General features: G+C 39.3%; 3 protein-coding genes across 3 annotated transcripts; 2 read left to right on the top strand and 1 right to left on the bottom strand.

Moving 5' to 3' along the window:
- Positions 1 to 1,074: 1,074 nt before the first annotated feature.
- On the bottom strand, positions 1,075 to 23,380 carry armc9 (armadillo repeat containing 9; the record flags this gene model as incomplete). The annotated part of the gene is made up of 26 exons (XM_083887799.1): positions 23,273 to 23,380; positions 22,609 to 22,777; positions 22,287 to 22,412; positions 21,326 to 21,499; positions 20,774 to 20,929; positions 20,556 to 20,648; positions 19,449 to 19,473; positions 18,860 to 19,017; positions 18,443 to 18,541; positions 16,886 to 16,921; positions 14,568 to 14,602; positions 14,352 to 14,463; positions 13,768 to 13,860; positions 12,309 to 12,399; positions 11,713 to 11,836; positions 11,392 to 11,531; positions 10,869 to 10,945; positions 10,514 to 10,588; positions 9,969 to 10,059; positions 9,718 to 9,770; positions 8,773 to 8,871; positions 8,241 to 8,341; positions 7,816 to 7,970; positions 7,273 to 7,378; positions 4,491 to 4,678; positions 1,075 to 1,097 (listed from the first exon to the last, which is right to left on the bottom strand). The coding sequence occupies exons 2-26, from the start codon at positions 22,681 to 22,683 to the stop codon at positions 1,075 to 1,077; spliced, it is 2,505 nt and encodes an 834-aa protein (XP_083743925.1). The 5' UTR covers positions 22,684 to 22,777; positions 23,273 to 23,380.
- Positions 23,381 to 23,854: 474 nt separating this feature from the next.
- polr2h (RNA polymerase II, I and III subunit H) lies at positions 23,855 to 27,158 on the top strand. Its single transcript, XM_083888015.1, has 6 exons — positions 23,855 to 23,982; positions 24,911 to 25,003; positions 25,162 to 25,245; positions 25,620 to 25,713; positions 26,197 to 26,280; positions 26,840 to 27,158. Exons 2-6 carry the CDS (start codon positions 24,931 to 24,933, stop codon positions 26,955 to 26,957), a joined length of 453 nt encoding a protein of 150 aa, XP_083744141.1. The 5' UTR covers positions 23,855 to 23,982; positions 24,911 to 24,930; the 3' UTR covers positions 26,958 to 27,158.
- A 2,371-nt stretch (positions 27,159 to 29,529) lies between these two features.
- mfsd8l1 (major facilitator superfamily domain containing 8-like 1) lies at positions 29,530 to 38,786 on the top strand. The gene is made up of 12 exons (XM_083887536.1): positions 29,530 to 29,625; positions 31,957 to 32,142; positions 32,314 to 32,376; positions 33,347 to 33,466; positions 33,696 to 33,775; positions 33,870 to 34,224; positions 36,018 to 36,091; positions 36,205 to 36,418; positions 36,673 to 36,795; positions 36,962 to 37,092; positions 38,409 to 38,515; positions 38,707 to 38,786. The coding sequence occupies exons 1-11, from the start codon at positions 29,550 to 29,552 to the stop codon at positions 38,487 to 38,489; spliced, it is 1,503 nt and encodes a 500-aa protein (XP_083743662.1). The 5' UTR covers positions 29,530 to 29,549; the 3' UTR covers positions 38,490 to 38,515; positions 38,707 to 38,786.
- Positions 38,787 to 72,089: the final 33,303 nt, after the last annotated feature.

Here is a 72,089-nt window from a genome sequence, read left to right on the forward strand (position 1 = left end):
TGTGCCAGCTAGAGCCTTCAAATGATCACTTTTCCAAATGCTAACTGCTGTTAGCTCTCAGTAGCTTCTGTGGCTGATGTGATTTCCTGACCCTTATATTTCGTTTTACTTGAACTGCTGTGGTGCTTCATTCTTAAGGTATTTTGATCAAAGCATGTCACAAACATGTTCATTAGGGCACCAGGGAACGAGTTAAACCTGGAGAAATAGGGTATAATATGAGACCTTTAAGTCTATGTCTTAAAAATATGTTGACATTAGACATGAGTTTTCCTGACTGGTTAGCTGAAATTTGTAAGTCCTTTGTTTGGATTTACTTAAATAGCACAAACATATTACTACTACTAAATGAGACAGCTAGATTCCAGCAGCTCCCATGTCCAGGTGAGCTTAAAATGCTGAATTTCTCTATGGACTTTGGTGTGGGAGAGTGAGTTCGTCTGACATACTTACAGCTCCTGTTTCTGAGTAACTTTCTTGTGTGCCGTGCTGTTTGATTTGACTGACATCTCGACTCACCCAGAGGCAAGATCAAGAACCGCAAGAAAGAAGCGCCGACCAAAAGTTTCACAAGTGGACTCTGCTGTTCTAAACCCTCCAGACGTTCAGCAGCTTGACTGGATGAATGCTTGTTGCAACAGGATAGTGCAGCGTTGGGGTGGGGGGTGGTTCAAGCAGCAGTGTTTTGGTAATTACTCTAAATTCCTCAAGGGGGTGACAGAAGTTCCACAGTGGCGCTTTAAGAAGCAGCCTTGGTTTCTTAGAAACGTAGAGGTTAGCTCTAAGACTACAAGGTGTACAATGTTTCACGGCTGGGGGTTGTGATTATTACCAAACCTCATATTATGTTACGGGAGGAAGTCTGTGCGACAGCCAAAGGGGGAGGAAAATGCAGAGCCACAATCCTTCACATTGTTCCCACTCCTCCACCTCCCCCTCCTCCTCCTCTCACTACTGATTTTTCGACCATCTCTGTTGCCCTGACCCTGATCACAACCTGGGGGGGGGGATGATGTTACAGGAAGCCTGATGCTACTGGGGAGATAGCGCTGCTCCACGGTGACAGCTCCCTCTTCACCTCCTCTTCGACTGGCTGCCTGGAGGAGGAGACACAGGAGGAAAGTGGGATGAGTTGTTTGGGCAATTAAATTGGTTTCAAGGAAACTTCCTCCTGACATGTTTTAAGTGTACTAAAAATAAGACTTAGCTGCTGGACACTCCTCAATGTCTTCCCTACCTGATTTTCATTCTGAGTGAGTGGCTCATTCAGCTACACATACACACCTCTGTCAGTCACAGCAGATATTCTCGTTAAATAGGATGTAGTAGATCCGGGGTTACAATATTTTTTTCTCCCCCAAGTGTCAAATTATGTCAAGCACTCAAATCCAAGGGCCAACGTGTGTGAGGACAAATACTGACTCACATGATCCACAAATAGTGAACAATAAACAGTGACACACACACACACACACACCCCTTAATATAAATCTACAGTTTTTCTACAGCTTTTTATGATTCTGATAAGTCATAATTCACTTTCAAGATATCTGCAGTTCAACCTCGGTTCAAGATGGAACGACTTTAAAACTTTTGGTGATTTTTGTTATTGTCGATGCTGTTATTCTGTCTCCGTTTGGCCTTGGTGAACTGAAATAATGTAACATTGTTTGAACACCGTGTGTCCTTCCTCTGTAAATGGAATGTATCGATTGAAATGATCAGACCTGACCATGAGAGTGTTTGTGTTTATACAGTGCAAGTTCAGGGGCTGACTCTGTGCAGAGAGCTGTAAGCTGCACAGTAAATAAAAAAAATGATATCGAACCTTCCAAACTAATCTCAGCAGAGGGCTCTCTCTCTCTGTCTCTGTCTCTGTCTCCCTCCTTTTGTTTTTTTTACAAATAAAAATGTTTTCTACAAATGAAGAAACTTTACTTTCTCATGCAGACTCACTTTTTCAGGTTTCAAGTAAGTGCCTCAGGCAGAAAACATACAAACAAGAACTATTGTATCAGGAAGCTCGGCAATAAAAGCTGACAGTAAAACTGGCCTTGATTTTGTTTGCCAAGCCATGTGCGTCTGCTTATTGCCCTTAAAATGCAGCTACGATCAAGTGACTTCCTTAGGAATCGATAGATCCTTGACACTTGCCAGACCTCAAATGAGCAACATGCACACTGGACGAGGATGTGGTGGCTTTGAGTGACCATTAGGCACGATAACAGGCTTTCTGGTAAGAGCAGCCGGCGTAAGAGCCGGAGGTAATCGCTCATGAAAATGCAATTCAGAAGCATGAGAGCATTGGGAGATGTTATCACCCAACTGAGAGCAACCAGAGCAACTGATGGTTTCCCCTGCAACAGCTTAACTTCTTTGTTTAACATGTGAAGTTGACAGCAAATAAATATGGGCGTGTGGTCATGTTGGTCTGGACAGGTGCGTCTGTTTAAAGATTTGCTTTCAAACTTTGAAAACTGAGACTGTTGTAGTGGTCTTAGCATGCTCAGCAGAGACAAATTCAAACTTCAACTGTCGAGCTATTTGGGCTAATGAAAACTGTCGGACTAGGCTATGACACGCGTCTATACATGAACAAACGTTGTTTGTCACCAGTAGGCTATTGTCTACATTATCGCAGGGTATTTCACCAATATGAAGAGAGAAGTAGGCTATTCGCGACCTGTAGGACCGCGTCCATTGTGGTCACATCCATGAATTTTTAAAACACTCACTCATGGTAAAAACTATAATAAAACTACAACAAAATACTCATCAGTCCTTAAAGTTTTGAGCATGTAAATAATGTCTGTACAACAAATACATAAAAGTAGACGGGGGGGAGGGGGGTGGGGGACTGTGCTTACGAAATGTTGACTGTAAGTCTCTGGTAATATTTGCCGATTAATTTGCACATAATTGAAGTATTTTATATTGTAACCGAAATAAAACTATTCATTAATTCATTAATTCACGATGAAAGACAATCCTGACAGCACCCCTGCCTGGTGTAGTGTGATAAATCAGCAAAAAGTAAAATGAATCCAAAAAACGTGAAAATCTAGGATGCACACCATCGGGCCATGCTCAACCCATATCCAAAAAACGGTCTGCGAGATATGCCCCGTCACACACACACACACAGACACAACTTGCTTTATTGATAGACTGATATTGTGTGAGTCTCCATCGACTATTTATGTATGATGATGTTGTAATCTGTAGTAGAGAGAGTAGAGAGGACAAGTGGAAGAGAGCCTGAAAAGGTGGAGGTATGGACTGAAGAGAAGAAGAATAAAGGATAGAAAGAGCACAGACTAGAATATCTGTGTGTGAGTGACGATGCGGTGAAGACGCAAGGAGGAAAGGTAGAGTTTAAATACCTGGGGGTCGACCATCCGAAGCAATCGTCAGTGCACAAAAGAGGTGAAGAAGAGAGGGTGCGGGCAGAGTGGAGACAAGTGTCTGGGCTGATGTGTAGGAAGGTCTACAAGATGGTACTGCTATGATGTATGGCTTGGAGACAGTGAGACAGGAAGGAGGTGGAAGAGCTGAAGATGCGGAGATTTTGGTTGAGCGTGACCAGTATGGACAGGATTCGGTATGAGGATATTCGAGGGTTTGTAAATAATGTAAGAGGTTAAAAATGGTTTGGTCACATGCAGAGGAGGGATAATGATTATATTATATCGGACAAAGGATTTTGAGGAAAGGGGAAGACCACACCACAGGGAAGGTTCATGGATGTTGTGAAGGAGGACATGAGGACAGTAGGTGTAACAGAAGAGGACACAAGGGACAGGAGGCAGAAGATCCACTGTGTCTAGAAAATCAAAATAGAGATGGCAAAGAAATGCCCATTCTCCTGTCTGAAGAGCATCCGATACGCATTGTGCCGCACAGCAGTGTCTCAAATCCATGAACACTCCCTACATAGGTTGTCAAAAGGAAGGAGGGGTGGCTGAGGCAGCTGTGAGTAAATAAGTATATAGTGAACAAAGACCGACACAAGCGCTTTGAAACGACGGCAGATTTTGTTACAGACTTCCAGTTAAAATATGCGAGTAACTCAAGACACAAGATTTCAACTGCAAGGTCCACCTATAGATCCACTTTTGGATTGAAGACACAACAACAAGACCGTATACAGATCTCCAATAAGTAGCAGATGTACAAAAGGAGTCATATTTTATCCACTGCACCACCCACCACCTACTGAAGGTGGCCAGGTTCAATTCCCACGGTGGAAAATGAGACGGACACTAATAGGCAGTTGCAGAAATATTGCTCAAGTCTGGTCCGACTGGTTGTTTCATCTTGAATAACAACTGGCAGTCTCTCTTGTCAACTTGTCTTTCCAAACAAACAATGGACCCCCAACAATCCCAGCTGGATATCTTCCAATGTGAGCGGTGAATCAGACAATATGGAGCCAAACGTCACCAACAGTGCTCCAGTGATCATTCAGCAACCTTTAACATTATGCTTACTTCCACTTTGGCGTCCCACTCCTCCCGTGGAGCCGGCGGAGCCCTGTCGGCTTCTCTGCTGTGGTTCTGACTGGGAAAACTGAGGCGCCAAGTCTTGACTCTTGTGAGCGCTGCTCTGGCTGTCTGCTGTGTCAGGTGTACGTGGAATTTTAGGCCGGCATGAAAACGCAGAGACGGAGTGACCGCCGCTGTTGAGGAAGAGGAAAGACGGAAAGGAAGATGTAGGCTTTAACAAATATATTATTCATTGCAATTGAAGATGGATCCTTTAGATCGAGGCTGATCTTTTTACCTGATCAATAGCTACACAGACACTATAGACCATTATAAATCTCATTTTACAGAGTGTGTCAGATCTCTTGACCTGGATACATGAGAGCATCTGTTTTACTGGTTTCTGCGGAGACCACAAAGTCAGAGAAAGTGTTCTTTTTTCCTTTATTTTTAAATGTCGTGTGTACAAGATAAGTAAGATATTTTATGGAAACACTTTGAACACGTCTGCGTAATAATGGCATTGCATGCGTGTAGTATGTAGACCATGTGGAGAAATACAAATGAGTTGGAAACATGGCAGCATTCATTTCATTATTTCTTATATTACATTGCTACATTACTATAGCAAGTGTTCATTTGACTCACAAGGTGACATGCAGGGATTGATAAGGAGGATTGTAAGGGAAAATCAACCACAAATTGCAATACCATAATATTGTGATTATATATATTTTGTCTCTTAAGTTTTAAAGTTTTTTTGGAGCATTTCTCAGGAGATGTTTATTCCTCAGTATTTCTTTTGGGAAGGTTTGCATAAATACTGTTAAACTGTGTTTCCTTCCGTCAACCTTCAAACTTCAAAACTCAGATAAGGCCAGAGCTTAGGCTCGACTTGAGTCACTTTCCTCCTCTGTCTGTTTTTACTTTCTGGTCAACCTTTACAGCAGGGGTCAGCAAGTCAATTCGGGACCTTTTTTTTTTCTAAGCAATTGAATACCAAGCCAAAACATATTCTTCCTGTTTTTTTTCTCTCCTAATCTAAATCGATTCAATCTTGGGAAATGGCACATTTAAGTGTATGTGTTGGTTCAAAAAACAACAACACATACACTTTACTGTTGCTTGTGTCTTAGAACTGCTCTGACTCAGTTCATCTTTTTATAGAATAAAAGGCACTAAATTCTTAGATATTTTAATTTATCTACTGGGCCAGATATTAATGCTGGTGGACCAGTTTTGGCCCACGGGCCTCCAGTTGCCGACCACTGCTTTACAGGTTTAGCATGACTATAAAATAATGCACAAAGCTATTATGAAGCTACTACAATTTTAGACCTTGAGGTAAAAATGAAAAGTCTCAAATGGATTTTGTCACTTTTCTAACCCTTAGTCACATATATCAAATATCATCTATGAGGCTGTCCTAAATCCTCCACCAAAGAATAAAATGATGGCTATCAGCTGAGAGTAACTCTTAACACACTAATATAGGCTTAAAACAGGCTCTAAAAGTGAATGTAATAATGCAAAATTATCCGCAATAGAAAATGGCCTGGTCAATCCCCATGTGTTATTTGTTGCAAGTGAATAAGGCAAAAATAAACATTTGTCCATTTTATTTCTGCCCAATTGCAGTTAAAATATCAATGACCGGCTTGAAATCACTCGCTACACTTAAATCTCGTCTCCATACTGGAGTGAAATGAGGCCATTGAGGTCGGACTCAGCCAGGCTGTATCGTAGAGGTGTTTTACGTTCGTGGGGGAATTGGTGAAGCGGTTTCCTAGGACTCGGTACTGTTGGTATGATTCAAGTAGTCAAGTTGCTCTGGGATTTTAAAAAGGATACAAGAAGCAGGGGGAAGTTCCCTTGAAAGGGTATCTTTGTGGGGGCCCTGCTTGTCTGAGCTCATGTCAGTCTCACAGACCAATTTGGCAGCGCTGAGTCGCAGATCTATGTCAAATGACTCTTGCCAGGTCTCTCCACACACACAGACACACACAAATACGCTGGGAGCCTAGGCTGAGTTATGTTGTTGACTTTAATTTGCACCTTAAGTGCAAGTACACAGGTGTGGAATGGAAGGATTTAAGAGTTCATGCAAACTGTTGAGCTAACTCTGTTTGTGTTTGTCTCTGTTTAATTAGAACATAAATGGATGGACTACATCAAATTGCAAAAAAACACCATAGGTGTTTCGACGTGGGTCTCTACGCTCTCCGTGCAATACTGCACTGCAGGAAGTGATACTCTATATTGTCATTAGAAGTAACAAAGAAAAGTCATGGAGGTGCATTGAGATAAAGGTGAAAATAAATAAATACCTGTGACCAACAACAATATTCAGAACAATTTGTCAGTTCACATCAGCAAACAAAAGCTTTGAATGTGTCGGCTGCCAGAGCAGAAATGTTTCACTGCACTTTAACGGACTAGTTTTAATGTAAATGTGAGTAATTTGAGCAGCTATGACTCTATTTCTTGCTCTATTAATGTATAAGTTTTGAACGATGACTGAGCAGCAACACGAGGCCTCATTGTTCATAACCACCACTCCTGTGTGTTTCCACCGAGGTGATGGAAAATTAAATGTTGGTGTCGTCAAACTAATCTACAGTTTATCTTTATAATACAACATTGTTTCTTATGGTTTACAAGCACAGAGCCTCCTTATGTAATCAAAGTTCTACCATCAACATGAACAAAAATAACACATGGAGACTATGGTCCCATTGCTCCACTAAACAGAATTTAAAAAAAAGCTTGTCAAAGTTTGTGTGTTTACCTGGCAAAGTGTCCGTTGTGTTCCCCCCGGGAGCGCTCTTTTGTCGCTTGCCTCTCGTAGAGCCCGTCCAACTCCGACTCCTGGGACAACCGGCCACACTCTGAGTCTGAATGTTGGAGTTGTTGTGTGTAACAGAGAGAATGGGAACATTAGAGCTAGAGTTTTGGATTGGTAACAAACTGGCTGGCTCTCAAAAATCAAAACTTCATAATAACAGCAGGGCAGAACTGTTGTCGTCACTAACAGGCCCATCAGAAACAAAATTAGTTTTACAGAAAGCCAAAATAGCTCGTTGGTCTCTTAATTCCCTTGCCTGGAAGTGCATTCTGGTCCTTGGAGACACTGGGCATGTCATCAAATAAACTGAATAAAAGAGCAACAGGTGGAAGGGGAATTAAGTCCTGCTATAATTACTGTTGACAGCTGGTTTTCATTGTGTCGTCTATATAGTATGCGACTGCGACTCTGCGAATTCTACTTTTATCAAATGCTCAAAGACTAGTATGTACACTACAATGCACACATACTCACAAAGCTACTTACCGATGGTGTGACGTAGAGAGTCAGAAGTGCTGGGGCAGCTGCCGGAGCGCGTCGGTGGTCGGAAGTTGTATCGGGAAGAAGGCAGGCTTCCTTCTTCGCTCTTAGGTCGACTAAGAGGGTATTCTCTGGCCCCCTGACTGCCCACCTGATAATCCCTACACATGATGACACACAGCGAAATTCATCTAATTATCTCATTCAAGTTTTGCAAGCAATGGCATCAGCCCTACTTTTCAATGTCTGTCGAGCACTATCTTTATATTTGAATGTTCTAGCCTTGACAAAAGAGAGACTGGCCATCTTGTGCCTTCATCTAATGCTCCGTTCACTTTCTGTCACAACAGACAAATTCTGATATGCCACGTCATGCTTATCCAGGATAATTTTCATGTGGACATAAATAAATGGTTAAATGTTTTACTTACACTGCATTGACATTACGATGAGAACTCGGTGTGACCGGTCTTTGCAGGGGTTCATCAACACCCGGTTGTGTCCTCTTCACTTTTGCCATGTTAGTCATAATCTGTACAACACACAAAATCAAGCAACATAGTAACGACACAGGTATATCGGTCATGATGATTACTGACGTGAAACAAGCCCTGTGTCGTGGGAAGGATGTGTGAAACCAAGGAGATGTTTAGGATATGACAAGCAAGTCTTTGTGGATATGATGTGAATTCTTCCATCAATATGTTCATTGTTCATTAATTGTTCATATATGACCTATATGCTCAAGTAGAACATAAAACATTGCTGTTTTATATGTTAATGATATCCTCCATGCTAAAATTTTAGTACCACAATGACATAAAATCTAATGTACAGAGAACCAACCTCCTAACCCACACACATGCAAGCAACAGTAGCAGGTAATGTAATGCATCTTATTGTTGGACACATATATACATACTTTATGTATATACTGTATAGTATTATATTATGATCTCTTACGCCTAGGTACTCAGTGGTGAGCAGACTCTCCCCAGACAGTTCCCTGGGCTGCGGCTGCAGAACTTCTTCTTTGTCGAGATCCGTTTCCATTAAATCTTCCTGTTAAAAAGACATGGTACATCAGTTAAAAATATGTCATTTGCATTGAAACAAAACAGCCACAATGCTCTACTGCAGGTTGCGACCAGATTCTAATTAGATTGTCTTTTCTGATTTAATCACAGTGCGATTAAAATACAGAAAAATGACCTCAGCCTCGTTTCTGTCATTTCTATGACAGAGGCCTGCCACCATATAACACCTATACGTTAAAGGTCGTGAGATGTCAGAGGGTGAAATGAACTTGCTCACAACAACAATATGAGCCTACAGAAACAATGAGTCATCCAAAGAACAGTGTCGTCTACAGTATACCACAGGGACATCCTGAGAGGGTCAAGCCATTCCCACTTTAACGTACACACATATAGCTTATCTTCACAATCTACGTTCTCACCAACTCAATACCGGTGTCACGCAATGATTGCCCTCTGAGGACGTTCGAACACGGGGTGTTGTTTTCTTGTTATCTATTATATCAGTGATTCCTCTCACCCTAACTCTCATTCTCAATGTTATTGTTTTGACTTATTTATTATCATTAACCTGTTCCCGTGGCTCTGCTAAATTAATATGAGAAAAAACAACAACAACTAAATAAACAAAATTTAAAGGACTCATATTATACCCTATTTCTCCAAGTGAACCTAGTTCCCTGGTGTCCTAATGAACATGTCTGTGACATGCTTTGGTCAAAATACCATAAGGATGAAGCACCACAGCAGTTAGGACCTCCAGAGTCTCAAATATAAGGATTTAAATGGTTAAAAAGTTTATTTTTGCATCATATGTCCTCTTTAAAGCATGGAATTCATCAGTGTCTAACAGGTTAAGAGGAGGACTCACATCATTGTCATCCTCTTCCTCTTCATCGTCTGATTCTGGCGCCTCTTCCTCAGCTGAATGGAACAAAGCCACAACAAATCTCAATGTATACTGTAGTGGTAATTATAGGAATGAAAACAGATTGTATTTCCTGTATTGGCTGTTATATAAAGCCTTAAATTAGCAATTACGTAGAAAGTCAGTACACACACACATATATATTGACATTATATATTGATAATAAAAATGTATTTTGATGTGACTTAGCTCACCTGAGTTCAGCTGTTTAATGATGAACTCAATCTGTCTGTTAAGGTCTGGGTTTTCCTCTTTGCTGTAGCAGCGAAGAATTTCCTCTAAGCTCTGCTCACATGAGGGAAACACATGTCACACAAAGGCAAGCACGCACGTTTACAGCACAAAATAAAAAAGACATGAAAGAGAAAGAAAGAAAGAAAAGAATTCAAAGGTTATCAGCAACTAAAACCACTAAGCTGTGGTAATAATTTTAAGGCAACACAATATATTGAACCCATGATGTAGGCTCCTCAGTAACATTATATGTGCTACACAGGGTGATTCAGCCCTCTTCACACTCTGCTGCAGCTCCAAATGTCAGTGCATAAAAAAACATTATCTTTCATTTCTGAGTCACTGGTGACTGGTCTTTGAAGCACTCTTATGCCCGTGAAACACCTGCCGTTTCCTCTTCGGACACTGGCCGCGCGGTGACACAAAGGAAGGCGAGCGCAGAGCAAAACACACACAAACTGTGTCTGTTTCCTCAAAGCAGGTGAAGGCATTTCTCTTATCTCACCATCTCTCTGGCTTCCTGCCTGACAGAGGGAATACACAGGATGCTGTACAGGGCTCCGTTCACATACGGCCGAATCTGAGGGAAGCAAAGCGACACAGACGGTTTCACAGGCTTGTGTGAACACGCAGACACAAAGGAAACAGAATAACACATGTGAGCAAAAGTTGATACAAGTTTTTAGTGTCAATTTTAGTGCAGCCACATGTAGCAAACTTTCCTCAGCGGTGCAACGTTTTACTATATTATATTTGTGTGATCTTATCTGTGTTGTATTCCCCCTGCGTAGTGTTTCTGCTATGCACATCGTGAATGTAACATGGAAGTGTGAAAATAATGACAGCTGTGTGCGTTTCACCTCGTGGTTCTCGTGTCCAAGGAGGTCAGTTAGGACCTTTAGTATATGTTTGGCATTCTCTGCACACTTCCTTTTTCCTGTACAAAGACAGAACACACACACACAAGATAGGACACACCATGAATCCCTGGAGCTAAATATATTTTTGTGTAAAACTAGTAAAATGCAATATGAATCAAAGGCAAAGCACTATTTTCCTGTGACGTTTCCTAAAAGGCAACAGAGAAAACAAAAAGGACGGAATATAACTTTGTTGACGTTATGTGCTGTAAAGTGGTCAGATTTGAATGGAGATCCATTTTACAATGTAAAAGGATATCAGTAAAGAGCTGTACAAACCAAAGCTCAGTATTCCATTCAAACAGCACATTCATAAACTGTAAATAACCCAGAATAAAATAATCCAAAGTAGATTAGATAGTCTTTGTGGCAATAAAAACAAAGACAGCAATAGTTTATATATTATAATAAAAAACCTCAGGGGCGTTTTGAAGTCTGCCGATATTCAATCTTTTGCTTGTACCTTTTGTGCGCAGACACAGGTTCATTAGAAGTGCTGCAAAATATTCCAGGGTGTAGTCTGTCAGACAGTCCGAGTCTTGCAGTTCATCCACCAGCCAGCCGATCAGATCGTCTGCTATCATGGCCGTCTGCTGGTCCCGCCTACAGGACAAAATGTCAATTATTATGATTCTAATCCGTCTAGTATGATCCCAATCGTCAATGATCTAGCCTTAATAAACTAAATTACATTCATGTTCTCACCTGAGACTAAAAAGGATGACTGGTTACGCTCTAAGGAAAGTGCATAGGAAAAGGTTTAAGGACACATGGTGGATTTTACCTGAGGCTGAGTTTCTGCAGGGCTACGAGCACATTCTCTCTGGTGAGGGAGTCTTTTTCCTCCTTCCTGAGAACATCTGTCAGAAGTTTTAGAAGACTGGGGATTTGGGAGAGGTAAATCCGGCCTGTAAGAATCACCACAACATAGTTTTGTCTCAAAAGGTAAACGGACTTATTTACATCCTGAATTGTCAGTGGACAACATCAAAGCAAAAAGACACCAAATTTAGTTTAAGTTACACGTACCATACATACATTTGGTTATTCATTTTCTCCTTAACAAACTCAAAACTGACTCCTCAGCAATGTTATGTGGAAAAGACATTTCTATTTCAGTTACTGAAAAGAAATCTAGTTCCCAGAAGTGCTTAGCTCTAATGATATTCATCTCGACAGCATTGTTTCCAAATAAAAATGCACTCAATAGTTACCGACACGCTGTTCCAGAGAATCATTAGTGGTTTTTATGATAAAAGCCAGGTCAGCCAGCTCTTCCTTGGATCTATAGGTCTTTGAATGTGTCCAGTTAAGACACTGACTCATCTAACCAAGAAATAATAATGCTTCACCAAACGTAATGGCAGCCGAAGCACTTACCCAACGCAAAGGAAGCAAATGCATTGATGAGACGAGCCATGTATTGCCGAACGATCTCATTCTCCGACCTTATTGAATGAAGAACAGTGTCCTGTGGAAACACAAAATGTAGAGTTAATTTCAATAATGTCCAAGATGGAGGCGTTCCTGTAGGACTTAAGGCAAAGTTGGCATTGACTTTTTGGACCGCCCTGACATGATTAACGTGTGTACCAATTTTCGTTCATGTTTGTGTACATTTGTAAAATAAATAATATTTATATAATTTTTTTGCATTTCAATCATGTCTAATTACTAAATCAATACATGTAAGTATCTTATTCTATTATTATCCCCATCCCTTTGAACTGGAATGACCTTAACTTATAAAAAACTGCTTTTTATTCAAATCTACTGAATCTACTGAATTTAACTTTTAAGACCTCATCCACACAGCTTCATTTGTGGAGCTGGCCTGATTAAAAAAAAAACAAAAAAAAAACGACTGCACAAAGAAAATTAACCTCTCAACTGTCAATATGCTATTCAGAACATTCATGTTGTGATTTGATCACAATAGACTGACACCTGACCACTGTTATTGTGGCACTCTTCAGTAAATGACTCCAGTGTCATATTCAAGGAGCTCGGTGCACACCTTGGCAAGTACGCAGACAAAAGAACCCATGTGAGTTGGGGATCATTTACTCCCGTGTAAAGAGTTTATCTTCAACATGGCACCCTGTCACTAAAAGCTAGGTGAAGCATTGTGAGAAGAAAAGAAAACAAAAGAGGAAAAAACAACAAAAATAATGAAGTGTTTTCAAAAGACATGTGATTGTACAGCTTTTGAAAAGCCTTTTAAAAGGGTGGAAATTAGAATATAATGTTTCCTACTCTGACCCTTTTTAACAACGTAACAGGATAAATTGTTTGAGAATACTACTCAGCCCGAGGCTGGGAACATTTCACAACAAATCTCTAATCAGATTAAAATCAAAACAGTTTGTGGCAAATATGTAAAACTGCAGATTTACATATCAGAAAAAAGCTTATCCTTCCCCCATTTACAGTACATGATCACACAGCAGCTATATGTGGCTACATTTACGAGAACAAACCAGTTTTCACTTTCGAAATATTTACAGTGATACATATCACAGTTTAATCATACAGTATCACTGTAACACGGCAGCATCCCAAGAGAATATGAGTGATATATAACGGAGATCCAATGTCCCGATTCGAGTTTTTCACCCACATTGCAGCCTGTGTAAATAAAGCTAACGTACCAATTCACCAGCTCACATCCAAGTGAAATCAGAGTCTTGGGATTAATTAGATGGTGTGGCCAAAGGACAAGATGTTATTTTGTACTTGCATGAAGTACGTTTGGACTTCAATCAAAGAGGTTAAATCTTTGCCACTGCACTTTAAATGCAAAGACTTAAATGCACTACAATTAGAGTTAAGGTCCCACCTGTTTAGTGCTGTAGCGCTCCAGCAGGTCATTGCTGATATAGGCTTGAAGAACAGTGTCTCTCTGCTCACCAGGCAGTGAGCGAGTCAGTCTCTAAATAAACACATAGAGAAAAAAAAGACAGGAAAACAGTCAAGTCAGGACATGCGAAACAGCAGAGAAGGTAAGCAACTATAGTGAGGGACTATGAATAAAGCACTCAATAACAAACCACTTTAATTTGAGTTTCCCTCAGAAAAAAAAAAAACAATTCAACACTGGCACATGGCCTGCTCAACTTCCAACAGTTAGGTGTTAATGTCGTATATTATAGTATAAGGTTGACCAACAATAAGTAATGGGGGACACTTGCATGAAAACAACTGTGAAAAAAATTGTTTCATATCAAGCTGATTTCAGACCATTTTGTAAAAATGCCAAACCAGATTTATCACCCAGAAAAATGATGTCGAAAATGACTTTGATCTACAATGCTAAAAGACTGTTAAAAAAAAGAATCAAGGAGCAGTGGCTCTACAATGACAGAGAGACGAGATCAAACATTACGCAGGGTAAATATCGAGGAACAGGTTCATGACGCTCACCCAGCGCAGTGCCTGAAGCAGCAGGGACCTGAGTCTGTCTGAGCCTTCAAACAGATCTTTTTTCAGCTTCTCATAGTCCAGTGAGGGGAGCATTGGCACCTCCTTGGATCTCCTGGAGGTATTTAAGAAAGAAAAATTACACAACAGGGATATTTTATCATGGGAATTGTTGAAATATTGAAATACTAACCAGCAGTTTTTTTATTAAACACTTACTGTGGTGCAATGGATGCTCGGAGCATTGACGAGGCCTACGAGAGAAGGGGGAATATTGTTATAGCTACATTTATTCACATTTTGACTATATAATAATAATAAAATAACCCACAAGACCGCACAAACTAGGCCTGTGACATCATTATTCGTAGCTCTACTTACCCCGTTGTGTTTTCCATCTAAAAACAACTTCTGTCTAATCAAGTCATTAGTGTTTTTTCTTACATGCACCCATCATGCTTGTGGTTTCGTGGCATGCTGAATCCCCGGGCATACAATGTAGTACTGTTTGGCAAAATTGCACATGCAGTCAGTGACATGAAGGTAATTTAACAAATAAAATCTACCACAGAGGGGCAGGTTAGTGTGAAACAGCCTTTTATCACCACTCAGTTCACATGTACTGTAGGCCAGTGTGCTGTCTTCTGAGATGAAAGGAAAAGTCTTGCATACAATGCTGATTTGTGTGTGTGTGTGAAAGGCCTCAAATCCAATCTATGCAGCAGCGAAAGGTCGGGGGGGGGGGGGGGGGGTCTATGGCTGTGTTTACACCGCATAGTGCAAGTGACCCAATTCTTCTCCTCCCATGTGCCAAAAATCAGATATGACCCATGAAAAAAAACACATGGATTCAGATAACATCAGATCAGATTCATGTGGAATAAATAAGATAGATATGTACATTTGGGTCAACAATACAAAAGGACAGATCAGGTATATTCTCCTTTCAATGCAAATTATGCTTCCATTGAAATAGTATGGAGGTCAATGATGTAAAAATACATGTGCACTATCTATGACAGATCACTCTATTCCAACCTGTAAAAAACGAAGACGAGGTCCCAAACCATGCCGAGGTTTCATGTCTTTTAAGCATTTGGAGCAAGTGTTTGTAAATTTCATGGTAACCTACTAACCATTTTCAGGTAAGTTGCCACGCCCACTCTCAGATATGGGTCACTTTTGAAACACAATGTAAGCAGGTCATCCAAAAAAGATCAGATAGAGGCAACATATCAGAATTGGGCATCGAGACCTGCAGTGCAAATGCAGCCAAAGACGCTTGGTATCAGGTGTTTCGGGCCACATTTGTTTTGTTTGGTGTGCAATAAGGAGGTGGGGGGGGAGAGCATTGAAACCTGAAATTCTTTTGAAAGTCCCCCCCGCTCAAGAAACATTCCAGGTGTCCTGAAGAATGCTAAAGAACACATGGATTTCCCACAAAAACCTTTGACACAGTGCGGCCTGATTATGAACAGCATCCAAGGAAGTTTTTTTTTTATACGTCATACTACGGAAAACGTTTAAAAAGGAGAGCACCAAATTAATGAATAATTACACTACACGTACGCACACACAAAAGAGAAATCTACACCACAATATAATCTCATGTCACATCTATGATCTGATTTCAGCAGGCCATTTTCACAAAGCAAAAGGCTTGACCTGAATACACCAACAATAAACAATTTACATAAAAGCTGCGGTTTACCTCTTTAGCGTGTCTTCTAGCTATTTACTCCTCTGTGACCACAGGTACAATTGAATACCATCTATTATTCACGCTATTGTATAGGTAGATAACAAAAACATTAGCACCATCCACATGAGTGAATGAGTCTGTTCTCAGCTGCAGCTAAAACTGAATTTTGGTCTAATTTTACGCTTATTTAAGCTATTAAGATGTGAAAAGTAACCGAAACCACAAAATAACCTGAATCGCATTACCGGTGATTCAGAATGCACTCTTACAAAACAGAACACAGATAGTCACCAGAAAGCCACAACATTCAAAACCAATTACTGGACTTAATGATGTGGATGAACAGGGCCAGCTGTTAATGGTTTAAGAACTATCACAAACATATAGAGTGAAGCGTCTTTTCAAAAGAGGGTCATTTAATCCTTCCTATACTTCGGCAGCCTGAATGTAAAGAAGCGATCGTCGATAAAAGCGCCTTATTGTTGGGTCACAGAGTTAATAATCTTATAACGCTAACGAGACCATTAAAAAAAAAAAAGACCAGTTGCTAGACTTGACTGTTGTCATTGGTAGTCAGTGATTTTACCGGTGAGGCTACAAACAAAGCGCACACTTCCCTTTAAACTAGGACAGTCTATGTAGCAGGAGCCAGAAGAATATTAGTCAGGGACAACATGAGGCAGGCCGGAAGATGTGTCAGTGTAGGACAGCAGACGTAAAGACAGGGAGAGGAGGAGGGGGTTTGAGGAAACAACGGTGAGGCACAAGCAAGATGAGAGAGAGGTGGGTGGTCGATGACAAAAAAACAGTAAAGATGAAAACGTATGAAACTTACATAGCCATCGTCATAGGGACTCATAGAGTAATATCCCTTTAGTGGACACAAGCATCACACACACACACGCAGAAACACAAAACACAGAAAGAATTTGTTCAGTTCAAAACAGAAAGAGAGAAAACAGATTTCACAAGCCAGAGTTTGATGAAGATCGCTATCTCATAAATTGAAGGTGTGATATTTTGAATCCGAATATTTCTCTACTCTACCAACTAGAAAATCATCCATTGTTGCATTTTGAAAAGTGCGGAATGAACTCAAGACATTTCTTGCATCCAGAGTTGCGTCACACGTATTCAACTTTCATAAACCAGGATCCAGTCTTTTTTTTATTCCCGGACAGAGTCCTGACGTCGGTGACGTTTTAAGTTTGCCGTTTCACATACAGAGAACAAACACTCCTGTTTAAAGTCAAACAAAAATGTTGCAATGCCACAGTATCTGTGAAACAGGATTGATAAACTACAAAACCACTGTTGCATTTCCTGCATCCACAGTTGTGTCATACGTATTTAACTTTCCAGCATGTGCCATGAACCAGGATCCAGTCTCTTTATTCCTGGACAGAGTCATTAAAGCGATGTTTTATGTTTGCTGCTTCACATACAGAGTACATAAAGACACTTAATGACACTCAAACGAAATGTCGCAATGTAGCAGTATCTGTGGCACAGGATCATCCTAAGAGCAGTTTTCATTCTTCATATGTGGCTCCTTATCAGCACTGCCCTCTAAACATCCATATATAAAGCAAGTTGCGTCTGTCTGTGTGTCTGTGACAGGCATATCTCGCTGAACGCTAGTCAGATCGCCTTAAGACTTTGGATATGGGTTGAGCATGGCCCGATGGTGTGCATCCTTGATTTTAATTTTTTTTTAAGGAATTTTAATTTTTACTGATGTATCACGCTACACCAGGCAGGCAGCGGCTCATCAGCAGCAGCTGCGCTGTCTGGAGCGGGGTGGGAGTGAAGAGGCTGGGAGTGAAGAGGCTGTCCTCACGGTGGGTGAGATATTTTCACACAGTTCAACGCAGAACATGGTGTTGTACTGAAACGAAGAGGTGTCCATTCACCAATACGCGAGCACATATTTATTTTGCATTAGCATGCTAACTTGGCGAACCTGTTTCCAAAGGTTAGCTAGCGAGGCTACGCTTTGCATTAGCTTGGGGCTAACATAATACAAACATTGTGCAACCTCATTATGCACAACACAAATGTTTTCATGGTTTTCATTAGCATTAGCGTAGCTAGATGTCACAAAACAGCCAGCTATGCTAATGCAAATCGAAAATGAAAATATTTGCGTTGCACAGTGTTTGTATTATGTTAGCCTTTACGTTCCTTATCATGCATTACCATAACTGAAACATCTTCTTCAGCTCCCACTATAGGAATTCATACTTCCTACAGGCACTGCACTAGTCTCTAATGATTTCACTTCTATAAAGCATTGTGTCTTGACGACCCAGTGTTTTTTTTTTGCCGTTTCACCGGTGATGTACAAGCGAGAACAAGTGGAAAGAGATGTGTCTGTATGTGTCTCACTCACAGTGCCAGGCCTGGTGAAGTCAGTGCTCTGCACCACGCTCTGCCTCATCTGGTTGTTGAACAGACGAATGCACACGCTCTGCAGGTACTCCGGGGAAATCTGCAAACACACGCACACAGCATGCCTCTTGAGCTTTGTGGGTAGTCGAAAAGGAAGTTTCATGGCATTTGTGTTGAATAACTGTGTCATATAAAATACATTATGCGTATAAAAACTGTTGTCACATGTAGCTCAAACATGTATGAATTGTGAATGTGTGACAAAGAGCGTAATCAAAGTTTTCATATGAGTTGTTTGTCCACTGTTTGTGTGTGTGTGTGTATACGATTCATTAGCTCATTAGTGTTGGTGAGTGTGTCTTTCTGTGTGTGTGTGTGTGTGTGTGTGTTTGTTTGCCCCGCCGTCAAGCTGACCTACCAATTTTCCACTGACGGTGGCCTCCAAAGAGTCGACCAGCTCAGCCGTGATGCCAATCAAGTTGTGGTAGTCAGCCTGCATCTTGTTGAACTTACGCATGTAGCTGGTGACACGCCGGTCCGATTCGACAAGCTGGAGCTGTAACTGCTGCATGGCCTCTTCAGAGTGACAAGCACACACAGACAAAAGGTTGCAGGAACAAAAGACACGACGAAAAGACATTTGAATCATGAACAACAGTGCGTGAGTCACATAATATAATGTGTAATGTAGTGATGACTGAGTAATTATCCACTTTACTGTTTGACAACAGAAAAATCATCAAAAATCGGTCACAAAATAGACACACAAAGTATTTGTTATGTAATTTGTGCAATTCATTTTTTTGCAAGGGAATGTTTTATCCTGTCATAAATGTGAAGTGCACTCTTAAAATGAAAAGCAACAACTGCACCTGTAATTAACTTATTGTGCAGATTGTGTACATTTGGTGTGTGTGTTTAACTCCATACAAATGTATATACTGTACATATATGATGAAAGGCCAGATTGACTATTTTAAGTACACTGCAAAGAGTACATTTTGTACCTTTAGTACTCCTTCCTCCTTCCTTCTGCACAATGTCTGTTAAAGAATACACACTTGAACTCAACAGAACATTAATCACACATTTGATATTTGTTCCCTTATCCATCTTGTCAAAAGCTACACATGTGCAACAAGCAACAAAAGTCTCCGCTGAGTTGTTTGCGTTTGACATTACACAAAAGGATAGTTCGTCATGGAAACCAATAGTTTAGTTTGAGCCTATCGCTTACGTCAAGAAGTGAAATCGAATATTGGTAAAGAATCAACACTTGTTAGTTTTACAGAGTGGAGAGGATATCTTTATAAATCAAATACCATCAACAAAACACCCTGGGAAAACAAAACTCTCATTTATTTATATAATATAAAAATGATTAAAAATGGGAAACTGTACCCACTGAACCCAACTGTGTAGTGGGTTAAGATGAAAGCTCATTACAATACTAAAAAGTTTCCTTCAGAAGAGGAGGGGTTTAATGTCATAAAGGTACCAAAAAATGTGTTCTAGTAAAATAAACAGCTTCACTTGCTCTTCTACTCTGAGGGGTTTAGTGTAATATTAGGTTTTGTCAAGGCCAAACACTTAAATAACAACTAAGTGACATAATAAGTGAGAATACATTTGATTGTAGGAATGAAACAACCAAATCTGGACAATAGTGTTATTTGTAATGATAAAATTATTTTATTCTTGAAAATGCAGTGGATCAGTAGTAGAACAGGTTGTCTTTTAAATGGAAGGTTGTGGGTTTGATCCCCAGCTCCACTAGTCTACAACTGTAGTCCAGAGCAGCTTCACAGACAGACCATTTGAGGCTTTACGAAGTGCGGGGCAGTCATGAGGGGGGCTGAAAACCACTCTGCAATAGGCCTATATTAAATCCCCGAGTTCCTCCCCTCTGACTTTTACTGACTGTTGTGCAGTTTTGTGAGCCACCTCTGTGACGGGGGTCAGGTGGTGTACTGTACAATAGCAGTTCTATCGGGTTAAAAGTGGCAATTTAATAAGATATTGTTAAATGAGTGTCAGGACACAAAGCTTGATAAACTCACCCTCCCCAACGCTCTAATGATTTTCCCAGCAACCACAGGAGATAAGAAGGATACATATAAATTCAGCAACCTTGGGATGAAAGCTGGCTTCAGTGTCACAAAGAGAAACTGCTCCAGCTTATCCCTCAAATGTGGTATCCAGGTTTCCTATAAATGCACGGCACACACAAAAAAAATTGGTTATTCCATAGTGAGGGTGGCACTGAGTCGTAACGTCATAGCAACCAGCTGGCAATAACCATCTAGTTAATGATCTATAATCAGCTGAGCACCTGGAAAAGGTCTTTGAAGGAGGGATGGACGGTGGGGTTGGGAATGAAAGGCAAGGCATAGTAAGGCAGAAACTCTGCAGTCTGGCTCAGTGCTGCTCCTCGAGTCTCCAGATACTGCTTGAAATAGGAAATCCTCTTCTCAAACTCAGCTTGGTCCTGGAGAAAAAATTCAGACACTCAAATGAATGTGTTCTTACTATGATACTTAATATGCCCATTACATTATTTACATTACACCGTGTGCTGAAGAGACATATTCTCTTCATATGAGACTATTATTTTTCTTTTTTGCCATCAACAAAAGCTGTTTTAAAAGTAAAAAGCAACTTTAACTACATATCTATCAATCAATCAATATAAATGTAATATATATATAAACTCAACTGCAATAAACCACACAATGAAAAGATAAACTGCTTGCACTGTGTGACAGCATCATCCTTGCCAAACATACAAGCCCCTGCTGGGGAAAAAAGCCTGTAGCACAGCTTAGTGGACATTGTGGAACATGGCACACAAAGCAATAGGGAAAGAGAAGTAGAATCTACATACATGTCTACCAGGGTGCCTCCTCAGCGGGTAGATGGTGAAATGGACATGAAGGTAGAACTCAAGTCTCTGGACCTCAGAATCGGTGTCGTTTACCTCAAAGGAAATATTGTTCTCTGTCCACAATTCAAAGAACACCTTGTGATCTCCGTCATCAAAAGAGCTAAGTAGGTCTTTCTGGAAAAGTAAAGAGTTAAAGAGTTGTGTTTGTTATTATTTTATTTACAGACGAAATGATAATTGATGGTGTAGGGCACATGTGTCAAACTCAAGGCCTGGGGGCCAGATGTGGCACGCCACATGATATTATGTGGCCTGCTAGTGATTAATTGGTCTTAAAAATCTGTGCTAAAATAGGTCTATGCTGCTTTAAGGCGTGCGTTGACCATAAACTACATTTCCCACAGTGCATAGCGATTGCGTTACCCGCAAGTGACGGCATCCTGCCACTAGATAGCAGTGTATCATTGTATATGTCAAGAAACACCATCGCGGACCAGATTACACCTATAATGCATACAATTTGTAACTTGAATACGTAATAAATACAGAAAGTTATTTAGCAATACGTTACGGTTACCTTTATTTTACATTATATTTGGTTACATTTAGTTACATTTATTCTGTATGACAGTTACATCTGGCCCTTTGAGGGTAACCATTATGCTGATGTGGCCCTCAGTGAAAATGAGTTTGACACCCCTGGTATAAGGCCTATAAATGTGCACCGATAGGATCAATAAGTAACACCACAACACAAAGAGCACAATTTAAAATCAATTTGAAAAAACGTGAGATAAAAAGTTGTATTATAATATTTATAAGGTTGTATCCCATGCATTTAAGTATTTAGCAGTGTGGCATAAAATGCCAGTTTCATCTTTCTGCACATTCCACCTCATTCCATGTGACATTGACAAACAACCAGAGGGACCAACATGTTCACAAAAAGTGTGTTGTTTACCTGAATGACACGAGTCTTTGAGTCTCTGAGAGTGCTCCCCTGAGGCTTTGACACGAGCTTGCCTTTACTTTTGCAGTCCTTGTCGAAGCGGTGAACGGTCTCTTCAAATTCCTCAAACTTAAGGTACTGTAAAAGACACAACATGGACACAAGCGATGTTTATTCCACCTTAACAAGTGCGTAATGGACATCTTGTGACAAAGTGCATAGCTCTCATAGCTCCATTTATTATAACATATCCAGCAGGTTTGCTTGTTAAAGAAAAGCTGTGCACGTTGCTTCATGAATATGGACATTATTAGACTTTCATGTATTTATTTACCTCCCTAATCATGCCAAGAAGATCAGCTTCCGTTGCCAAGATGTCACCCATCTTGGCTGGATCCCTGGAGCTCATGTGAATGCCCAAAACCTTTAAAACACCTACTGACAGAAAACAATTCTGTTCTCATGAGAGATCACGTGTGCCTCCTGTGAGCATTCTGCAGAGCCTGTGAGGAGACCACAACACATGGCACGGTTAGTAGTCACATGGAAATAAAGGACATGGACCTCCAGTAAAGAGTTAGTGGAGCAGGATGAATCAAAACACGTCATATGAATAAAGAGAGCTCGTAAGGTGTGTCGAACACTTGATAAGGCACGACAGATAATGGTGTTTCTATACATTATTACATTGTACCGTATTTCCATGTAGTTGTATATGTATTTATTTACCTTCTTACCTGGAATATCAGAGAGTAATACAATCTGGATTTAATGTAAACGAAAATAATGAATGTTCATGGAAGTAAGTGAGGCTCTTAACCAAATAGTACACGCCTAACAATCACAGCGTAAACACAAAAGCGAGCCTGGTTCTCTCTTTCGAGTCGAACGCTGTCCAGTAAACTCGCGACAGCATCGACCAAATTCGACCAAACTCGGCTAATTTACAGTCAGGCTAATCGGAGTCGCTAATAATTAGACAGAATCGTAATCCTCACCCCGGTCGCATATCCTTTAAGTGTTGATTAAAACAGGCTTTATGTGATTCCAGCGCGTTCATCCGCAGTTGATACCGATACGTTCCATTTCATTTACACTGAAAAAGGCGACTAGCCATTAACTAGCAACCGTACACAGACAGGACGCTAAACACCTAGCAACCGAATGGTTTGGGGATGCATGTGTGCCAGAAAGCAGAGGCGAGTGTCGTAAATGATGACGACGCCGCGCATGCTTGACTAAAATGTTTCCACTTTTTGCTTCGGGAAACTGTAGAAAAATAATTGTCTTTTTTCATTGTTATAATTGCGCTACAAGCTCTCCTAGATAAAATGTCCAACATTCTTTATACATTGTGAAATAAATATAACAGTGACGTACTTCCGGTACAAATTAACACTAGATACAGACCTATATTATTATTTTTTTCTTTATTCACTTTTTTCCCTGACACATATAACTATATTTCACACAACATTAGCAGCACGTTTGTGATGGATACGTAAACGATGTCGTACTTTCAACCGGAAGTAGTTTGTGTGTCACAGGTCGCGCACATTGTTTGAGCGGTACATGAATGTGGTTCACGCTGTTGTGAATGAAATTGCGTTTTCAAATGCGATTTCCAGCGTAAAGTCGCAGCGATTAATCGAGGGAAAGCGTCGTTATTGTGTGAGCGATACAATATATAAGCGCACTCTTCTCTGAGGTAAGATTGGGGAACTTTTTGGACGAAGCTAAGCTGATGCTAAAGCTAAGGGGTAGCCCAAAATGTGTATGGTTTATGCTAATCTTACCTGCATAAATAAGTAAACATAGTTTTGATTGTTCATGATTCAGCTGTACATAATTTAATTCACGCCACTGCTTTTAAGTGGTTGCATCTCTTAAAAGCAGAAAACTAGTGATGTGATAAATGTACAGAAGTGAGTTGATAATTTGTTTACTTTATATTGCCACATTTTGTATTGAATGAAATACAGTTCTAGCTAAAAAAAGAAAGAAAAGAAATTGCAACCATCTGTGTAAATATTCAATGGCGTGTAGGCCTGATTATTGCCAGCTTTATTGACAGCTATGTATAGATCATTTATAAATTAGTTTTTCATTTTGAGGTTTGTTAAACTGTGGTTGTGCTCCTAATGACAAGTCAAGTGAATGTTTTATCTTTATATTAATTGTGTCTAGTAATTTCTTAGGATGATACTTGGTTTTGATCATTTGTACAGGTTTTTTTCCCCCGACAATGTAGCTTTGGTTATCAGAGTTTGTCTCCACTAATAAATGTGTATTTATCTCTATGTTGCTACTCTCAGTTCTTACTTTGTATAATTGGATACATTATAATTTTTTTAATAATAATTATTATTAAATTGCCATAAATCATACTTATTATTATTTCACAACTGATAGGGAAGCAGGATATCCACGTCGGCCGACACTGGCTTTTAAGCGCAAGTTTACATAATGACAATAAAGCAGCAGGCTGCGCCCTCCTTGATTTCTATGCCTTTGCCTTCACCAACTGTTGTTGTTTATGTTTTTATATGTTGCACAATTAATAAAATGTTTATCTACATCTGCTGTGAGTATATAAAATATAACTAATTGACTAATTTTTCATTTCTCTTGTCCAGGTTCTTAAACTGCAACAGCGATGGCTGGAATTCTATTTGAGGACATCTTTGATGTTAAAGACATCGATCCAGATGGAAAGAAGTTTGACAGAGGTTTGTATACACGTTTTTCTCTGAAGATACTCAAACTTCATGCACTTTTTACTTATAGAAAAAGTAAACAAATATAATTGTAGTAGCAGTTGGAAGAGATATAATGAGAGTGAAAAAAGTAAGTGATTCAAACTTCCATGGTTCACTGTTTGTTGTAGTGTCTCGTCTACACTGTGAAAGTGAATCTTTCAAGATGGACCTCATCTTGGATGTGAACACTCAGATCTATCCTGTTGAGCTTGGTAAGAAAACAAACTTCATTTGTTCTTTTGGTTAAATAAGACAAAATAATCATTATGTAAATCTAACATGCATACAGTACATTTGAAGTTTCGAACAGGTTGTCTTTCTGCTCTGGTATTTGATATGTGTGGGTATACTCGCTGTGTCTGTAAATATTCAAATTCATATTGAAAATATGACAAATTTAGCATTTGTGTGAATTCTGTGACTAGTGTTCCTCTCAACTTTCCACCATGGGAGATACAAATATAGCCTGTCGATATACAGTATTTCAAATGAAGGCTCATGACAATCATGGAACTAAAACTCAATGTTTTCTAGTTCACAATCACAGAGTAAACCCAGTATGGCCTTATGTATCTATTCCATTAAGGTGATAAGTTCAGACTGGTCATTGCCAGTACATTATATGAAGATGGAACACCAGATGATGGAGAATATAATCCTCAGGATGACCGGCCGTCTAGGTGAGTCATTTGTAATTTATATATACAAAATTGTACTGTACAACACTGTGTATATATACTGTATATTATGTGTGTGTCCACACAATGAAGTAGTCATGGCCAGCACAGTTGCCTCACAGTAAGAACGTCACTGGTTGGAATCCAGGTTCGACTGAGGGTTTCCATGTTCTCCCCGCTGAGCGTGTGGGTTTACTTCGAGTAGTCTGGTTTTTTCTTCGATTCAGTCCACTAATATGCAGAGGTCAACTGTACACTCTTAATTGACCATGGGTGTACATGTTGACCCTGTGATGGACTGGCACCCTGTCCACGTCTTTTGCTCTGTTAGCTGGGATTAGCTCCCCCATGACCCTCATGTGGAGGATAAAGCAGTAAACAATGAATTAACATATTACGTGTATGAGTGTGTGCATCACATGTGTAACAGTGCAGTGGAGTTTCAACCCTTTTTTTTGTTGTGCATATATATGTTTACATTTCCAGAGCAGACCAGTTTGATTATGTGATGTACGGGAAGGTGTACAAGATTGAAGGTGATGAGACATCAACAGAAGCAGCAACACGTCTGTGAGTGACCTTCTACTCTATACTATATACTATACTCTATACTGTTTACACAACGTTATGATGACAATAAGCATTAGCGATGACTGGCAATGAAATGAGCATTTGCGTGATTAGTTACAGGCCATTATTGTTTTTCTTAATTTGTTATGGTATGCTTTCTTGTCAAGCAAGTATTTAGTTATTTATTATTTGATTTTAATAATATTTGCACTTAATGTGCATATAATTAGTGTAGTAAAGTATTATACCACTTTATTGCAAATCTTATCTTACTACAGTAATGTTCTGTTAATACGAAATGGAAACTTCTTCACACTTTTCACATCACTCTCTTCTTATACAGTAATAATATACTATGAGGGCACGTTTTATTTTTTTACTTGAGGAAAATTATGTGTAGGTTTAGACAAAGTACAATCATTATTAGTTAATGGAAAGTGAAGATGTGCATGTGCAAAGAGATCAAATACAATCCCAAACTGTTTACATATGGATTGTATTTGAAAAACATTATGTGTCTTTTACTGGCTTTAATCAATGGACATGCTCTGTTTTTCAGCTCTGCATATGTGTCTTATGGTGGCCTTCTCATGAGGCTACAGGGAGATGCCAACAACCTTCACGGCTTTGAGGTGGACTCCAGGGTTTACCTGCTCATGAAGAAACTGGCCTTCTAAAACCCAACTCTGCTTTTCCACTTATACTCAATCTTCCACTGCCGTAGTTGACCTTCATACTTGGCTGCGGACATGATAAGTCTGGACCACACCACTGACAAAACACATGGAGAACTATAGAAAAGAAGGTTTTTTTTCTTATAGTTATACAATGTTTCCTCAAAGGAAATGGACCACAGTTTGGGACACTGAAAAAGGACTGCAACCTCCATCTGCTGGCAAAGTGTAAATAAAGATTTCTTTTAATACAAAATGGAACAGATTTTGGTGATCTGTCACCTTGGCTCATATTTTTTCATTCAGTTGGCATCATAGTAAATTGTGTTATTTTTAATTCCTGTGGCATGACAGCTATCTGGACCAGCGCACATGGGATTATACATACAGATGTCTGTTGATCATAACATCTCTATGGAAATATGTAATACACCAATAATTAGTAACAAATTCAGTAATACATCAGTAAAATAAATCTAGTTTAATACCTGAACAATTTACAGTTACAGGCAATTTTTATCTAGATTATACTTTGTTTGGCCTTAAGATTTACTTTTTTAATCCGAATAGTTTTATATTTTCTTTTATTTCTTTTATGAACAATCCTCAGACAGCCTCTGACTACTAAACACATTTTGAAATCGGGAAGCAGTGGCAAGTATTTTATCATATTATTCATTATTGAATTACTCTCCTTTCCGCTCACATTTAGGGTTTTATTGTCCACGATGCCATGGGTATTTGCTTGAGTGTCAGGAAACCCAAAGTGTTGACCCAACAGTCAGAAAATTGAATTATGGGGGAAGGAGTCGGCTTGTGTGTACAACACAGTGTCCTCAGTGTCCATGGTAATGGGTGTCACAGGATGGTAAGCAGTTCTGTTAATGACTCACACTAGCTTCTTATAATAGAGTGTGTACCTGAAAGGCCTAAATATATTTTAATGAGGACATTTTGTCAAATCAGCTTGTAGCTGAGAGGGAAAAAGGACATTCATTTATACAGCAATTGACCACTTTATTAGGTACATTATTCACACGACATCAGCATAATGTATTTAGTCACATAGAAATGTCCAAGATTAACTAATTCAAGTTGAAAGATTATGAAGTAACATGGCATGGTTGTTTGTGTGAGACAGGATGGACTGACTATTTTAGAAAGGGATTTTCACCATCATCACAGAGAATGGAATGGAAAAAATCAATCTAGTGAGCAATGGTGACCTGGGCTAAAAAAAAGCCTTGGTGTTGGCAAAAATCAGAGGAGAATAAGTTTAACATGATAGAAAAGCAGCATGGAAAATATCAGTTTAAATTAAAACAAGGTACAACCGAGCTAATGCAGAAGGCTCTGTATGTCAAGTATGTTGGTCCTGATTTCTTTATTAGTTTGTACTGACACGACCCAATTGTTGACTTTCCCTGAGAATCAACTGGCTGACTTCAATAACCTAATTTATACTTCATAGATGTTGCCATACTTTATTATATATACAACTTTACATTTGTTTTGTAGCAGCAGTAAAAGCACCATTATAATATAAGTACAATATAAAGAATACAAAAATGAAATATAGTATTAGAATAAAGTATATGGACACATAAACCGTAGGGTTGGGAATCGCCAGATACACCACTATACGATATTGAGGACACGATACGATATTATCACGATATTGCAAAAAATAGTGAGTGATTTGCAACAGCTCTAGTGCGAGTGAGCACTTAGCACCATCTAGTGGACTATGCTAATCTACAAAAAGTGAACATCAAACCCTTCTACCTCATTAGCATACGAAACAGAAATAAAAGAATGCATAAATAAACTAAAATCGACCATTTAAAAAACAAACACTTTGATAAATACACGTATTAAGTGTATTTTTGTATTAATTTATTATTTGTTTTATTTATTTATACATATATTTATTTCAGTATATATGTATTCATTGATTTATTCTTTTATTTATTTATTCATTCATTTATTTCTGCATTTTTATGTCATGGGATTTATTATTATTATTATTATTATTATTATTGCTAGTACTATTACTACTATTTTACATTTCATCTAATTCAGCTGTGTAAGTCAAATTAGTAAAGTGACCAATCATACTCGCCGAGTTGGTGCCTTTATGGCTGCAGTTACGGTAGTTATATATAATATAATATCCACGGGTTGAGAGCGGAATCCCAGCGGAAGTGATGTCATCAGAGTGAAGTGCACACACAGGTCTGATCCTCCCGGGGCGGGTAAACGTATCCGGTGTGTGTCCGCAGGTTTGTTTGTTTGTGTTCTTCCAGCTCTCGGAGAGAGGAGTGTTCTCTGCGTCACGGGCTGAAAGACTCCTGCTCTGTGCCCTGTCATTATCAGAACATGTAGAATAACATGAGTCCCTGTTAGACAGGTTTTTTTCCCCCCCTCTCTCTCACTGCCATGTGCTGGCAGAGCTGCTGATGTGTCCTCGCTGTGCCGCCTCTTTAATTGGAAGCACCGCACTCGGCATTAGGTCAGCTGCGGCGTTTGAGAGACGATGTTAAAGGTTGTTAGTGAAGTCAGACCAACATTAAACAAGCGGCAAACGGCACAATAATGGACCACCGACGGAAAAAGAGGCTGACTTACGCCACCATTGGGCTCATGTTTCTTCTTAGTGGCGTGGAATATGGTAAGACCTGAACCTTGTTACTTTTCCGTCTTAACTTCACCACACATGTAATGTACAACAGTGTATTTTTAATAATAGGGCAGTGATACATGTCATGTAGAGTGAACATGAGTACTAACTTTATTGTGGCAGGTTGATTATTGAAGAAAAAGTTAATACTATATTATTTTTTACTAGAGGCCAAACATTTGGAAGTAACTTCACATTTCTGTTCACAATGCCTTTCTATTGATTTGTATGTCCCATACCGATATCAAAAACTCTAGTATCTACTGATATTGTTACGATACAGTAATTTTGGACCATACTATGAAGCACATTTGTGCTGAGTCATATCAAATACACAATTCTCCAACTGCGTAACAAATATTGTTCTCCCAAAAAGAAGAAATAAACAGCCCAAACATCTTTACAGTCTGTGCACAGTGAATCATGCACTATATATAGGCTTTTTGGATTGTATCTGGATTCTACATTTGTATCTGTCCAATAGCCGATCCAGTGATTTTGACCAATATCTGTCCGATATCGACTCCCATCTCTACTGCATGATCTGACTTTGCTGTCATTGATATGCACCATTTTCCTCAGTTTACATTGATGTTACCAGATCATTGCTGAATAAATGTTAAAAAAAAAAGAAGATAAGAAGGGCTTAGTTTTAGGGTTGAGAAGATTTGCTAGAGTCACAATCAGTGCAAAAGTTAAAATAAAAGTAATCACAATTTGCATATTTCACTCTCGCTCTTTGGCTTTTCAGAGTTTGAATACGAAAATCCCAACAGACTTTCAACTGTGTTCATATTTATAATACAAGTACAAATTTGATGTCCAACAATTAACAATAATTTGAAATGAGTGACATTTACTGTCAGACTATAACATAAGTGTGACTGTTGGTTCAAAAGTCAATGACCATACTACATTCCCAAACAGTCACATTGACATGACTGTAGTGGTCTCACCTGAAGCGTATAGAAGAACAGTTATGTGTGTGGGGTCGGCTCATTTTAGGCCTTAATGTTTTACACGTTAGCTATGATTTGCTTTGCAATATATCCTGATTTAAAGATATGCTTCCTATAGAAGGAAATTTTGTTGGGACTACAACTTAGTTGTTTTGTTGGGACTACAACTTAGTTTTCAAACAACATATCAAACTGTCCTTTATGACATCATAAAACTATATACTGTATATCGCAATATAATATTATTCAATGGCAACATGGCAAAGATTGGATATACAATATATACACACAGAATAATATGACACTGAACTGTTGAGATTACATTACAGTTGTGCAGGGTTTACCATGACAAGTGGTTTTGTTACTTCCACATACAGATGTCACTGTCATGGTAATGAAGCTGTGACATTCCCTCAGATGACAAGAACATTCATTCTTTCCTCCCTGGCATGCTATCGTATGTGTCTTCTGACCCAGAAATTGAATTTCCAAATATAATGGTTCAGCGCTATCCATTGTCCACGAGGATAAGACTCGAAGCACTGAAGAAATCTATCTAATAATGAGAAAGACAACCTTCATGAAAAGTTTAAAGCAAAACTGTAAATATACACCACAGTCAGTAGAACACTTCAATATTACACTTTTTTTTACACAGAAAGGTAAATAGAAAGGTAAAAGGTAGAAATTATGGAAGAGCTGCAGTGTTTGAACCAGGGGTCACCAACGGGGCCCGTGGGCAGCCAATATGGTGCCCGCAGGCTCATTTCACCTCACCTCACTTGCATGTATCCATATGATCACTCAGTAAAATATCATCGATATTGTTTATAAAAACTGATAATCGTTAGGAGTAAGCACTGGAATTAATGTGTATGCAATTGAATGCATAATATCAATCATTTAAATGGTAGAAAAAAGAAAATGGTGCATAAAATGTTTATATGGTAGCCCTCCATATTATTCTTTACCCTAAAAGGTTGGGGACCCCTGGTCTAAACCTTAACTCTTATAAAAAATGCTTTGTGATGAGATGAAAGAACAGTCTCAAAGTGTTGCCATCGTGTTGGAATAAGCTTTTCAAATGTTCTTTAGTTCATATTATTGGTTAATGACTTACACCAAAGAAAGGCCTCAATAAAGAGCTCAATAATCTCAATCTCATAATCTGAATCACAAAGTTGTTTTTTATGTGTTGAATAACATTTGTTTATCAGATCAACCTGGACATGTGGTCTGAATTCCATTAATGTCCCAAGACACACTGGTCTGTTCATCTTTATGTCATCTTTCATGTTGTTATTGTATATTTTGGCAGAAAGTGTTCTGTAAAATAGTTAACTTTGTTGTTCTCTCTCTACAGCTGTAATATTGCCCACAATATGGCGGTACCTGCAAACTTTAGATGCTGCACCTTACTTCCTGGGGTTGGCACTGTCGGCGTTCAGCTTGAGTGGCCTCCTGTCTGGGCCTCTGTTTGGCCACTTGTCTGACAAAACACAAACTACAAAGAAGATCATCTTGTTTTCCAACATTTTTGAGATAGTCGGTGAGTCACAACTCATATTTTCTTTTTTCAAGTGTAGTCCTGTCTCAATTTTATCCCTCCGAGTGCTTTTTAGAGGAAAGCATGCACTTTTGATTTCCAGTTTCAAAAAACTTCAATTTGAATGTTGCCTGTTTGACCAATAACTGTTTGTTTCTACCTTTTACTCTGTAGGTAATTTCATGTACTTCATTGGCTACTCCAAGTGGCTCTTACTGTCGAGCAGATTAGTAGCAGGTGAGTGCAGACTGGATGCCCATCATACCACTGAAAAGACAAAATTGTCAAAAAAAAACCAGTATGAACCTTTTGATTGTACCTGTTTTAAGCAACAACTGATTAATGCATACACATATTCAGCTGTAAAATCCTGGTATATGTGCTTTAAGGATGCACTTTTTCGTTGGATTATTCAGTAACATCAACTATTTTGTTAAACCTTAGCTTTGACCTATCTTAACCCTTTAACATCTAAGCCTCAAAACGTAAATAAAATAAATAAAACTTAATTTTTTTTGCTTATTTTTAATCACAAAAGGGCCAGAAAATGATCCTGTGATTAAGTGCTTTTGGCCATTTTTCCAGAAGAACTTTCAACATCTGGTATCTTTATTTGACAATTTACTGCATGCTAAAATAGTGTATTAACAATTTAAAATGAAAACAAAAAAACAAAAAATAAAACACTGTAGTTGTATGTTTGATTTTTTTATGTTAAAGTTGAAATTTGAACATTTTAAACATTTTTAAATTAAAACTTTTTTGAGTTTTTTCTGAATGACCAGGAACAGGCCAAACATCAAAACTATATTGAATATGGAAACTCGTTTTTCCCACCTTTTCACTTTCTTGTGACAAAGACGCTGATTTGCAGACTTCCTACAACGACGCGAGTTAACTTGCCGTCATAACCACATGTTGGTTTTGACATGCAACTTCTCAGCAAATTGCACTTGTGCGAACTTGTTGTCTGCGATGCGACGCTCTGTGTTAAAGGGTTTATAAAACACTTAAATTACACTTATATATTTTGCGCTGTTTTGGGGTAATTATTAACAGTGGCTTTTACAACATTTACTGTATCAATTGGAGTTAGTGTCACTTTTATGCACATTAGGGGCCACTTGGATTATATTGTGTGTTCAGTGTTTCTAACTAAATGTTTGAGAGCAGTTATTTCATATTGAAATATATGAATCCCCCTCAGGCATTGGCACAGGTGCTGGCTCGTCTATCTTTGGCTTCCTGACTAGAAGTACTGCTCCACAAGACCGTGCTACAGTATTTGCAGCTGTTATGGCGTGTCGACAAGCTGGCCTTCTGATTGGTCAGTGCCTCTCTGCTCATCATTTGATTTTGGAATGATTTGAATCACAAGGTCCCTGCTGTTTTCCATTCGAGTGAACAGGGATCACCGGTTATCTTGGTTAATGCTGGTGTCACAAATGTTAAATTAAAGACCATGGGCCATTACACTTGAAACACATAATCAAATGATACATCTATGTAGTATTGTGTAGGAGGTATTACAGCATTATTTTTTTTCATTTTCACAGGTCCAGCATTTAACATCTTCTTGAGGTTGTGTGATTTCAATCTGGGTCCATTTGTTGTCAATAAATTTACTGCGCCGGGTGTAAGTACAAGAAATTAACTCCCAATGAGACCTTTTTGGAAGTCTTATTTGCTCCACCACATAACGGCTAACTGTCCTTTATCGCCCTCTGCAGTTGTTCATGTGCCTGCTGTGGAGTCTCCTTCAGCTGGTGGTGGTCTTCATGTACTGGGACCTACCACCTCTGGAGAGAGGGAAGGAGCAGGCAAGTCCAGCGAGGACGAATGAGGTAGAAGAGAAAGAGCATGAATGTTTGGAAGATGAGGATAACAACGACGAGGACGAGCCGCTAATGAGGTCCCAGGAGCTTGGTGGCTCCTACGGCTCAGTGGGGACTTCCAAGCACCAGACAAACTGCATCTCTGCGGCATCCAATTCCACACTGGATCACATCTCCCCACCATCCTCTCCAGTGCTGTCAGGGACACAGGAGTCCTCCAACCCCACAGAGAGTTGCAGTGCATCCCAAGGTAAGTTACAGTTAACAATGTCTGTGCAAGATTGTTGTTTGGACACTTTAGAGAACTTTGAGTAAAAGCATAGTTTGTTTTCCAGCCTGGTTAAAGAGCCCACAATAGTACAGAATCTGCTGTGATCAGACATTCTAAAATAGTGTCTCCTATTGGTGCCTTTTGATATATTAATAAAATGTTATGAACAGTTCCTTTCCTGGATATAATGGCCTATTATTTACTATCTAGGGTGAATTCCAATTCCTTGCTTAACCCTCAATCTTAACCCTCAATCTCAAAAATGCGCACTCCCGCTAGTGCAAGTGCTGTCCCGATTCTCAGAAAAATTAATTTGAGGTCCAAGTTTAAGGGCTGTATCGCCCTCAATATTGAGATTTTACGAGACCACCCTTGGGAGAAAGGGCTACCCAGAATGCATTGCGTGTTTTGACATCACAAAGATGGCGCCGAAAGCAGCGAAACGAGTACGCTACAAATTAAGTATTTTCTTTGTTAATAGAGATATAAAAATTACGAAAACCATTGTATTATCTTAGTTTAGGCCCATATTATGGATTACTTGTTGCGTAACATTTATTTTTATTTTACGATCTTTTGTCAATAGCCGGCCGGTGCGGACAAGCGATCATTTGCTATCGTTTACTTTTCAATAGGCTGTGGTGTGTGGTAACTGTCAGCTGAATATGTCCGTGGTTGTGGTATTTGTATGAGTATCATCTTATAACTAACTGACAACCTAATAACTTGACTGACAAAAGGATCGTAATAAATAATCGTGACGTAAATGTGTTGTTTTTCTTCTTTTTCGGAGTTGACAGACTGGACGCCACTTTCGCGTTATTCTGCCCCCCACAGTCTGTAGACGTATCTGCATTTAAGGGGTGTCCCATTTCTAAGTGACAAAATAACCCTCACCACTTGGTTTTGAGGGCCAGTTAAGATTAAGGGTTGAGCTTGAGGGTTAAGATAGGAATTGGAATTGGCCCCTACTCCCACCGAATGTGGTATGCCTCAAGGTTCAATGTTGGGCCCAGTTTTGTTTTCACTTGTGTCTTTTTGCCTTTGTCTTTCAGAATCTAAACATTATTTTAGTTTAAGGGCTGCTCAGATGACTTCACTAATAATGTTTTAAAGGTCCCATATTATGCAAAATCAACTTCTTAATAATTTTAATACTTCTATTTGGGACTCTGGAGGCCCTACCAGTCGCCTCTTCGATCTAAGTACAGGAGATAAAACACGCAATGTCCCACGCTCACTGCAACGTCACAAGACGCTAAATTCCTGGAATTGTTGTCTCGCAGAGCTCCGCTTTGTCTGTAAAACATGCGAGAGTGCTGGCGAGAGCAACGGCATCTGAAAACCGGAAGTCCGCAAAAGGTTTTTTCTTGGCTCCCCAGTGCAGCACAGAGTCCTACACAAACTTCCAGCCTCAGAGGATTTATATGGACAAATAAATGCTAGAGCCTGCAAATGATCACTTTTCAAAATGCTAACTGCTCTTAGCTCCCAGTAGCCTCTGTGGCTGATGTCATTTCTGTCATTTTTTATTTTTTTTAAATAAAAGAGATGCTACTTAACAGAGCGTTCTGAACAGGGCTGTTTTGGTGCTTCATCCTTATGGTATTTTGACCAAAGCCTGTCACAGACATGTTCATTAGGACACCAGGGAACTAGGTTAACTTGGAAAATAGTATTTAACAGATGAGAATCAGTGTCTGTCATCTCTCTCATGCTGTTGGTCTCGGCTTCTTTTTTCAGTCTTTTCCTGTGTCTCATTACCTTTGTAGAATTCCTGAAAGAAGAGGTGGTTGTGCTCTTGGCTGCTCAGTTCATCACCCTCTTCAATCAGACAGCACTGGAGGTACATTTAAGTCACACACACACACACACACACACACACACACACACCACAACTTTTAATAAATTCAAATGTGTCAACTGCACCGACAACACATTCATCATTCCCTCCTCCAGACCATGGTGACTCCATTAACCCAGAAGTACTTTGGCTATGGGGAGCTGGAGAACAGCGTCATGTACTGTCTCTGTGGCGTGGAGGTGATTGCTGGCTTCTTTTTTGTCCGTTGGCTGAGTCGACGTGTTGCAGAACGGGTAGTCCTGGTCATTGGTTGGACCATCTGCAACATCTCTGGTGTCTGGTGCCTCATCTTCCTGGCGAAGCCTCTAGGTCAGTCAGCACTTATTTTGCACCACATCACATCTTGCACATTCTTATCTGTACTTGCAGTAAATGATAACAGATTTCCTGTTGAATGATACAATTTTCCATAAAGCGCTATTACCTGCAAATCTGGGTACTTCTAAGATCTGAAGTATTTCACAATCATGTTAATGGATGTGTTGTGCGTGCATGTATCATACTAATACTTCATACTAATACTTTGGTGTCTTCTGTTTCATTGAGCTTTGTGTTTCCTGTAGGTGATTTTCCATGGCAGCTGACTGAGTTCATCATCGGAGTGTTTCTTCAGGTTTTGGGTTTGCCATTTGTAGCAGTGGCTCAGGTGTCTCTTTTCTCCAAAGTCACCTCTGAGAAAACACAAGGTGAGAATGAGCGACATTTACTAGATACATCTTTGACAATTTGATGCACATTTCAGCGTGTAGCTGTAAAATGCTCTGTACCTTGTATTTTAACTGTCTGTACATTCTTTTGTTTGAACTCTGGTGTGTTTGTGTCTTACCTTGATTTTTTTTGTTGTTGTTGCAGGTTTCAGTCAAGGAGTGCGTCGCTCAGTGGGAGGTCTAGCTACAATCCTGGGCCCGCTGTGGGCTGGCGGCCTCACTGAGCACATGTACATCATGTTGGGGGTGATGATGGCACTGCTGGCACTGATTACAGTAAGTGGAAATGATTGAGACGTCCACATAATATTTAAACCATATTCCTTTTCTTTCCTCCTAATGGGGTCCACCAGGACCTACAGGCTAAATAAGCTATCTAGCTAGCTAGATTACAGCACATTTACAACACATTGACATCTCATCACATTTGAAAAGGAGAAGGCATAATTATACACTTGTATATGTACCTACCCCATTTTTATTATACACAACTCAATGTCTGCGCTACTTTATCACATCGCCAAAAATATTTACATATTTACAGTATTTTATACAAAGTTCTAAATGTTCTTAAGCACAACACAAGAATAATTCTGGCTTTAAATGCAACCATTTCCACCACCGTCCTTGATAAAACTGCTGTTCCTCATCCTTAAATGTATTTAAAATGTGTATTTTGTATGTTCTTTTAAACGGATTTATGTTTTTACTCTGCTTTAATTCATTTGTTCCATAATTCTCCTTCCTTCATTTCCTGTACTTTTTTTTTTTACATTACATTGCCGAATTAGGTTTAGGGTTAACAGCCATTTTGAATTCTAAAATTCTTTGGGTTTCATAGTCATGAAAATAATCAGTTTTTTAAAAAGATTTTCTTGGGAGAGTTACTTTATTTAAATATGTGTTCTGATACAGTTGCTAATTACCTGTTCATGTCATTTGATTACTTTCTGTTACTTTTGGATTACCCCAATACAAATGGAAATGAAGACAAGAGGAAATAAATATAAATAAGATCACTTTTACTTCAGTGTGTACAACAGAACAGTGTGAAACAGTTAGAAAATGAAGTGGGGGAAACAAAAATGTGTCCTTGAGCAGATTCACCCAGTATCCTAAAGAGATCTAATGAAAGGGCACTTACACATGACTTTAACACCACAGCACACTTTACAAAGCAAAAACAGAATCTGCTTTCATACCTGACAAGTTTATATTGTTATGTATTTTAATGAAATCCTACTAATGGTCCCAATATTTACAAAATGTAACGGTAATCTGATTACTTCTTTTACGCTCTATTTTCCCCTGTAACTATAACGGGATACAGTTCCGAATTACGTAACGCTGTTCCATGTATTCCATTACTCACCAAGCCTGATTGCATTACATATAAAAATTTGACTTACTATTTTAATTGAAATTGTTCACCTGAAGAAAATATACAGTCTATGATTTTAATTAGCAGAAAATGTATATAAGGAAATTCACTGAGTACAGACAATAGTAGGCAATCCAAAAACAAGAAAAGCCCCTTTAAGTCGTTTTTAATCCTAGTTTGTATTAATGCTGATCTTATAATTTAAATGCAGGTAATGCTGGTAATCTCATACGAGCGTCTGGTTGAACCCGCTGCTAAGGAGCAAGCCGACAGCCGTCACAGTTCTGCATAATCTCGTCGGAAAAGCTGATATAAAAGGTAGCTATTTACAAACGACACAAATCATTTTATAATGGATTTTTTTTTACATTATTACACATTTTAGAAAGGTAAATCAAAGTATTAAGTATAAAATAATGTGCCCCACAAAAGTGAATACCATTATAATATGTTGTTGTCCTGCATCTCATTCAGCGTTTTTCTCCTTTCTCTGCACACACACCCTTCAGCACATCTCACCACCTTTTGGATTTCTACCGTTAAACATGGACATGTCAAACCTTTGGGTGCAGAGGCAGATAGACAAAAGTACTGTTTATGGTTTGCGTGTATATATCTATATATCTATATATAGATATATATCTATATATTTGTATTTATATTTCCCATGGAAATATAGGATGATGATGATGGCACCACATGTGCAAGTTCCAGCTGAGAGTTCTCTTTAATTTATGTTGTGCTGAACAAACCAGCTGTTCGATTAAATTAATTCAAATGCCCCGAAATGATTGACGTCGCTGACCTTGTGGTCGGGGAGAATTAATTGTGACTTGATAATTATCACCTCATCTTTTACAATAACGTTATTTCTTTGAAGTAACACAATAATTCAACATTAAAGTTTGACGAAAATGTCATTTCAATCCACTTCACACCCGTGTCGTGTATTAGAGCTCTCTCCTTGACCACAGATGCTTTTTCACAGTTTGATGTTCTTATTTATTCATATAACGTGACAGAGTGACCTCCTATAATTGAAGCAGTAATAAGTCTTCATCAATCTAATTACTAACACTAATACAGTACATTTATTTAATGTTGATTTTTCCCTGCCTGTTCTGACGTGGTAAGGAAAATGCTGTTTTAGAGCTTTGTCCAAAAACACAGTTTGTGTCGGTATTGATTTATCAATTTTCAAATTAATTCAAAAACATACTTCATTTATTTATCTAAATTTATACACATGAAAGTGGGTATTTATCTTGTTTTGTTCATGTAGATTTTTTTTCATGTTGGTGATGTAGTACCTGTTTGCACCACTGGTAGGTGCTCTTAGTCTTTGCTTAGAAGAACGTGTTTCCCATTATTGATGAGACTGATGTGGATCTACTTTACCAAGAAAACTATGCACTATTATTAACAAAACTGGCAACGCTAAAAAGGGGGAGACATATTTTTTAACTATGTTGTATAAAGGTATGGGGAATCATAGTTTTTGTAACAAACCAAATAATTCATTAGTCTAAGAATTGTTTCCCCCCAAAGGCTTTAGATGTTTCCTTTGTTTGTCTCAGTATGTTCAGTTTTATATTCACAACAAACAAAGACGTGTGAGTATTGCTTTATTTATTTTCTTTGTATTTACTGTATTTATTGTTGTTATTGTTTTGGGCACCTAACTTTGTACATTAATTTACATTTTACACACAAAAAAAATGACACCACATTTATCTGGCCTGTGTTTTCTTTTTGTGTATATGTTTGTGTGTAGAGTAATTATAAGAGCAGGACAAAAATACATTATAATAATATAATTGTGTACAATTAGAGGATAATTAATGAGTTAAATTTTCATGTAGTTTCAAACCTCCACCTTCCTTCCATTTTTAAAATATTTAATCATCAATGTCATTTTAAGTTGTTAAAATTGCTAACATTATTTAAATCTGTAATTTACATATTACATTTAGTTGACAACATTCAGTGAACAAGTAAATATGAAGTTTATTTTTGGTACTTTAAAATATATATAATTTATATAGCTGTAATAATAATAATAATAATAATAATAAATGTAATTATTTGATAATTTGACATTTATACACAAAATTGTAAAGACTATTTTATGAATTATGTCAGGGATAACTCAGCACATACAATAAACTCATACTTTAACATGATTTATACAGTTTTTTATTTTTATTCATTCCAATAAAATTAATAAATACATTTTTTAAAAATGTTTTTTAGTATTATAATATAAACTATTCAACAATTGAACACATTTGTTCTGCAGTTGAATAGATTTAATTAATAAAAAATGTAAATTTATGTATATATTTTTTTAATATATATATTAATATAATATTTTTTTGTAAAATACATACAACTATGTTAACGATGTTAATGAAATGTATTATAAATAAATTAAATTAGTTTAAAAATAAAGTGTTTTCATAAATAGATTTTTTAAATTAATAATAAATAACCGTTTAATCAGGGTTCTAGAAATTCTAACAACCAACTGAATATTTGTGGTTCAAAAATGATGTGAAACAATTCTACCACAATACAGTAAATTTTGCTCCGCGATTAATGATAAGTGTGTGCTCGAGTGTGTGAATTTTCAGGAGCAAATTCATAATTTTATAAATTATATACAAGAAATTCAGATGAAATAAACGATAACTTCACTGAAAACAAGGGAGGATGTTATGTGGAGCTACAGTTTACAAAAAACATGCTGTACGAGTCTTTCCTGTGGGCCACCAATGACCTCAATGACCAAACCTAACAACACAACTTCTTATGACAACACGTCGCCGCTGTCTCCCTGCTGGCCTGGTGTCGAGGAGGGGGCGGAGCCTTTACCGTGAACTCCAGTTGAACTCGTTTTGGCATTGGTTGGGGGCGAACTCCGAAATGTTACGACACAGGGCCAGTAACAAGAGATATTTTTGGGCTTTTTTTCTTTTGCTGAATCCTTCACCCGACATAAACGCGACCCAAACACACTCGGCCTGCAGCGGCAGTCTGACCGAACGCTGACCCCTGCGTAATGTGGTCAGATATGTCGAGAACGCCTTGTGTCATATCAATAGTAGTTGTTGGGATAAGTTTGAAAAGCTCCCTCCTCCTCCTTCTCCTCCTCATCTTCGTCGTCCTCTTTTTGCCAATTACAGGGATAAATCATATGCGGAATATATCGCAAACGTCGCCCATTAGAGGTGAACTTTTGGTGAACCGGGGGCAGAGAGGGCAGGTGGAGTTCAGTGGGACATTTTTTTTAATTTTTTTTTATTTGTTTGTTTTTCCCTCAATTTCATTCCCCAGGCTCTAACGCTGGGACAGAGCCGGGATGATGCGACACAGGCTTATGGGACACTGCGGCTTAGACCGACCAATAGATTTTACGCATGGGCTCAGACTCCACTTTATCTTTCTCTTGCCCTTTCTCGCGCACTTTACACGAGACGTTAAAGAACGACACGTTCGACGGTCATTGTAAGACTTTCATGAAGTGACTTGAGATGGGGAATAAATGGAAAAGAAGTGCTCTCAGGATAGAACTTGTGCCGAGTCGATGAAATATTCAGCCATGCACCGGTGTCACTTATCAACTTATTAATGTTTGTGCGGGAAAAAACAAAAAACATACTCGTATCAAAATGGTGGCACTGACAGGAACCTGTGAAAGTCTGTGAGTGTCCCTGCATGGATTGCACTTGAACCCGGTGTTAATAATACATGTGTCACTCCAAAGAGGTGTGACCTCTAGAAAGCAAGGAAATAATAGCAGGTGCAGAGTGCTGGATAAAGTACTGGGTATAAAAAAAGAGTTTGACAGTTTTAAAGTTTAAAAAGTTCAACCAAAGAGCTGCTTTTTATTCACTTGATGCAAGAAATGTTGTGAAAAATCCTTACGGATTGTGTGATATGCATAGGAATTATTTTTCTTCTGCATAGGTCAGGAAAGCAGGTTGTTTTACAGTGTAATGCTTCTTCTGACTGACTAAATAATTAAGTCTGCGTTCCCCCATAGCTACAGCACCCCGGGCTGTGATGTGCATGCATATAGCCAGCTGCTATAGCACAGAGCCGTGTTTTTGGCAGATGGGTCACGCTTCAGCCATCTTCAGCACTAAAGGTTTCCTTTTATAATCTTCCTCCTCCTCGTCTTTGATCTTAAAATATCACTCACCGAGTCTGGATGTTGTAATTCTGCCGCTTTGTTTTGACCTTCAACAGCACAGTCGTAATTATGAAGCAGGGCGGTTGGAGCACTTTCTTTTTACACCTTTTTCAGACGATCCAAGTCTGTTGTTCTGAGTTTTCTGTCTGAGACGTCGCATCGACTCACACGTTTTATATATCTGTTTATTTATTTTTATTTTTCTAATATACTGTACGGTACGAGGAGTATTAGGGCCAAACTGAAAAAAAAGAAAATATTTCCAGAATAAACTTGGTAAAATTATGTAAATAAAGTCGTAAATTATGAGAATAGAGTAATATTAAAAATGTGTAATATTATGACAATTAACTTGTGATAATTATGAGAATAAAGTTGTAATATTAAAAAGTTGTAATATTACGAGAATAAACTCTTAATATTAAAAAAAAGTTGTAAAATTATGAGAATAAAGTTGTAAAATTACGAGAATAAAGTCTTAAATTCTAGTCTATTCTTGGCCCCATACTCTTTTCATTATATATGTTGCCACTTGGGTCAATTATAGCCAGGCACAACCTATCTTTTCATTGCTATGCAGATGATCTACAAATCTACCTGCCAGTGAAGCCTAACAGCAACAGCGCACAATCCTCCTTGTCTAGCTGTCTTGCTGACATTAAGCAGTGGTTGGCCCAAAACTTTCTTAATTTAAACAACGAGAAAACGGAATGTATTGTGTTCGGGGATACTGTGATGGATGGCTTTGGCTCCTTGTCCTCAAAACTCAGTCCGAACATCAGGAATCTGGGAGTGACCTTTGACAGTCATCTGAGGTTTGATAAACAAATTAGTAACGTTGTCAGGACTAGTTTTTTCCAGTTGCGTCTGCTGGCCAAAGTTAAAGCGTTTTTAAGCCGTCACGACCTTGAGAAAGCCATACATGCGCTAATCAGTTCCAGATTAGACTACTGCAATGCACTGTATATTGGCATTTCCCAGACTTCTCTCAGTCGCCTTCAACTTGTTCAAAACGCTGCTGCCCGTCTTTTAACCAACACTAATAGAAGAGAGCACATCACCCCTGTTCTACACTCTCTCCATTGGCTTCCAGTCTCTTTTAGAATCGATTTTAAACTTTTAATGTTTGCCTTTAAAGCTCTTCATGATCTTGCCCCATCTTATTTATCTGAGCTTTTAACTGTTCATGATCCGGGTAGAGCTCTGAGGTCAAACAACCAAATGTTGCTGGAAGTGCCCAGGTCAAAATATAAACACTGGGGTGATCGAGCCTTTGCTGTTGCTGCTCCCAGGCTCTGGAATAAACTCCCTGTTGAGATGCGTCTTATCTCTGACCTGGGCCTCTTCAAATCAAGGCTAAAAACCTATTTATTTAGGATGGCTTTTAATACCGAGTAGTATGGTGACACTTTTTATCTTTTGTCTTCTTATCTTTTATCTGATTCTATCTTATTTTATTTTGCACTATTTTATTGTTTTTATTGTTTTTAATTACTTTTATGTGTTTCCTCTTTATTTATTTATTTCTTGTAAAGCACTTTGGATCACCGAAAGGATTGTTGTAAAGGGCTGTATAAATAAAGTACATTTACATTTACATTTAAATTACAAGAATAAAGTCGTAATGTTACCAGAATATAGTCGTAATATTACGAGAATAAAGTTGTAATATTACAAGAATAAATTTGTAAGATTACAAGAATAAAGTCGGAGTATTACCAGAATAAAGTCGTAATGTTATGAGAATAAAGTCGTAAAATTACATGATGAAATCTTAAATTACGAGAATAAAGTCGTAATATAACTGGAATAAAGTTTTGAATTACGAGAATAAAGTCATCAGAATATAAGAAGAATAAAGTTGTAATATTATGAGGATAAATTTGCAATATTACTGGAATAAAGTCGTAATATTTCGAGAATAAAGTCTTAAATTACGCGAATAAAGTCGTCGGCATATTACAAGAATAAAATCGTAATGTAATGTGTATAAAGTTGTAAAATTACCAGAATAAGATCATTATTTCGAGAAACGTGGAGCAGTTTGTGAAGTTATGTTTTGGTTTGGGCTTCTGGCAAATCAGCACCACATTATCATTATCTTTAGTGTCAGGACTTTGAAACGATTGTGCAAGAAACTGGATGCATTAAAATAAGCTTATGTCGGTTGAATAGCACATATTTCCAAGCAAATCAATAAATACAAACAAAACGAGCACCTGTTAACAGCGAGAATATGTCAAATGTATCATTGTTTACAACACTTTTTTTAACATCGATTTTCTTCAAAAACGAGGGCTTTTCCTGCTGAACCTTCCGGAACTCTCCTCAGTCTGGTGTCACTGTTTTAATCGTGCTCTGACCACGACTCATCCCAGATCTGCACCCACCCAACTAACCACAACGCACCTCCGCCCTCATCTGTCTCCTCTGCTCCCTGCACAGATTACTAGCCCATCTGTATCGCCCGAGCCAGGCCACGCTAAGCTGATGGGAGCTCCGCTCAGCAAGGCACTGGCGCAATTGTTAACCCCGATTAACTTGATGTGGCGTGCAGTAAAGGGAACAGTGTGAAAATCAAGCCAGTGCCGTGACCCAGTGCCCCGCCACTGAACCGAGAGGGAATTGGGTAAACTGAAGGGAGGGTGGGTGGTAAACGGGAGCCGAGAAGAACGGGAAGAGTAATAATAAGCAAATAAAAAGAGAGACGGAAGGATAATGTGGCTTGAGGCCTCTATCAAAAAATTACACAAGGGGAAATACATGCATATTTTTCTGTTTTAGTGCAGGGAAAAACTGGGCGTCGGTTAGAAATGTGGAGACCACTCTGTAAAACATAAACTGGTTTGATTTTCCCACTGGTGCTGGGTGCAACTGAGAACTTGTAACCACTAAACTCTGTGCTGCACAAACTGGAGCGTAGTGAAAAGATGGGGAATCATAATAATAATAATAATAATAATAATAATAATATTGCAGCTCAAATTGCTTATTGCAATAAAAGGACTTTAAAAAGAAAAGAGATGCAAATACAACAATAAAGCACAACACGAGGTGGAATGAAACGGAAAAGTCAAGAGTCAAAAACTTTTAACTTTGAAATAAACAGGAAATGCAAATAAAACACAACACAGGGTGAAATAAAGGGGGCTATAGTTGAAGGCTAGGGTAAAAAAAAAAAAAGGTTTTAAGTCTTGTTTTAAAAATATCTAGTCAGCCGTCTTCCCTGATACCGAAGGGTATTGTGTTCCAAAGTTTACGGGCGAATATATTATATGTCATCATGTATTTCCACGCTGGCCCTTAAGTCTGTTGGTATCGTTACATTTAAAGCTTGATTTGGAACATACAAGCTGAAATCCTGCCAGCTACGATATGGTATTTCTGTTGACATAATACTTCAACGTGACCTTTTTAGAATAAGCCTTTGGCAGTGACACATTTTTAGGCAGGAAGTAGATTTTCCAAATGCATCTAGGCAAACAGTAATAGCTTCAGGCTTGTATGTGTGTATGTGAGGAACGCTGCAGAGTGCATTGCACACGGAGGCACACGACTGATTCAGTAATTGTGTGTTAAATCAAGTAAAACACGGATATGTAAAAGTTTAAACGCTCTCTAACGAGGAGTTTTCTTGTTTCATTTGTTATTGCTGTTTCACTATAAATTAGGTATTTCTGCAGTAATACTTAAAATCATGTGCATTTTTATGTTGTTTTATTAAGTATTGGTCAGTTTTGCCTCAGAGACAAATCAGAAAGTCTATGTATTTCTGTATATAGTTGTATTTGCACTACCCCAACTGGTAACACTTTCTTTTACAGTCCCCTAATTACCAGGTATTTACCTGGTAAATTCATGGTCACCTAAAAGTCTTACTCTGTAATTACCAATGGTAATAAGAAAGTAAATACAATGAAACTATGGCCAACATACTGGGCATTTACCTGGTAACTATAGTAAATTATAGTGTGTTATTGGGTAAATACTGTGGGTAATAACGAGGTAAGTACAATTAAACTATGGCCAAAATGTTGGGTATTTACCTGGTAACTATATAGTAAATTATAGTGTGTTATTAGGTTATAAGCTGGTAATAAACAGGTAGCTACAGTCCCCTCATAACTAGCTATTCACCCTGTAAATATATGGTAACAAAAATGTTTTACTAGGTATTAGCCTGTAATAAGAAGGTAAGAAAAAGGAAACCATGGCCAAAATACAGGGTAATTACCTGGTAAATTAAATTGTGTTATTGGAAAATTACCACTGGTAATAAGCAGGTAATTATTTCCTCGTTATATGTATGGTAAATCAAGATTGAGTTACCAGGTAAATGTCCAGTATGCTGGCCATTGTTTCATTGTATTTACTTTCTTATTACCATTGGTAACTACCTAGTAACACGTTTGTGTTACCATGAATTTACCAGGTAAATACCTGGTGATTAGGGGACTGTAAAAGAAAGCGTTACCCAACAACTTTTCTTTTTACATGTTATTTTCCTTTTATTGTGAAGGAGCTAAAATTCTTGTACGAAAGGTGCTTACAAACCAAGTTTTTGTCGTTATTTTATTATTATTAAAATGTAAACACATTTGACTCAGTGTTGAGGTGAGACATTGCAGCTTTGTCTGTAGAAAAAAAGGTTAGTTAAAACATAATACTTTTTCTTTTACTTTGCAACACGAAATAGACTTAAATCAATCAAACAAACTTTGTTACGTAACACTTTTCATGCAAAGCAATGCAACTCAATCACAGGATAAAAAAACATAATCAAAGAAAGACCCACACACCAGCAAATGGCTGATATTATGTAAAAAGGGTGAGGAAGAGAAGAGGGGAGAGAAGGAAGAGAGGAAACACTGTCATGGAACTCACAAAAGCCTCGAGGGAAATCATTGGAGACTAAAAATACTAATGTCTGATCTAAACGGGAGATAAAAAAGAAGGTAAAAGAGAAATTAAAAACATAAGTACTAACAGATAAAATGTAATGAAATGGATAAGGGCATCAGTAGTTAAAATAAGTCCTTAAATAAATAAATAAAGCAATGAGACGGATTGTTGAAGGACACTAAAGGGTAGAATAAATAATTTGCCAGACCCTAAAATTAAATGAAAGAGTACAAGTAAATATATATATACATATATACATATATACATATATATGTTAAAGACCAAATTAGACATTATTTCTTTATATGTTTTATTATTTTATTATAATTTGTTTAATTAAGTCAAACAATACATCCATAGTTACAGTAGGCGTGCAGGTGTTTAATTTGAAGCAGTGTTAAATATAATCATGTTTTCAGTTTAAAAACTGTTTGAATCTGAATATATAAAAAAATATGCTTAAATATTCATATGAACTCTATAAATAATATATTCAATATACTTAAATTGCTTTAGTTTCACAAGGTAAAGGGTGTATTCTGTAGAATTTATGTCCATCTTGAAACACGGGGATAGTTGTGTCCATCAGGATCCTATAGAAGTACACAGAAATGCACAGAAAACTAGAAAAAGGACTAAGAAAGCATAAACATCTGCCAAGGTCACAACTGTTTTTCTTTTGTATCCATGTCCAGATCACCACTAAAAATCTAATCCTCCTTCTTTGAAGCCTTAACCTACATTCTCAGACGATGTCATTAAAACACGTCCCTTTACTTGTTGACCTCTGCTGCTCGCTAACAGACGGAAAACCGTTGGCAAAAATCCAGCCTCCTCCTCGGTGGAGGGTAATGACACGTTGAGAGCCATAACAACACCACAGAGGGTGGAGAGGCCCTTCCCCTCTCTCGTAGATGCTGCTCCTTTCTCCTTTGACCTAATAATAAAGCTGCTTTTAGAATTATTACAAGTTGAGAAGCAGCTTTGCTCGTCTGCAGGAAAAAAAAATCCTACAACATGCCAGGAAGTAGGAAGTAATTCTATGTTATTAATCTGTGTGAGTATGTAAAAAAAAAAAGAATAATTTGTTGATCCGGTGTGTGTGATTAGTTTATTTCAAATCAAATATTAGCATATTATTCTCTTTAGCTACAACTGTAAAGAGTGCAGTGATACAGATTTTTTTTATCTCCCTTGCAGGATTTGGTCTACCATCTATTTCTGTCTTTTTCCACGCGGCACAAAAACACCTCAGAAACCTGCTTAAGATGTGTAAATCTATCACAGATCCATAACGTTATAAGTCCTGAGGCTGATTGGTCAATAAAAAAGTACAAATAATAAAAGTTAAAACACTAAAAACGTCCCCCAGGCGTGGTTCCATTAAGGCAAAGGTTACATACGATAAGTTGACTAAATCGTTGAAATACAAAATGTTGGATGTTGAATAAGTCGGATAATCTCGGCCCGTTTTGTCTGATGAGAACTGATGTTTTTACAGAGCAAAAATGAAAACACAGAAGAGCCTGAAAGGTTCAATTCATTATATAGAGTATACCATTATAATACTGTGGAAAACGATCACATCCACGGTTTAGGAAGGTATGTGACATGTTTTAGGAAAACGTATGGAGCGCTCTTAATCAGTCATCCAAAAAAAAAACTTTATTTACGTATCACATTTCATATAAACTCCAAGTGCTACTTGATAGATTAAAACAAAAACAAACAAAAAAAACTTTTGGTTTTCAATGGGCTTCACTCACATGTACTGTTTCTATTCCTCTGTCACCAATGGCACCGAAGAGTCAGGTTTTGCACATTATTTGCCGTACATCCAGGTTATATATCCATCCTCATATACCCAAGCCTCTCTCGGATCAACATCAAGAAGTGCAACATCAACGGAATCAAAATATTCCTTCGATGTTTTAAGTTGTAGATGGAAGTTTATAGCTTTATAACGGTACACACCAAACCTTGAACTGGGGAAGCATGGTCTTTAAATATTGTCGAGCATAATATCTACATATATATCAAAGGTATCAAAGATCAAATTTTTCGGTTTCAAGAATATTCTATCTTGTTTCATGCATATAGTAAAAAATGTATATGCCAAGTTGTGCATTTTTGAGTGTACTCAATTTTTTTTTAATTCATTTTCTATTTTTAGTCAATTGTAAACAACGTCATATAAAGTACTCTAAGCACTAAAACACCTACGGACAAAAATGTCCTCAATGAAACTCATTCAAATCACTATTTTTGATGCATCATGACAAGAACTTGGCAATTTAGGGGTCAACAATTTTAAAAATGTATTCATTTGTGATATGTGTGATGAGAAATGATTATTATTATTTATTTATTTTTAATTAAAACTAAATAATGTATACATTATTTTTATAGCTTCATGTTTCATGAACACATTTTGGTACTCTACGTGTGTAAAAATTATACATATAAACAAACCTGCAATAATCAAACCAAAAATAAAAGTATATGAGAAAATATATATAGAATAATGCATTGAGTTTTTTTTGGACGCATCATAAGGTGCGTCACAAAAAATCTTGGCAATTTAAGGATCAATAAAAAAAATCCATTAAAAAATTTAATTAAATAAAAAAACGTGTGTACAATTTTTAAAGCTTAGTTTAAAAAAAAAAAGGGGAAAAAAGACACATTTTGTTGCTCCCAGTGTGTTAATGTAACTTTTTTGAAGATGCATCCAAGTATTAAGTGTTTTCATTTTACACTGTAACATGTTATCCTGAGTTAATCAATTAAACTAAATCCAAATTAAATTAACTCAATACTGGCTCTGACGGCAAGTAAAACAACTGAGGAAACAAAATGGTCATTATTCACAATCTCATGAGGAAACGGACTATAGAGCAAAAAAAAATATATATATATTTTTATTTGTTAAAGAGGGGGAAAAAATATATATTATTGTCAATAATGCTACTAATAAAATAAGAGGATGTGCCAATAAAGTATTAATTACTGAAATAGAGGTAAAATATCAGATCTGATTCAGGAGTACAAATTAAAACGATATAAATAATATAGATTTTTTTAAAGAAAATATATAATGTTAAAAAATGTTATTATAAGCAGACTCAAGTAGGCATGAAACAAAAATAAGCCTCAAATAAAAGTGTTTCAATGAATTTGTATATTATTTAAGTTGTGTAACAGAAAATCGCTGAATTTAAAGGACCAGAGATCAGATTCCTCCTGACCTGTGTGTGTGTGTGTGTGTGTGTGTGAGTGTGATCACACTCAAGGCTCAACACCTACAGTCGAGATCATCCCTCTACAAACACAACAACGTGAGAACATTGCAAACTCTGTTTTTGGACAACACCGTTACCGTTTCTCTGCCTGTTGTGGATTTGCTGGCGTGGGAGCGTCGAGAATCAAAAGTTTGTGTGTGTGAGAGAGAGAGAGAGAGAGAGAGAGAGAGGAGGAGGAGGAGGGAGAGAATGTGTGAGGCAGGAGCCGCAGAAGCACTGACCCGGGACTAAGTGTGGCCGACAGTAGCAGTTTGATTTGATTGGCCAGTGCTGTGTTGTTAAATCGCTCATTAAATAAAATTAGTGGGAGGTGAAGGGAGACAGAGCTGAGGGTGTGTAGAGGTGGTGGAGCTTCAGTCTTTCTCCACGCCAAGCCGAGCTGGTGACAAACTCCATCCCTGAACTCCTGACCCGGCAGTGAGACTCTCCCCCCCCACACGTCCACTCCCCATTGTTCGCTCTCAGCTGCACATCCACAGCCACAGTCACCTGCTAACACTCTGCGAGGTGTGAGGCTGCTGAACATCCTGTATAACCCAGCTGACATGTCACAGTGCAGTCGCTGTTCGAGGCCAATTAATGTCCCATCGAATTATAATGAAAAACAAATCTGTGTTTGCTCTCATGTGGCGCTGCTGCCGAGTTCAATCGCAGCAGAGCAAAATGCCACACGAACAATAACCTCTCTCTAAACTTTGACAAAATGAACCACGGATAAAGTCCATTAACTATCCTGGATTTCATCATATTACCGCTCCATTTTGTGTGGTATTTTAACTGTTCTTGAAAAACCTCACTGTAAAAAAATAACTTGAGTTAACAATCAAAAAGAAAAACAATTGAATAATTGTAACACGGCATCAAAATCTGATTATTAGTCAATGACAACTCATAATAGTTTGCGGAACGTGTATGAATACGACCGTTTATAACCTTGGGATTCCGATTTTTCTGTATTTAATTCTACATAATCCCCAATCCAGTCCTTTGGCTTGTCTTTGTAACGTCTAAGGTTTTATACGTATGTTTATCGCAGACTGTGAAACATCCTCTCCTTGCGTTCTCATGTATCTTCTTGACCTCACTGTGTATCTCCACGTTTATGGGTTCCTTACGCAAATCATGGTGCTTTTATATCATTGAAATAATTGATTGAAACCTCTTTTATTTCAGTTTTTTATTGACTTGTGTACATGCTAAATGAAAAAAGTAATTTGTATGTACACAGTATTTAAGTATTATAACATTAACAATACATTATTTGTGTTTTCATGGAGTAAAAATGAACACATTTACTTTTACTTTAAATGATATCAAAGTAGAATATAATTCCGTGTTTCCCAACCCTGGTCCCCAGGGAACACGGCCATGCCATGTTTTAGATGTTACCCTCCTCCAAAAAACACATTTTTACAAAAATGTAATTTGAATAAAATAATAATAATTATATATATATATATATATATATATATATATATATATATATATATATATATATATATATATATATATATATATTTAAGACAAAAGGTGAAACATTACATTAAAAAAAAATATATATATATATATATATATATGTATATATATATATATATATATATATGTATATATATATATATATATATGTATATATATATATATATATATATATATATATATATGTATATATATATATATATATATATGTATATATGTATATATATATATATATATATGTATATATATATATATATATATATATATTATTTTATTCCTTTATTCATTTTTTTTTAATGAGACAAAAGTTGAAATATATATTTTTTTGACAAAAGTTGAAAGTTTTGATTATCAGCTGACAATTTATTTGAATCAGGTGTTTTTGGAGCAGGGCAACATCTAAAACATGGCAGGGCAGTGTTTCCTGTGGACCAGGGCTGGGAAACACTGATATAATTCATTATACTCTTTTGCTGTCACAGAACAATAAATCCAGTGTCATCATCACAATCCTGTTTTCACTGTAACACAACACTTTGTCCGAGACATTAAACAGCGCCGGGCCATTCAACTGTATAGTTTTGAAAGCTAAGCCTTGCAGCCAGAAAGTCGTGATCCCATCCAGCCTGAGACTAACGGCCCCCCCAAAAAAAGAGGACACAAGTCTCCACGATAATCTTTGTGAGCGGTGAAAGCATTTTTATTACATGTCTTGATGCTCTGTAACTGTTTAGAAAAAAGATATAGTTTCTCTCTTTAAAAAAAAAAGAGAGACATCATGTTGGACATGATGTCCCTTTGATTTAACTTTTTTAAGGTTGTGCTTTGGTGTCCTCTGTTAATGTCCGCCAGCATTTGGAGCAGATACAAAGAGGATCAGCAGAGGTCTGGGCTCAGTTGGGAGCCGGGTCAAGGTTGAAGTCTTTTATTATACGCACAAGTGGCTGCACCTTTAATTGATGACTTAGTGCTGTGGATGCGTTAAGCGATGCGTCCAGATCTTTGGAGTCCCAATAAAAGTCGGCAGAGCTGCCGTCGCCTTCTCTTGACCTTTGCTGTTCTGCTCTGTGTTTACTGGGATCTCTTTTATTTTTTACAGCTCAGGGAACAAACAGACAAACTCCTAAACAGTCTCGAGACACGGCCCAGTGGGTTTTGTTGTCCTTTTTTCCCCACCCCGAAATATGTATTACGCCGTCTCAGAGGGACAGCGACGCCGAACCTCTCTGTCAATCACTCAAGAAAACGCTGCGTGATGTTCCCTAACGGGCTTCCTTCTCCAGAGCAGATGACAACTTTGACACTGATCTGTCACGTCTCAGTTTAGACACAAAAGACAGACTGTCTCGGGTTTGACGCAGCACAGGCTGCAAGCCAGAGGAGCACATAAGGAACATGCGTAGGGGGGGAAGACCTTTTAAAAGGAAAAAAAATAAATAAAAAAAACATTCCTATGTGTGGATCCATGCGCTTCACAAAGGATTGGCCCTTATTAAGATAAGTATGCCCACAATAGCAGACCAGTTGTTAAGGGAACATGCTTTCAGGGAGGCCAGTGAGAGGCAGTGGCCCGTTTTCTTTCTATATGCCCCTCTAGTGCATCGTGCACATCACTGTGTTCCTTCCATCGTTGTCCATGTTGCTGCGGGTCATGTGCGCGTGGACGTCGTAGTGGGAATATGAAGATAAATACTGACGTACAAGCCAGCTGTTTTTGTGATGAGCACAGAGCAGAAATAATAGAGGCTACAGGAAGAGGAAACTAGTTTCTCATACGTTGTTTTTTTGTCGTCTTGGTCATATTATGCTTGTATAGGATCACTTGTTATTTTACCATGTAATATTTACACTATCATTTTGACTTGCATTTAAGGATTTAGCAGACGCTGTTATTCAAATTGACTTTTAAAAGAGCAATATAGAAGAAATCCACGTGATAGTGAACAGTGCACTGGTGGAGGGTGAGAGTGCAGGGATCTAGGGATGTTAGGACAGAAGATGCTCTGGAAAGAGTGAGATCATCTATGTATTAACTATTAAATAAAGGAAAACCTCATTTAAAAGCGTATTATTTTTACGTTTATTTTATATGTCTGCATTTTCACCCTCTCAAATGAACCAATACAGGTTGCAGTACAACTGTGATATATCATACTGTATAACAACGGGCAAAGACGAGGTACTTTTTAAAATATATACCCACAACCTATGAAGCATACAAGAAACAATTCAAACAATCAATTATTAAGTATATGCAACACAATTAAATATAAGTGACCTGTTATTGTTTTATTCTTAAGTAATATTGATAGTAGCCAAGGATACCAGGCTGTCATAATTTAAAGAACACACAATTCATTCATTCATTATTGCATATTTTCTGAATAATGTGCATCTTCCAAAGTGTAAAAAAAAAAAAAGAGAGAAGAAAACAAAAGTGTTGAGATACATTATTTCTGGTACATTATAAGGTGACAGAAAGATGAATCTATTCCTTCCACAGAGATCTTAAATTACGGCCCGTGTAAGATTAATAGGGAGACCTTTTCAGAGTCCCGTTCAATAACATTTCAAAAGCTACGGCACAGAAATTACCCTGTTCAACTAAATAATAAAATACATAAATAATAAAGAAATAATAAAGGATAGGTAGAAGCTTCATATCATGCTTTGTGACAACTTTCTTCCTCTGTTGTAATATGTAAATTGCTTCTCAAAAAAATATGACCTTAAATCCTAGGATCCTATATATTATTATAAACTAAGCTTCATATATAGAAAGTGTGACAGTATGTAGAGAAGAACAAGTTGAATTAAAACAGACTAATGTGTGTAATTTAAAATATAATTGTGCAGTCAAACCTACAGGGTTTATAAGAGCAAAATTATACATCTATTTTATTATGTATTCATGAATTATTTATCGAGCCATAGGTAATAAACTATAGGCTCAATTAAAGCAGAATAAAACATTACTTATTTACACTCGGGAATGAACAAATCTGAGGATTTCGAAGAGTAGAAATAAGGAAGGAATCAGTAACCGTGGAAACGCTGCTCACTGACATCATCACCGATGGATAACATACAGTCAGTGCCTTCATCTCTCTCTGTGTAATCAGACATGTGTCTAATCTTCATTTATCCCAGAACAGAAAAAAGAAAGAAGCTTAGCTGTTATAACTCAGGAAACCGTGAACTCTGAGTGACACGAGGTTCACTCAGAGGTTATTGGTTCAAAATTAGCTGAAACATCTACAAGTCGAGCTCTGAATGAGAGCTATTTGTGATGTGTCACACATGCTCCATTAGGGGGCAGTGTGCTACCTACTTTTGGGCTGCTGCTGCTGCTGCTGAGGGTAAAGTAATGAATGAATGAATACAGAAAGGGAGAGAAAGAGAGAGAGAGATGACCCTCTGATGAACTGCAAATCTGCCGGGAGCTCAGTGGGGCATTGCTGACTGGTAAAATGCCAGCGCTTCACCTGCAGCAGCAGCGGAACAATGACACAGGCGCTGTATCTGTATGCATGCGAGCGTCTCTGCGTCTGCATTTGCATGCGTCTGCTCGTGCTCGCATAAACATGTGGTCATTTTTTATTTTGGGTGTGGTTAATCAAACGAGCATGTGGCCACGGCGCGCGGTCCAACGAACACTAACGTCTCCTAACATTTCAGGTTTCGAGCTTTTCGACGCATTTCCAAACACAGACGAAGCCCAGAGGAAAAATTTGCCTCACAGATTAAGTTAAGATTATGTAAAATCCTTCGCTGCCAGATCGCTTCTCTTAACAATCCCATGGCACCTCTTTTCTCGCTCCGTTTTTAGGATTTCTTTTTAACCCCTCTTTTGGCCTTTCTCCCCTGTCTTTTCTCCATCACTTTACTCCGTTTCCCTAACAAAAGCCAGGACTTGGAGGCACATGATTATGCTGCGACTAATTGGTATCAGATTCACAGGTTTGGAACTGCGCTGCGCTGTGCTGGCCGGAGCCAAACTATTGCTCACATCTGCACAGAGTGGGTCGCTGAGAACCGGAGTGTGTCAAGTTGCTTGGCCCCACCATCGGTTTCCCTCCTCACTGAAGTGTAGAGGCCTGACATCACGGCACGGCACCGCGAGGGCCAGACGAGCTCCGAGCAGACGCATGTATGGGCGGCTTTCATGTGAGTGCCAACTTCTGATCACAGAACCTCTGTATTGACACCTTTCATGGTTTGTTAGCACCTTGACAGTGAGGCAGAGGGACAGGTGAGGCGTCTGCAGTGTGTGACAGGGAGAACAGGCCAGTGTGGAGAGAAAAGTGAGGTCAAGGGAGGTGGGGCGGACATGGGGGGATTAGGGGAGTTGGGTCTGTCTTCAATAGCTCCCAGGATACAGAAACACACATGCACGGACTCACAAAATATATTTAAAGGTACAATATGTAGTATTTATGGGTTTATATAACCCAAAATCCACTTTTTTATACATATTATGTGCTCCTGCATTGTCTAGTTGCTGTATAATAGTTTTTGTTTCATTTTCGTAGTGTTTCAAAAAGTCATGTAAAATAACATGGTCGCGGGCCGCGGTTGCATAGCCACTGTTAGCAGTGAGACGCCATGTTTCTACCGGAGCCTGTAAGGACAAACGCGAGAGAACAAAACAAGCGTCTCTTTACTTGTAGCGGAAGTCCCGCCTCCTCTCTCTCCGCTTCGTCTGCTACGGCCGCGGTAGCTCGCCCTCTCCCTCGCCTCACGAACCTCATCTGCTGACACGGAGAAAGACGACGAGGACGACATTTGACCAGCTGCGGATACCGTAGCGCTCAGGGAAGGGAGGGGGTGAGCAGAGCACCTGGTCTTTGTTGTTAATTTCAGCCTCTCCTCTAGATAGCACTATAAACTACTTACTTCACCTTTAATGCATACCAATGCTGTTAATTTAGGGCAGCTGTGAGCATAAAAATATATAAATCGTGGTGGAATCTGATGACTGGCCTCACCACTGAATTTGTCTTGGAGAGACAGCAGCTCTGCTTCTCTTGACTTTAACTGCAGTGGCAGGAGTTAGTAGACTGTGTGACTGACTAACATAGGAAACGAAGTACAACAACTAACAAATAAGGAGCAAGAACAGAGTGATAGACGCCTGCGTTGCTCGCGTAATGTGTCCTCCATTTCCCCGGGTGGACGTGCCTGACCCAGAAAGAAACAGTCCCTTACATGGTGTCAGAGGCTAAAGGATGGTTTGTGTCCATTAGCGGAGTGATGGCAGGCCCACCGCAGGACACACAGTCCATGAGCATCAAACACTTGGGATGCTGCCATTGGATATGAGACAGCAGCCACAAAGGGCTTTCCTGTCAATGGACCAGCAGCGCTCCAATAACACTGAGCAGCCTCAACAGCAACCTGCTTTTGCTTTTACCCATAACTTAACCTGACAAGTTCTGCAAGAACACATGTTGGTTTAGGACATGGTTCTCGCAGGGTGACTGTAGTAAGACATGACTGCTGCATATGTGTGAGCGCCACACGAGCAGGAGGCCTAGTGCCTTTATGCAACGCATTAGAATGCCAATAATGCATTTGTCAGGCACAAAATTGGGTTATATTAATAACATATTAATGGTCATCTCAAGCTATTACTTGACAACATTAGAGGATAAGCTATGTCAGAAACTTGCATCACTCTGTTTTTATTTAAAGCTTCAAAAAAATACGACTTTATCCTTCACATAAGGGTCATGGGGGGGGCACTGGTACATCCTGGACAGGTCGCCAGTCCATCACAGGGCCACATATGGCGCTTTTCCACTACACAGTTCCAGCACAACTCTGCTGCTGAGTCGGTGCAGAGTCGATTGCTGAGCCAGTTGTTTGTCTCTCTGGAGACATTCACTCTTGCATCCCCCCTGGCATATTAAAGCCTCAAAAATGGAGAGTCTTGAAAGCGCTGCTCTCTCCGTTTTAGTTTGAAAACGTCAGGGCAGAGCTCTATCCCGGACAGGCAGAAACGGAGACCTTTGGAAACGATGACGCTTGACAATCGGCTGTGAACGTAAAGCTCCATAAACACTTTCAGTTTCTGTTTCACTTTGTCTCATAACGGAAATCCTTGCACTTACATTTCACAATGTATGTTTCTTATTAGTAATACTACACTGAAAGGACAAGATGGAGGCAGATGATTAGCTGTGGCGACCCTTAAAGGGGAGAAGCCAAAAAGAAGAAGACTTACTGAGACTAAGCAACCAGCTGAAGATGAGAGAATTAACTAGTTTCTATTTGAAAAGGAAGTTTTTTTTGCAGTTGTACGGTTGCAGTTCATTTGAGTTGGATGGATGAGTAGAAGTGTCACCTTTCTAGTTACAGACACAATCACTAACTCATCTCAGACTTTGTTCGATAAACCCCCCCGCTGATGCTCTTCAGGCAGCTGAAGAGCTCTCACTGTGTGTGTGTGTGTGTGTGTGTGTGTGTGTGTGTGTGTGTGTGTGTGTGTGTGTGTGTGTGTGTGTGTGTGTGTGTGTGTGTGTGTGTGTGTGTGTGTGTGTGTGTGTGTGTGTGTGTGTGTGTGTGTGTGTGTGTGTGTGTGTGTGTGTGTGTGTGTGTCTCTCTCGTTACTGCTGTTTCCCATCGCTGCTCTGTGTGTGTCAGCCTCCTGCTGCTTCTCAAACAACCTCCTGACACTTTCTTCAGCCATTTTTTCCTGTTGAAGCTATTTACTTTGTGTTCCTCTCCGTCAGTGTGGCAGCTGCCACCTTTTCGGAGAAGAAGTTTGGTGGTTAGACGGGAGAAAGAATTGAAAGTGATTTTTTTTCGGGGTGAGTTTGGGACATGAGGTTCTGAGATGGACTGTCAATGTGGCCGGAACAGAACATATTTTGGACAACGTGGAGAGATGACGCAGCCGAAAGGTTTTTGGATCAAAACTTCAAACTAAAGTCAGTCATTGAACAGTCAAAGCCAAAGATATCCCTCAGATCGAAAGCTTGCTCTATTAAGTTATTGGGAAGTCACAGTAAACAATTCAGTGAATCCCCTGTTATGCTTTCAGATATATGATTTAAAGTAAACTGCACTTTCTTGTGAGGCAAGGCCCACACTTTTTATATAGAGAAACACTCGTCCTGAAGAAAAGCAACCTAACTGGTTTTCATATTTCATTTCACTCCTCATATTTGGCAAGCAAACAGCCTAAAATAGCAACGGCAAATACAGACTTAAAGCATACGATTGCTTCCAACCCTCCATCAGATAACAGAGCCCAACAAATTGGGGACTTTGATTGGAGGGGACATTTTAACTGCTGCACGTTTTGCGTGACACTACAATGCAGGGGGGTGGGAGAAGGAAAGGGAAAGGGACAGATTGGAAATGGTATCGCCTCCACTTGTTTTGACTGACGTTCATCTCGCTCGCTCTTTAATTAAACCAAAGTGAAGTCGGAAAAATTGCTATGCCACTTTTGTTTTTTCACAAAAGCTTTTTGTGGAAATACAATCCTGTGACCATTTTACTAAGCAGGAGTCACCTTATCCTCGCTCTGCGCTCCGTGGCAGACCGCTCACACTCTGAACTTATTCCAAACACAACACGAGGGGACTGTACACAGCACGAGGGGGGAAAATGATATTGCGTGATCTCCCCTTTTTTTTTTCCCTCCCCCTTGTCACTCCTATACTCTCATTGTAAGTCTCTCCCCTCTCCCCTGCTGGCACATCCAATCAAATTAAGACTGGATGGAAAGGAATGGAATTGGTGCTATGGGGCTGTGTGACTCTAAATTCATACGCGAGAGAGGCCGGAGAGGGGAGTTTATAGGCAGCCCTTCATCTCCTGTGCTTCTCGTAATCCTTGGTAGAAACCAAAGAGTGGAAGAAAGGGCAGTGTCCGCTGCCCGGAGACGTTACAATAACAGACAGAAAAGCCTGAAACACCCAAACCCTTCCATAATCTGCTCCACAGGGGGAGGCCTTTGGAGCAAGTGACAAGACTGGAGTGTGTGTGTGTGTGTGTGTGTGTGCGTGTGTGCATCAGTTTGTGTGTGTGTGTACACCAGTTCCACTCATGGGTAACAGATGGTGCCTTATCATTGGCTGGGATCGGCCGCGCAGCACACATTCCTAGACATGCTGGTAATGCCTTTTTTTTTTTTTGATGTTCAGTTAACGCAAACTTCACGTAGAATTACACATGAAATTACCACCAAAGTGTGCACATCACTCTATGCGTATGAGTGTTAACAGAGGGTTAGGGTTGGTGGGGGGGGGGGCAATTGTTGCGGTAATTATAGTCTAATTATTGAACAAGCTGCTAACATAACACCTTGCTGTGTACTTTCTTTTTAATTAGACATCCACGGGTTTCCGTGCCAGCGCACCCATTTGCACCCGCAAACAAGTGGCCCCATCACACAACACGGGCTTCGTCACCTGGTCGCCCCCTAAAAGCTGGCCTTTTCGCAGCCTCCCTCCCTCCCTCCCCCCCGACTCCCATTTAATAATGCTCTTTTATTCTTGAACACATTATTAAATACTGTCACTCAGGCTAAATACCAGGAATACTTGGATAAGAGCCTAAACTGGGATAGGGGGCAGAATGGAGAGGATCGAGAGGGCACGTAGAGTACTCTGAGTGATGGATCTGTTTGAGTCCATAAATGCGTGGTGTTGTGAATAGAGGAGAAAAAAAAAAAAAAGCTGGGATGCTGAAGGAAGGCTGGAGAGAGGCCAAATGAATAATGGTCGGGGTGAGGAGTTCACGCTGGAGTGCAGCAGGGGGGGCCCAGTGTTCACTCCTGCTTCACGCTGTGATGGGCTGGTCAGCGAGAAACATAACTGACACCTGGTATAACTGACGGAATGATTGACGAAAGCAGTGGGCATGTTAAAGTCAGTGGGTGGAATGGTGGTCACGGCAGTGACGTTGGACTCGCTGGTGTGAATGCACGAAAATGTACGGTTTCTGAACAGATGCATGTGTGAGCTCTCTGTGGTATGAACACATGTCCGAGTGCTTCCATTTGTCAGGATTGCTTCGCGAATGTGTATCCTCGGCGTCTCGCGTTCACATCTGGATTTTCTTTCAGCAGCAGAGAACTTGTAACACATCCTCGAGCGACCACATGGAGCTCTGCTGGACATAACGCTGCGCGGCGCTGCTGAATATTTAATCTCTCGCCTCACAGGAGCGGAGAGTCGTTTTCCGCGGCTTTCGTTTTAGTGATAATTTGGGAATTTGGTAGATTTTGGGAGGTAAACTTCAGTTTCTTGTTGACAGATATTTGGAAAAGATTTGACTCTGAGGCTGCATCTTTTCAAAGACGGCCCGAGGACAATGTACCTATATGTCAAATAATCTGGCTCTGAATGGACAACAGGCCAACATTAGCATTAAAACGTTAAGGTGTGAGTGTGCTGCTATAGGCCTTTGAGCAACGTGATATCTTCTGAGTAATATCCAAAACACTCAGCTACCACAAATGAATCTGCCAGGAATATGTCTACATATTCTTTGGACTTTTGTAAATGACTTTGTTGCGGCAAAAGTTTGGTGTTGTTTTGTTCCCATCATTCACAGTGGATACACTTAAATGAATGAAGGTGGAAATCATGTATACTGGACGATTTTTCAACGTTGACACAATTTCAGTTCAGCAATAACTAAGAAAAATACTGGAGTTTCTGAAGTTTATTGAAGTCTCCACGATCCGCACAGCAGCAATTCTAAATAGTTGAAATATGCCAATTATATATTTTAACAATGCCTTACTTGTCGTAGTTGTTGTAGATTTGTACAAAAACAGTCTCGCATCTAATGTCTCTGACCAAGTGTCCCAGATAGAGAAGTTGTCTAAGTCTAGTCCATTGTTCATCAATGTTGGGAGTACCTGGAAATACATAGAGATGAAAAACTAACTTTCATGGACAAGAAAGTAGACCAGAGACTATTCTTAATTTGCTATTATGCTATTATTGTTGTTATTATTTCAGTTTATATATGTATATGTATATATGTATGAATAGCATGTATCCAGTAGTGAAAGATCCAAAGAAAATGTTACATCTCCAGCTGGACAATAAAGTTCTACTCTATTCTATAGTGAAATATCTGCAGAACTGACCAATGTGTGGATTCACACTGGAAATATGTGGCATTTATTTGAGTACAGAGAGCATTTAGAGAATTTTAAAGTTTTTTTTATGATCATTTTGAAAGGTAATCCCTAAACATAGCAGCAACCCAGCAGCCTTCATACTCCCTGTGTGAAAAAACAGAGGCGCGTGAGACGTATGAGGCTCAGCAGCTCAGCGACACCGTCGTACACACATCCAGTGAGGCCCTGTTCTCTCTAAGGAGAGAGATTTGTAATGGGACTGTAGAGCCTCCATATAGCAGCGCTACACTAGTTATACTCGCAGAGCTGACACATTGACTGATGGCAGTACCAAAGTAGCCTTGTGTTGATATTTAATAGCCCTCATACCCCCCACTGAGACACATGATAAGGCTTAACTAGGGTTGTGACAGGCTTAGTCTACTGGTTATTGCATGGAGTGACAGGCTGATGGGAAAATTAGTTTCCAAGAGTCGCCACAGTTTGCTGATGTCATCAGTGTGGGTATTGGCACAGACGCACACACACACACACACACACACACACACACACACACACACACACACACACACACGCGTGCATACACAGAGACACACAAAGATCACCTGCCTGGAGACAGGGTGGATTATGGGGAATTAGGGGGCACTGTATGACTTGGCACTAAAACTGGGGGTCCTGTTGTTGTCGGCGCAGGATCTGATCTCGTGCCAAATCTCAATGGCGGACATCAGAGGGCACACAGATGACACTGATATGAACGCACGCACAAGGTAAAGGGGCGTGCTCGTGCCCACGTGATTATTAACGCGCGTGTTGTGCGCACGCGCCGTATAACGTGCGTGCGCGCATACGGTTAGTTATCAAATACTGTACGTCCTCTGTCTGGGTTCCCAGCGGTTTGTGTCCTTGGTGCGTGTCCAACAGTAGCAACTGTAACAATGACAAGGCTTAGCGGTGCAATAGCAGCCCCCCTACAGATTGACATAAGAGAATGTTGTTCATACAGTGTGCCCATTCACTGCCACTGAGCTTGATAATTCTGCTTTAGCCATACTAAACTGCAGCTGTGCACGGGCTTAATTAACAGTGAGGCCTGTACTCGAAAGGTCACTCTTAATTCAGGCTTTTAGCAACATGCATATCAAACTAATGTATACAGAGCTGTGGCACAGAGTTTCACTAACTGAACGTGAGTTATTACAGGGACAGCTCAGGTGTGTAGGGGTGAAAAAAGGCTGAACAAAAAAAAAAAAACAGTACAAAAACAATCTGTACGTTTACATGCATAATTTAACCTCTTCTTCACGGTTGCCCCCGGTACCGGGGGAAGCATCAGACGCAGTGACAAAAGCGTCATAAAACCATGTCTAACAAGTTCCTTTTAGACCAGTAGTAACATATAAATACAATTAAATGGGTTTTTAATAATTTGGTACCTAAGAAATCTCAAATGGCACAGATGGTGCCAAGCTGTGCCAAAAGAGAGAACGCCAAGACATCTCTTTACTAAAACCTCTGTCATTTCACTCTGCTTCAGCAGCATCAGACTTTGCACAGCTCATGTCCACATGTTGTTACATGACCTCCATGGGTTTTTAAGCTCCTACTGCATGTTTTAAAGGTGATATTTGCTTTAAAATGCAATATTTTTTTAGGCGAGAGAAAAAAATCCTTCAGTTATGCTGTGTTCCATGTACATTTACTCTGACACAGTGGCATCTACAGTGAAACTTACACCTCTGGTGGAATCTCACAAGTGTTATCTGTAGTTTGATATCAAGATAATCCACATAGAGCTTGTAACTGTAGAGATTTACTGTATTTAGTCTGGGCATGTCATTTTAGAGCAGGGACTCCAAAAAGAGGGTCAGGGAAGAAGTGGTTAACCAAGCTAAGGCCTTAGTCCGACTAAGACAGGCAAACGGACAACAAGTGGAGGAGAAATTGATTTACTGGCTGTGTACAGTACGTCTGACTCCACCTCTGTAGGTGGCGCTGTATCCCGAGCTAGTGTGTATTAAATCAGTTTCCTGTTGATGTAAAACAGCGTACGGCGAGATGGACGGTGAGATGTGGTCTCTTCGTCAGTCCAAAAGTGGGTCTTCTCCGTAAAATTCAGCTCTCGCCGGTGTGTTGTTTTCCCGGCAGCAGTACTGGAGTTTATATGTCCAAATACCAGGGAGGAAACTTTGGTGCATGTGCAGAATGCCAAGTCCAACTGCAGTCCAACTAAGCGTATACATGAAGATGTAATCAGACTATGACTTTCATTATCCAGGTATGTTAGTCGGACTAAGTCTAGATTTTAGTCAAACTAACTTGGTTACATGACATTAAGAAATCCGTGTTATTGCCTTAGTCCAAGTAAAATTTGACTTTTTACATGCTGATAAAACCATCTTTTGAATTCAGTGCTTAAACACTATAATACAAAATAAATTGTGACTATTCCAAAACTTATCCAAGAATCTCCAGTAAAATACCAGCATTCACAAAAAGGAGTTTCCTCCTTCTTTCTTTCTTTTTGTAACTATTCATAAAGAAAGAATAACATTTCACTTCATGTGAATCTATATGAACCGAATCACCATCCATCTTTTCACAGCTGTAAAACACATGGAATGCACAAGGGGCGACTTAGCGCAAGTATAATGGCTGTACGGTCGTACAAAAGAGACGTCTATAGGGAAAATATGCCTGCTGGATGTCAAACACACACACACACACACACACTGAAAAATTAGAGGCCAAAACTTTTTTAGGAAATAAATAAATTAATGTATATCTTCTGAATAAATGTGTATAATGTTAAAAGGAAACATGTTGAGAGACATCCTGTTGCATTACAAGTTGACGGCAACATTTATCAAATCTTTCCGCTTCTTGTGTTATTGGCCTCTAAGTTTAATATCGGAAGACCTTTTTCCAGTCGTGCACCTTAAAGTGACCCGCTTAAACCACTGATAAAATATATTGTGAGAGTAAAAAAAGGTGAATTGTAAATAGTAAGTGTGCTTTAAAAATGTGACAACTTTCTTCCTCCGTTGTAAAAATGCACATTGCAGTAACGTTTTTTTTTCGTCGCCATCGTTAATTATTTATGAACTCGTAAGTAAAACTACTCAAAAACATGACTTGATTATGCTTGCGGATAAAAAAGAATCATGCGCACACATAACCCACGTTCATGTAGAGATTTAATGCTCGTTCCTATGGTACAAATGGAATTATTGAGCACTTGCAGGCAACAACGCACACTCGCACATTCTCACACACGTGTAGTACAGCGAGTTATGCATATCTCTCACACTCAGTGCCAGTTGTCAGTCACTGCCTTTGAGCACAAGGCCTGAGGGACTAGATTAAATCCTTCTGGAGACAGGATGACGGGGTAAAGGGGCTTGTGCCGAACACACACACACTCAGACACACACAGAGAGTGAATGACGGCATGTCCTATACGCCAACTATCTCAAACGTGATGAAACTCGGAGATCTTTGCCGAGATTGTATGACGGATTTGCAAAAAAGAGGAACTTTCTTCTCACAGAAAAAAATGAATCGCTCCAATTCCTCCAACTCGCAACAAGAATCAAACAAAGTTGAATGTTTATACTTCCAAGTTCCACTGGACCATTAACGAAAAAACCGCGCCGGAAATTAAAAAGCTCACCAGTAAATATTTAGTCATGATTGCCCCGGCAAATAATGAGAAAGTAAATGATGTGCGCTTGTAAACAATTTACTGCTTTGGCCTCCAGCGCCTAATACAACCAAATGGCTGATTTAGACTTCGCCCGTGTAATATAACAAATCACAAATTAGTGGCTGAGATTTGTGTGTCGCCATGCTTGACACACCTATTTCCAACGTCGTGATGTATTGGCAATAGCGAAATCAATTTCCATATCTTTTATGGCCCTTTAACTGCATTACACCTACATGGTGAGGGGGAAAAAAAATATGAAAACCTGAAATCAATGAGGCAGCGTGGCAGTGGTATCATCAGGCGAGCTGAATGCTTAATGTCACCCGGTCGCTGCGGGCGTGATTTGCGCCGGTGTTCCTCCGCTGGCTGTTGACAAAGTGCTGGCAGCTGCGGATGAGTTACAGGCATATTTCACAGGATACTTTGTTTTTGCGTGTCACATCACAAAATCGCCGCAGCTAGGCAACCGCCAGTGAAAAGCCTGGCGTCTCCGGCCTTGAGAATGAAAGTTATGCGGAGGCAAACAGATGGTGATGAGATTGTGAAGTTCTTTTGGCACCAAGTCTTTGCATGAGTTGATGCGCTCTTTTGTTATCCTCCAACGCCAACATCAACTGTCCTCCTGGCTCGGCTACAAGTGGCTCTAGCAGCTGTAATAATATCGCACTGACAGAATTATGAAGGGTTTACGACCCAGTTCCTGCAGTGAAATGTGATTGGTGACTGTTGACTGCGCCGCGTAGTCAAACCTGACTACAAGATTGCACTGGGTGTCAAAACGGTTACTGTTTTCTCACGGAAATAGCAAGAGGTGGTTTGTGGGCACATGACATTGGTTTTTGTTCCAGTCAAAGGAGAGATAAGGTGCATTTATCACCGCGTGCATTATCTGTAAGGTGATACACATTTGAAAGTGGATGGTGCCACATTTGCTTGCTGAGGGAGCAGGAAAAAGTATTTTATTGACAGATGACATAACTTTATGGCTGTCTGCATCCCCCTCCCCCCTCTTGCAGATGAAAACTATGCTGAGGATTGATGGCAGCAACATCTGAAATATCCTCCATTTTTCTCACCCAACAAGCATTAACTGAACTGCTCCCAGAGGAGGGAACTTGCTGTCAAAGATACTTATGTAACACTATATCTATGGCACTTGTGGCAATATATTTCTCACAGGGAAAAAAAAAAAATAGTTAAAGCTTTCAAACTTGCGTTTTTCTTTACTGCTGACTATGATTGTCATCTCATTTGGGACAAGACCTCTGGCAGTCCAGTGTCCTTGGGTGTGAAATCTGTGTGTGTGTGTGTGTGTGACTCCTCTGTGCCATCCACCTACGGAATTATATTTTTGATGAACAGGCCGCGCAGATGCAGTCCAGCCTCAAGGGCACGACCCATCTATCTACCATCTGTCAGCGACTTGTCATCTGGCTTTAGTAATTACATGAGCGTAAAAACAGCAGCCAGGAGACAGCAGTTTGACGGCTGAATGAGATCTATGTGGATTATACTCCTGTGTCTCTGGTGGGATATAAAATAAAAAAATATTTAAGATCTAGAAGTATTCTTCTCGGGGAAATTAGCACATCTTTTATCGGCCCGGCCTGGACGTAGGCTCGGACACCTGACCTTTAGTTCTATGACATGGCTTCTTGATTGGATGGTGACCTCCAGTGCAGGATTTAGATGGATGGAGACTCTACAAACACTGCATAGGTGTTTCTATATGATGAGGAGCTTGGAGAGGGCGGGGGGGGGAGGGTTTGTGCTCTGACCTTGTTTGATTTTCTTTCACTCACCCAATACAGTGAAGCTAATAAAAAACATCATGTTACACCAACAATGAAATACACCGTATAGCATGGTTATGTGGTCGAGCCTGTGTTGGAAAAACAGCGAGAGCACTAAAAACAAGAATAGCAGAACACCGGAGCGACATTGGATCAATGTGGTGGTAAAAACATCAGGAGGGCAAGGTGATATAAATATCCACATTTTCACATGTTTACCCTTCAGATTTAAAGGGGAAATAATTATGCAAAATCAACTTTTTAATCAAGTCCTTATCTGGAGCGCCTATCAATCAGCAAAGTGTGAAGAAAGATGACTCACTCATGTTTTTGTGGTCCTCCTCAGTCTAAGTACAGGAGACAAAACACGCAATGTTGACTTCCGCGCTCACTGGAACGCCACGATGCGCTGAATTGTTGTCTCGTGGAGCTCTGCTTTGTCCGTAAAACACCACGAGAGTGCCGGCGAGGGCAACTGTATCCAAAAACTGAATCTTGGCTCCACAGTGCAGCACAGAGTCCTACACAATCTTCCAGCCTCAGAGGATTTATCTGTCCAGTGGATACATGTTATATATGACGGCAATGTGCCTGCTAGAGCCTGAAATTGATCACTTTTCCAAATGCTAACTGCTGTTAGCGCCTAGTAGCCTCTGTGGCTGATGTCATTCCCTGTCCCTTAGGTTTCGTTTTACTTTTTTTTTTTCTTTTTTTTTGACAGCATTTTGACAACAGAACAAGTAGTTGCCAAGGATAGTCATCCGAGCCTCGACCTGGCGACCCAAGAGCCGGCTGACCTTTCAGCTGTGAGCTGCTCGAACCAGACGTGTATGAGTGAGCTGTAGCATCGTTGTGTTCTTCTTTGTCCTATTCCTTACGTCCCCACTTGTACTGCCACCCGATGGTGAAGTGGGATACTACAGGACCCTGATGCGCGAGTATACCAGGTTTCCGCAATATGCAGCGCAATGCAATGTGCACTTCGACGCGTGCAGCAGGTGTGCGGAAGTATACCAGGGCCTTTAGTCCCAAAAGGTCTGAATCAAGACAGTTTTTTCTTGTCTTTGTTCTATTGTCTGATGATGATTGTATATCTATGATTTTGATCTAATAATTTTCTTAGATTGTTTTTTTGCTAAATGTTTATATTTACATAATTATGCATAAATGTCAGCTTGATGAACCACACTGGGTGGCCACTATGCATATACAATATTTGGGTAGTTTCTGACATAATATATCTGTAAAATCAATGTCACCCAAGGAAGTTGTGATATACTTTAAACAAAACAAAAAAAACACTAACAATCTATATTTACCCCACGTACTGGACCCAGATAAGCGGAAGACTGCGGAACAGGACAGAATTTATATTTGTGTTTGATGAATATTCAAATAAATTTATATCACATTATCTACGTTGTTTCTACCACTGGAGCAGAGAGGTCACGATAAAAGACAAAAAACAAACTCTATTCATTTAATTTAACATCACTTACTTATGCATGGAGGGACGACTTAATAAAAGTCACAGAGATTCTGCAGAGGTCGCTTGACAACTTTGTTTGTGGCATGTAAATGTGTTCGTAAAAGATGCCGCAGCGGTAGTTTTTCAGGTCAAAGAGTCGCTCACGTCTCTCTCCCAAAACCTCATCTGATCTGTCCCATTTAAAAATGTTTTTTTTAGACAAAAAGCCTGTTTCATTGAGCCCTAAATTGCCACGGCGTCTTAACCCATCCACTGCTCGCATCTTCTTTACAGAAACAGGGTTATTTTAAGAGGCTTTTACTGCCTTCACAGGGCATCCAAATAGTGAAACAGTCAATGAATAAAGATGAAGAGACGGTTGGTTTTATGCATGAACATCTCAAACCAGATAACCTATGAGAAACAATTCACGGAAGCAATAAAAGAAAAGAAAAGAAAAAAGGCTCTGTGAAGCAGTTGAGGGAGATCAAGGAAGCAGACATTTGACTCTGAGGCTCAGCAGGGAGGGTAAAACACTTAAAATCCTCCATCCTGAACACTCCATTTTAGAGTGCAGATAGATTATTTATCTTTATGTGTCGGCAGTAGTAAAAGATTAAAGTTGTCTGCATCCACTGAGGGTCAGTTGTAGGTGGTCTGGCTTTACAGTCCTCGCAGACGTTGAGAAATGTTCACTTCTTCCTTGATGAAAAGGGCCTCCACAATGGATCCGTGCATATTCCTGATTGCTATGGGTCTCTGACAGCTCCCAGCGAGAGCCGAGTGATGGCGCTAATATCTGTCTTCAAGATGAAGTGCAAAAATGTCCACAATCAAAACTGGTCAGGTTAATTTTTTATCTGAATTAATGATGGAATTCACCTCAGGATGACTGATCCTTAAACGTGGCCACTACAGTAGATGTAACAGTTTCCCCCCTCAGATCTATATCCAGCTCAGCATATCGAGCTGATTAATGTGTATCTATATGAAGCCGTTCAATTTTTCAAGGTGATGTAACGGCTTCTGTGTTTTGATTAATCCGTTTTGAAATGAAAGTAGATTTATCCCCCCCCCTCCCTTAAGCTTTAGTATGTAGAGGTAAAATAACGCAGCCTGCAGCCGGCAAAGAATGAAATTTAAAAAAAAAAAAAAAAAAAGAGTTGTGTGGATTCACTGACATGGAAGATATTTCAACAATGACTGAGCATGTTTTGCCGTTGCCGGAGCCTCCGGGAAGACGTGAACACTTGTGATGTTGACTGACAGGTGAGCACAACACCTTCCCACGCCTGAGGTTCTTATTGTGGCGGAGCAGAGGAGTCAGAGTGCGCCAGGAAAGGCCAACGTCTCCGCAGTTAATCCAGTGATGGGATAGGATCAGGCGTTTAATGTGTATTAAAAAAAAAGTGAGGCGGACAGCTTGAGAATGGTTAGAAGCTGCTATATTTAACCCAGAGCAGGGGTGGGGAACCTTTTCCCTGTCGAGGGCTGTTTTTATTTTTACAACTTCCTTTTTCGGGCCAACTAATTTACTTTTGCTGGAACATACGCTGTACGACTGGCTTGAACCGTTTGATGATGATGCTGATAATGTCACTTACAGCTGGCCTCTTTATAAATTCTCGTTCGGAATAAGGTTTCTGTGTATTAGCTATTAGCTCACTCACCACAGAACTTGCCTGCATAACAATGATTCTGTCAAAGCACATTTTTGTTAAAAGCTGCAGTTTGGGCCACCCAAACTTTTAAAAAATGCTAAAGAGGGTTAATTGCATCCATGCAGTGTAGCTGAATGCTTCTGGCTGTATAATGACGCTCGGGACCGCGTGACGCACATGGTCTGCAAACCGTCGTCCCCTCTCTCTTGGGACGTGTGATATTCCGCTAAATTTGTTTTTGTCATTACATTTGTCATGACGTTTTACAAGAAACAGCTACAACATGTGAGTTTCCACTCACCCCGACTGTGACCCGACGCCTGAAGCCAGGAGCGACCACCATGAAGGAAATGTGAGTCTTGGCAAATATTCTTAGAATTGTCTTGTGGACCAAATGGTCAGTTTCCCACCTCAACAGCATCATTTAAAACTAGTTAACCATATATACACATACATATGTGTATATATATATATACATGTATATACATGTATAAAGTAAAGGTCTATATAAATACAGACCATTACCGACTCTTCTGATTTTATTTAGTAGTTACAAAGTAACAAAGATAGTTTGAGGAAATGCAGTGGAGTAAAAGTAAACGTTGCTAGAAATATAAATAACAAAGTAAAGTACAGATATGTGAATTTTGTACTTACGTATTTGTACTTTGTTCTATTACAACCACTGGTCTGTGGTGTCCCGTTGGAAACGTGAAAAAATAGCAGAGCATGGTCATGGTTATGGATTATGGATTATGTGCATTATGGTATGTAACATGCATAGTGAATAGAGAAGTATGCATATATATTCATGAAAAAGGCAGCTTTTAATGTGTTTCCAGCGCTTAAACACTCACTAAATAATATTAAACGTGTTGTTAGTTTGTGCCGTACAGCTGTGTCTTATTTAAAACATTCTTCACAAATGAATGTATTTTTGCAGATTTTCTTCTCTCCTCTTGTTCACCACATCCCTCTCTCTCTCTCTCTTTCACATTTCTCCCACCAGGTCTCTCCACCTCTCGTGCCCTTCTCTTACTCCTTTCCACTCCAAACTTCTCAAAATATGCCTTTGCCTCCCCCTCCTTTCTCTCCACCTCCCCGTCGGCAGTCTGTCTCATCCGCTCTCCTGCTCTCCGGTATTTGTTTACCAGTCAGTGCCAGTTGCTGACCCAGCAGCCCTGCTCACTCTCCACCACCTGCATTTCAACAGTGGGAGGCCAAGGATGGTGGGTCAGGAAAATCTGACATCTTAACCTTAATCAGATGGAAGTTTTT

This window comes from Microchirus variegatus (genome assembly GCF_963457635.1).
Source record: "Microchirus variegatus genome assembly, chromosome: 4".
NCBI classification, from domain to species: Eukaryota; Metazoa; Chordata; class Actinopteri; order Pleuronectiformes; family Soleidae; genus Microchirus; species Microchirus variegatus.

Coding starts and splice junctions, on each gene's coding strand:
- polr2h (XM_083888015.1), top strand. CDS start 24,931: ATGGCTGGAATTCTATTTGAGGACATCTTTGATGTTAAAGACATCGAT. Junction 25,714..26,196: donor CAGGATGACCGGCCGTCTAG/GTGAGTCATTTG, acceptor TTACATTTCCAG/AGCAGACCAGTTTGATTATG. Junction 26,281..26,839: donor ACAGAAGCAGCAACACGTCT/GTGAGTGACCTT, acceptor TCTGTTTTTCAG/CTCTGCATATGTGTCTTATG.
- mfsd8l1 (XM_083887536.1), top strand. CDS start 29,550: ATGGACCACCGACGGAAAAAGAGGCTGACTTACGCCACCATTGGGCTC. Junction 33,467..33,695: donor ACAAGCTGGCCTTCTGATTG/GTCAGTGCCTCT, acceptor TCATTTTCACAG/GTCCAGCATTTAACATCTTC. Junction 36,092..36,204: donor TCAATCAGACAGCACTGGAG/GTACATTTAAGT, acceptor TCCCTCCTCCAG/ACCATGGTGACTCCATTAAC.